At 44.6% G+C, this 60948-nt stretch overlaps 2 protein-coding genes across 2 annotated transcripts; one reads left to right on the top strand and one right to left on the bottom strand.

Annotated features, from left to right (window-relative positions):
* Positions 1-2073: 2073 nt before the first annotated feature.
* Positions 2074-18821, top strand: LOC118234475 (cyclin-dependent kinase 13-like). Its single transcript, XM_035431030.1, is given in 16 exon segments — positions 2074-3693; positions 5216-5621; positions 5623-5846; positions 7842-8009; positions 9005-9144; positions 9664-9834; positions 10172-10361; positions 12308-12364; positions 13619-13720; positions 13834-13911; positions 14254-14370; positions 14912-15043; positions 15638-15834; positions 16138-16399; positions 16401-16621; positions 17266-18821. Coding segments are annotated over 16 exon segments (4314 nt in total). The 5' UTR covers positions 2074-2563; the 3' UTR covers positions 17985-18821.
* Positions 18822-22417: 3596 nt separating this feature from the next.
* On the bottom strand, positions 22418-25403 carry mplkip (M-phase specific PLK1 interacting protein). Its single transcript, XM_035431033.1, has 2 exons — positions 24832-25403; positions 22418-24280 (listed from the first exon to the last, which is right to left on the bottom strand). Exons 1-2 carry the CDS (start codon positions 25216-25218, stop codon positions 24080-24082), a joined length of 588 nt encoding a protein of 195 aa, XP_035286924.1. The 5' UTR covers positions 25219-25403; the 3' UTR covers positions 22418-24079.
* Between the last annotated feature and the right edge of the window lie 35545 nt (positions 25404-60948).

The following is a 60948-nucleotide window of genomic DNA, read 5'->3' as shown; positions in this document are numbered from 1 at the left end:
TTCTCTCTTTCTGACATGTCCAGTGTAACTGGGGATCCTTGCTAAACCCACTGATGTTGTGCTTTTATGTCTATGAGGTGGGTACCAGGGTGCAGTGGTGACTGGTATGCCGTCACCATCACCTCCGCAAAGCTGATTCCCCTTCTGCCCACACCTTTTAACTGCTGTACTTTGAGCCATTTGAGAGAGCGACAGAGAAATTCAGAAGAAAAAAAATAATAAAGAAATAAACTTACTGTTTTGTAAGACTCGCTCTCTCCAGTCTGTTTTATACCGTAATGCTGCATCTCTTTTTGCGGCAATAACAGGAACCTGCATTTGACGCACACAACAAAAAAACTGGCTGTGTGAGATTTCCAGAATATTTATTTTCTGTTTTCCTGCAGGGTATCGTTCCCTTGCGCTCACAGGGAATATCACACGAAGCGTAACCATGGTGCACAATCTTAGAGGTTTAGCTGGATTACTACAGAATCCTTAGTTTTCCCTGGGCCAAAATATGTCACGTACTGAGTTCAGATACTAGGCTATTTCAGGCTCAGAATGTTTGGTTCCCCCCTCCTATTATCCCATAGACAATATTGTTGCTTTAACATTTAAATTGGAACAGACAATTTTTCAAATGAGGCATAGATTAAAATTAAGATTAGACTGAAAGGCACATGACAGATTTATTTCAGGGTTTCCCCACAGTTGTATGCTTGTATTGAGACCTGTTCAATGTGAGGCACCCATGCAGTCATTTGCTGACAACAAGGTATGATAATAAATAAACCATCACTTGCTTAGTTCCAGATGGCTCTCTATGCACAGGGGCCAGGACCCCAGCATGTAAGATGATCATATGAATTAAGATGGTGCGAAATATGAGTGGGCAGTGGTCACAAATGAAACAAGAACAACGTCTTAAGAATGGTCGCATTTATTCTCATCTAAATTTAAAGCACAAAAGTCAGCAGCCAGATCAAGGTGCTCAGAAGGTACATTAAAATAGAAACAAGTAAATGTTTAAAGGTGTGAAAGCTGATGGTTTGTTTGGGCTAGCAGTGTAGAATAATGATTGTGGGTTTGCTCTTGGGCAAGGAAGGCATACCAGAATTGCAACCGTAACAATTCCAGCAGAATACATTTATGTATAATAATAATAATAATAATAATAATAATAATAATAATAAAATGCGATACGTGCAAGTAGCTCTGAATAAGGCATTCATTATTTTACAAATGTCACCTACCCTCAGTTTTATTATTTATTTTTTTCCCCCGCAGCAGCCCAACTTTAGCCCCCTAGGTCTGCTCTCAACAACTTCAAGGTGCTACGGGGCTAATGAATGGGTGCGTGCACCACGCTGAACAAGTCATTTCAATCGTGATCCTCACCACACAATCCTCTCAAAGTGAAAGCAGCAACGGACTGGCTGTCCGCTAAAAAAAAAAAAAAAAAAACCACAATAACTGATTTTTATTTTTATCCATTTTGGAGGAAAGTGCGTATAGACAGAACGGACCAACCGAAACTATATAAATTCCTTACTCTGATATATTTTCTTACCTTCACTGTAACCGGATGTTCTAGTAAGAGAAATGAGGCCATTAATGTATCCTGACTTCACAAGGAGGCTACGCGAGGTGTAATGTTAAATCTGGGGTTAATTCACCGTGTCACAAATATGTCTAAACCCCCCCTCTTAAAAAACGATAAGACATTTTTTGACAAGAATTTATCCTACCGCTGACTTCACTAGTCGGCAAGCGATCTTGACTAGCTAACACTGTATTGCAAATGACGTAGAGATTGACAGAGTTCATTTTGAAACCACAAGGACTCGAGATAGCTAACTTGGTAACGGCAGTATATGTTTTCGACACCCCCACATAATTTACTACGGGTTTATGAAATAATATAAAATAATATAGAGTGCAAACCCATTGGCTATAATCAATTTTCATTAACATATTTTGTAAGACTGAATCTAAACAAAGGTTGGTATTTTCAAATAACTCCACATTTTATTGAATCTGCTGGAGTCGAAAGCTACAATACATTTGGCTATCTTGCACTTCCGTATTACCGAAGTGGTATGGTGGCAGACATCAAGAAGTTTATGAACTGAGACATGGGATTTCGTGTAATCTTTCTTGGATAAGCTTTCATTTGTCAAATTTATTGAAGAATATTCTACTTCAAAAAATTAAAACAGCGTGAGCGACTGGATCGCAAGATGTAATTACTTTCAAAACCGTGGATTTCCAATTATCTTCTGCAATGCATGGGCAGGATTGTAGCTAGCCTGCTAGCTAGCCTGTTGGCTGGCTAATGACTTCAGTTAGCTGATTTTCATTTCGTCACGTAATTTATTTTCCTGTAGCTAGCTGGGTACCTGAGATGGCTGAATTCTTACCTTAATGAACATGAAATTCGCCGTGCTTGTAAAATAATTTGTTTTAAATGGTGTTGCGTCGCTTTGTATACCAGGGGATTTACAATAAACAAAGGATATAACGTTAGCTAGCTAGCCTGCTAGCTAACCAAAAACAAACAGTGGATCCAGCTCATCGATAAATGCCGAGCTCGGAGGCGGCGCAAGAGGGTCGGGGACGGAGCCCCTCTGAGCACAGAAATCCCCGAGACAGACGAAGTAGAGTACCTAGTAGTACACTATCTCAGGGCGAGAAACACCGGGAAAAGAGGCAATCGTCGTCCTCAAGCCGGAAGAAACACAGACATGCCAGGGACAGACACCAGCCGCAAATAGATGAACCGAACAGTGAACGGAGGAGTGTGTTTGAGAGGGACGGTGAACTCAGGACTTTGGTGGAGTACGACGACATCAGCTCCCAATCGGAGGGCTTCTCCGGGAGTCCCTCTCCTAAACCCGATCCCCATAGTCAGAGGTTTTTATTGCAGCGTTTGAACGAAGTGGAGTTCCTGGGTGGGACCTGTCCAACCGCGTCGCCGGCCAGGAGGTCCAGAAAAGAGCGACATACTTCGCATCCCAGGAAAGATGGACAGAGCCGTTCGAACGAAAGGAGTAGAGTCGAGAGGGAGGACAAAAGAAATGACCACCGGAGCCGAGAGCGAGATCCTTCCTTCAAGGCTCGAAGCGGCACTAGCAGCAACAAACACAGCAGGGAGGGCGGCAGGAACGACAGTAATGGCAAGAACAAAGCTCCGCCACCACTGATGGCGTTGGACAAAAAGGAATCGAAGCAGGCTAAAAGTAGAACAAGGCCGGAAAAGGAACCCCCATCTGCGTACAGAGACACCCCAAAGGCGTACCGGGATGACCGCGAGGAGCCCAAGGCCTACAAAAGAAGTCCAATGTTTAAAGAAGAAAGTCCATATGGGGCGTCTTACTCGCAGGGCTATGGTTACCAGTCGCCGGGCGCCGGTTACAATCAGTTCATATCCAGAAGAAGCCCTAGCTACGGGAACAAGAGGCGCTCCCCCAGTCCAAATTACTATGGTCGGGACGTAGAGTTTTACGGTTCCTACAACTCCAAGTCACCTGGCACATACTCCAGTAACAAGCGGCAAAGGTCTCCCACGAGTCCGTACAGTAGACGGAGATCTCCGAGTTACAACAGAAATAGCCCATACGAACAAGGTGAAATTGCATCTAGCCCTTACAGTAATCGACGACGTTCAAGAAGCCCCTACCGAAAGTCATTCAGCCCAAGCCCCGACCTCAGGTAACGTGCTGTCCTAGTTTGATGTCCTTTCATCCACGGTCAAGTAATACAGATTCTAACAGGTGCTGGTGAGCGAATGTGTAGTATATTTATTTTGACAGTTGAGGAATACATTTCTGAAAGTGAGTGATGGTTTGTGTTTGATATTTGTCTTTTGTCTGAGCCCACTGACTAAGGCATTTTCTGTTTCAACTACGTTTCTTAATCAACAAACTAACCAGAGGGAGATGTTACTTATTTTCCAATGATTGTTGCCGTTAAAATGGAAGGTGTAGTTGCGGGGGTTGGTTTTTGTCAAGGCGCTGTTAAAAACGTGTTACTTTTGTGTTTGGCAAATAATTTCACCTGCAGTACATACAACGTGGGCCTGCAGTCAGTCCACAAGCATTTAGGTAACTGTCGCGGTGAACAGTTATGTAACTAAAATAATGCCTGATCGTAATGAATTTTCTTTCAGTTTGGAAAGCAGATATAGGCTAAAGCATTATTTTAGCAGGATGACACCAGCGTTTATGCACCTTAATGGAAATTTGAAAGGGTTTGTCTCTGGCATTAATGTTACCCCGAGGCAGTGTTAATAATGTGCATTGTGTATTGAACTTAATGAGCTGATCTGGTGTGGGTATGCTCTCTTTTAATCGGGCTCCTTTTGACGGAAACAGGAAGTTCAGTTTTAAGGATTAGTTCCTGACTCTGCCTGCTGCTGATCAGTGGAAATATTCCGGCATTTAATTGCTCTGTTTTGTTTGCTTTGACTATTACACTCGTGTCCTGTTGCTGGTATGAACTCGCCTGACCCGTGCTACTGCGCAGATATGATTTAACTTTTTTTGTAAACCTACACTCTCAAAACGGATGTTAAAAACAACACATAAGGTGTCATTTAACACCTCCACGTCTAGTTAAGGACCGCTTATTTTGTGTTAGTTTCAGTATAATTGAATATATAACTGAATAATTTTACCTTTAACGCCTAAATGGTATTCTTGTAACGCAAAAGTAACAACTTGGACACAAAATCTGTTGAAAGTAACACAGAAAGTGTGTTGGATATTAACTCATCCTTTTTGAGTATGTCTGCAGAATGAGTGTCAGCTGAACCCATGAAGTTGTGTGAATAACTCAAAGCTTTTCACTTGCTTATTTCTTTTTCATAATAGCTAACAAAGTGTTGTGCGTTTAGATGAAATGCTGCTAGTTCACTTTCATGCCTCCTGTATCTAAATTGCAACTTTAGCTTTTTTATATGTGTAGATATTGTAAACATAGCGTATTTTGTCTGATGGTGTCTTCAGGATGAGGTGCGAAGGTCCACAGGCAATGCTTTAGCTGTGGCTCCATTTTAATATTGTTGGCTGTGTTTGTCTGCTCGTTTGAAAACGCATTAGAGTGCGTTACGGTCTGATCAGTGTGACAGTATCCATGTTGCGTTGGCTGAACAGACGGTGTGTGTGGTCTGGTCGGCGTGTGGTTTCGGCGTGTCGGTGGCCTGCTGGCGAACGGCCTCTCGTGTCTCCCGCAGGCGAGCCGGGCGGTCCCGGAGCCGGAGCCCGTACCCGTCGGCCCGGCGCTCGCGGTCCCGCAGCCGGCACCGCCGCTCGCGGTCCGGCAGCCGCCCGTCCAGCCTGTCGCCCAGCACCCTCACCTTCAAGAGCAGCCTGGCCGCCGAGCTCAGCAAGCAGAAGAAGGCCAAGGCCGCCGCCCGCGCCAGGGGCTCCGGCGACACCCCCGCGCCCGCCAAGGGCCCCGCCCACGTATCCGCCGGCCCCGCCCCCCAGCCCAGCCCCGGCCCCGCCTCCGTCTCCGCCTCCGTCTCCGCCCCGGGCCACGGTCCTGGACCTGGCACTGGCACCAAGAAGACCCGGCCCCCCTCGCCACCCCCCGAGAAGGGCCCCCGGACCCCGCCGTCGCAGTCCCCGGAGGACGCCCCCCCCGAAACGCCAGGCGGCGCCCCCCCAGCCCAGTAAGGAAAGCAGGGCGAAAGAAGACCCCCCTGCTCCCACCCCCACCACCACCCCCCGGGAAAAGAAGAAGCCCCCCGCCGCAGGGCATGGCGGTAAAGACAAGGAGCGGGTGAACGTCCCCCCCGCGTCCACGCTGGCCGCCCTGCCCCTGCCCCCCACCCTCCTGGAGCGCCTGGACACGGTGGAAAGGTGAGCTGCCCCGGAGAGACGGGGGACAGAGCTCACTATTGCACTCTGTTTTAATTTAACTACATACCCCCAAGCAAGGACTTTAATATGTGATTCTGTATTAAGGGCCTCATTTACTGAGAGGCATGTGAAACCTTTTAGCGCACGCAAAACCAATAACATGACCAGTGATTGGTCATGGTATTGGTTTTTGCTCCAATCGTTAGTTGTGTTATTAGTTTTTGCGTGTGCTAAAAGGTTTTGCATGCGGTAATTGGTCTTTGTAAATCAGGCCGTAACTGTACAGTAAGAAAATGGATAAGGTCATAAAAAACATAAAATAAAAAACAGAAAACATCTTACAGTATGAAAAGAATGAACGTTTTAGCTGCTTGAAAAACTGTTATAATTTGTGTCATGACAGCCGCGTCTTTTTAAAACTGGCTAAAGTGTCAGAATTGAGAGGTGCCAGGTGAAGAGAAAGGACTGTGGAGCACTGCTGGACAGTTGCTCAATGGCTGCAGCGAATGACTCATGCGGTGTGTATGTGAGGTTGTTCTCAGGCCCTGCCTGTTCACATGGCAGCTTCGTGCTGAAGCACTTCTGTGTCAGGTTGTTTGTGAAGGTGACGAACAGAGCACAGTGTCCAGCAGGGGGGACGGTGATTCTTGGTGGGGTAAGGGGGGAGGGGGAGGGGGAGGGAGGGGACGGGTGAGGAAATGGTCAAATTAGAGCTGTTTCTGTGAAGGAACAGCATGTTATAGTAGGCCAGGTTACACATTGAGTAACACATCTGCTTTAGTCTTTTTAGCCTTTTATTTGCGTACTTAAAACATAAAATCCTACCCTGAATATAAACAATATTTTTTCACAAAAGCCCTATGAGGTTAAAAAAATAAATAAAACGAAGATAAAATATAGAGATAAAATATAGATGTAATATAGTGTCACCACCCTGAAGGTTTTGAAAGCTGTTGGTTTGAAATTCCTGTTTTTCAGCTGCTAAAATTTGCCTGTCGTGTACCCTTGAAAGCTCTTAAAATAACGGAAACGTCGCACTTGTTTACATACTACTGATATATTTCTGGCTTGCATTCAGGGGGAATGGAAGGTATTTTGTATATAGACAGGTGCACTTGCTTGGGCATGGTGTTGCAACAGCACTGCAGTGTGTTCGTTGGGTAATGGGCTAGTTCTCACAGAAGTGTATTAATAGAGCCAGCTACTGTCATCATTCGTATGTGAAAACCTCGATGGTAAATTCTGAGTAGGAGATACACGCCTGTCATATGCAGAATCTTAGTAGACGCTCAGCTCTTTTCTTCCGTCCAGGTCAGCATTACAGCCGAAGGGGGCGTGCATCGCCAGTGGGTTAGTTGCCCTTGGTTACATGATGTCCCTTCATGAATATTCACAAAGTACACATGAAATCGGAACATTTCAGCTTAAGATTAGAAAATGTTAAGAAAACAGATCCGATGATTTTGGATGAAGTGCTGAGCCCCGACACCTCTGTGTGCTACTCTCATATTCTCCGGAAGCAGCCGGTGTAGCCCGTGTAGGTCACAGGTTCGATTCCCAGGTGGGACACTGGCATTGTACCCTTGAGCAAGGTACTTAACCCGCATTGCTTCAGTATATATCCAGTTGTATAAATGGATGCAGTGTAAATGCTGTGTATAGCGTTGTGTAGGTCGCTCTGGATAAGAGCGTCTGCTAAATTACATTACAATACAGGCATTTAGCAGACGCTCTTATCCAGAGCGACTTACACAACTTTTTACATAGCATTTTACATTGTATCCATTTAGACAGCTGGATATATACTGAAGCAATTTCGGTTAAGTACCTTGCTCAAGGGTACAACGGCAGTGTCCTACCCGGGAATCGAACCTGCAACCTTTCGGTTACAAGCGCAGTTCCTTACCCACTGTGCTACACTCCGTTCCATAAACGCCTGTGATGCAGTGTAGCTCATTTTTCTCTTCTCCCCCTTCGTCTCTGGCTGGGCTGCAGTTTGAAGGATTGCCTGCCCCCACGCTCGGGCAAGAAGAAGTCGGAGCACAAGCCCCCCCGGCCCCTCCTCAGCGACCTCCCCCTGCCCCCGGAGCTGCTCGGAGGCGACCCCGGCTCCCCCCAGAGCCCCCCCGAAGACAAGAAGTCCTCGACCCGCCGCAGGCCCAAGTAATGGCCGTCCCCCGTACCGCCTTCCTTCTCGTCGTGTCTTTACGCCAGCGCTTCCGTTTTTCATTTCACCGGTGTTTTCCTCTGAACCCTAACCTGGCACCCCCCGATTCTCCTCATTAGCAGCTGGATGAGATCTCTAGCTGTTGAATGAGGTGCGCTTTGTTATGGTTGGAGTTAAAACCTTAGATTTCCCAGAACAGGGCTGGGCAGCCCTGCTTCATACTCCTACATCGTAGCTGTGACACGGTGACAAAGTGTGGTTCAGGAAGTGAATCTGACTTGGAACTAGTGTTGCAGGTTTAAATTCCAGATAGGTCACTGGTCCCATACACCACGCAAGGCCCTTCATCTGCATTTTTTATTAGGCTATACGCTACAGCAAGAAACATGATAATGAGATGACACCAGTTACTCTGGGAAAGGCTCCTTTCTATGTACCTTTTCAAAAAAACTGATAATTCTTAAGGAAAACAAATTTTCTTAATCTCCTCTCATGCCGTTCCATCCACTGGTTGAAATATTCAATCTTTGTCCCTATGAGGTGGAAGTCATTTTCTGATCAGTTTTGTTTCTGTATTAGACTGTTTGAGGCCAGTGTAGTACTTCTGTCCTGCTGTGGTGGCAAAAAGAGGTTCCCCTCTTTCCATGGCTTTGTTGTTTCAATGCACTTTTTAGTGCAAAATCTGTATATTCATTGTGTGAATTCCCCCACCTCCATAGAGGAATCTCAAACTGTGAAGGTGTGCATTTTTCATTTTTTTAGGGCATTCAGCATTTTTGTCTTGCCTGGCCTCACAGGAAGTTTGTGATTTTGTAACCAAACTAAAGCAGTGCCCGTCCTGCTAAGATTCACTTCGTCACTTTATCACCAGCCTGAAGACCAAACACTTCCAGGCTTCCGCAGACTGAACCCAACCGACTCCTTGCGACTTCCTGTTTTCCCACCGCCAGTTTAGTGACACTAAAAAGCGTTTTTTTCTTCCCTGCTGCAGAATCTGTGGCCCCCGGTTTGGTGAAATCAAGGAGACGGAAATCGACTGGGGGAAGCGCTGCGTGGACAAGTTTGAGATCATCGGCATCACCGGGGAGGGTACCTACGGACAGGTGTACAAGGCTAAAGACAAGGACACCGGTGAGAACCTGGATGCTTTGTCCTCTTCATGCATTGAAACAGGCGTGCGAGAAAATAACTTCATATGAGCATCTTATCGAACAGGGACCCTTTTAGCATATTTTGACCTGAGACGAATCTAGAGACTGGGGGGGGGGGGGGGGGGGGCTAGGCAGAAAATCCCATGGGTCCCTTCTGCCCAACCTGCATTGTCGTCATGCTACCTTAAATTCCTAAAACCCGGCCCTCGGGGTGGGGGCATCCCCAGTGCTCGGGGCCCCAGGCAGTCGCCCGCCTTGGCTGTTCGTAAGATTTGCCTCTGAGTTTTACCCTCTGCGCTCTGAAGCCTTAGCCCTGAATGCTACATATTCAGTATGATAATACAGAAGTGCATAGCAGCAGTGAAATGTCTGAATGCACAGTGCTAATTGGGCCCAGAAATAAAAAGCCTGCAGCTCTTAGGTTTTGAGTGCTGTCCAGGACGCCGGATGCTAAAAACGTGTCCCTTGTGAACCCCCCCCCCCACCCCTTCCCCCGCAGCCGAAATGGTGGCACTGAAGAAGGTGCGGCTGGACAACGAGAAGGAGGGCTTCCCCATCACCGCCATCCGCGAAATCAAGATCCTGCGGCAGCTCAACCACAAGAGCATCATCAACATGAAGGAGATCGTCACCGACAAGGAGGACGCCCTCGACTTCAAGAACGACAAGGGTACCGTCGCCGAGCGATCACTCCATCAGTCCGCTCCGTCTCTGTCGTAGCCACTAAGTGGCAAGCTGATAAAATGGGTCGATCATTAAGAAAAAACATGCACCCTGTGTATATACATGTATGTATTATACGACTGCTTTTCCATCAACAGTACTGAGGAACACTTTAATTGAATTCAGCTGATTTACAGTTCCGTGAAATGCACTCTGTAGTTTCCATCATAGACACGGACTACTCAGTCGTAGACGTGCACTGCATAACTCTGGTGCACTTTGGGCACAACCTGCTCTTTACTTGTTTGAGTTTCGGTTGAACGCGAACGCCCGTCTCTCCGCAGGAGCTTTCTACCTGGTCTTCGAGTACATGGACCACGACCTGATGGGCTTGCTAGAGTCGGGCCTGGTCCACTTCAACGAGAGCCACATCAAGTCCTTCATGCGGCAGCTGCTGGAGGGCCTGGACTACTGCCACAAGAAGAACTTCCTGCACCGCGACATCAAGTGCTCCAACATCCTGCTCAATAACAAGTGAGGCTTGGGGGGGAGGTGGGGGGGGGAGTGTGGGAATGTCAGGACAGCTGACCCGTTGTGTGAGGTCACAAGTATGTGATTAGAATGTTCTTAACTGAACATTCTAATGCTGATGTCACACTCACTACTGGTAATACTGAAAGCAACGGAGTTCTAGAACACTGACTTAGAAGTTTGAAAAAAAAAAAAAACATTCCAAAAAAAAAAAAAGAAGTGGTTCAGAGGATCATGGGAAGCACAGGCAGTGTCCTTGCTGTGCGGAGTTCTGTTGTAGTTGTGGAATGCAAAAATGCATGTGGATTTTTAATAGCTTTGAGTAGTGCGTTTGCTTCTGCTGTAATGGGAAACGGTGGTTTTTTTTCGTAGCTGAGTTCAGAGTTCAGGCTACAGCCAGCACCTGTGCCTGTCTCCTGAGGAGTCGTGTGCAAACGACCGGGTCACATTGACCGCTCTGGCACCACCCCCGGACACTGACCCGCACCGCTCAGTGGAAAGCGCTTCACCGACTTAGGATGGAAAGAAATTTTTCCGTTTCTTGGACGTGGTAAAGGAACCGACCCCCGGGATGGGAGTCGTTGACACAGCGAGCGCTGGAGAGTGTGCGCTCTGGCGTGTTCGGCAGACCCGCGTTACCGTCCAATCATCCGGCCCGTATTTTTTACGCCCTTATTTCAAACGCGTGTTCTGGAAGCCGAAGCAGGAAACCATCCGGCAAAAAAAAAAAAACACAAAAAGCCGAGCTGGAGCCAGAAGGAGAGCTCTGACTGTCAAAGATGCGTCTCAAGGAGGGGGAGGGGGAGGGACAGGCCGAGCCGGCCGTCCAGGTGGAAACTGGCGTGGGACGGACCGCGGCGCGCAGCGCGGGCGTAAATCAGGCGTCAGCCGGAGTCCGCTGAGCGAACCAGGCGCTCGGGGGGGAAAGAGCGGGCGGAGTCGCGCTGGGGTGGGATGATTTACGGCTTCCCCATCACCCCCCCCCCTCCATCCCGTCGCTGAACGAGCGCTCGGAGACGGATTAAAATCCTCTGGCTTCGCTGGGTGACCCCTCCACTCCGGTCTGACTGCAGCCGCAGGCCTGGCCCGCTCTCCGCTCTGCACGCGCAGCTGTCTGGCCCCAGACCCAGATCACCTCCGTCTGTACATCCTCCTCTCACCGTTCAACCTGGAGTTTAGAACGTCTTCATCCTCTTCGCTGACAGAGAACCGCGTGCACTTCCCCATCTGTCTCGTTTTTACAATTTCTTTTGACGTTCTGCAGATTTGTGATTTTTTTTTTTTTTTTTTTTTGCAACGGCGTTCTTTTTTTAATAAACCAAAAAACAGATGCTGGGATTCTCACGGTCCTGTATTGCTGTCGTGGTAAGCTCTGTACTGTGTACAACTCGTACGTCGCTGACCAGAATAAAGTAAAGCGGATAGCCGTAAATAGCCCTGTGCAGAAGATGCCCGCGTATGGGTCACAGTGCGACCCGTGCTGTGCCAGGGAGGGCCGGGCCTCAGTGTGACTGGTGTGAAATTTACCGCTTTTATTAAGGTGGTATTACAGAACTACCTGGGTCAGGACATCAGAACCACTGCCTGTATTCTGACACCGACTGGTGGATCCACCTTATCAGACAGCATCCTGGATCCCCTCCCACCCTCGGCCCCAACCCCCGTAACACTCCTATCATGTGTTTTTATTCAAATGATGAAGGTCATCACTGGCCCCAGGATGTTATCATCAAACTGTGGTTCTCATATAACCCAGTTGAATGTGCTTATGCTCTCTTGCATTGCAAGGCTGTGTGGATAAAGACAGACATGCAAAATGAATGAAATGTAATGGTTGTATGGATAAAGACAGACATGCAAAATGAATGAAATGTGATGGCAGAACACACCCGTGACTGTTTTGCTCTGTCCTCTTTGACCTAGATCGTTTTTTCCTTTCTCTCCACCAGGGGGCAGATTAAGCTCGCAGATTTCGGCTTGGCGAGACTCTACAGTTCAGAGGAGAGGTAAGCTGTGTGTACTCCATTGCGTGTGTCCGTGTCTATGCATTTTTTTCCCCTGTGTTAACATTCATGCTAAGTGAAGGGCTGAAATTAGCAGGGCTGAAATGGATAGTGTAATTCCACACTTGGGAGATGCTGGAGGTTCAGATATTTTTTTTATGAGGCTGGTTGTTTTGATGTGTGCGCCAGATTCTCAAGGGGAACAAACTCTTATCCAGCACAACTTCCAGCTGTAATTCTGCATCCGTTTAGCACTTTTACTTTAATTCAAGCATTAATATTTAATGTGTGGTTTATAGACTGGAAACAAGAACTCATTTTTGTAAATGACTTTGGGGAGATGGAACCTTTAAAAAAACAAATCCTACATGTAGGTATTAATATTAACTACCATCACAGTGGTGATATTAGATTCATTTTGAAATCTGTTTCTGGCACTTTTCACAAAGAAAATGATTCAAAAACCTTCTGGACATTACTTTGAATTTTCTGGCCATTTGCTTAAATACAGAAGTGAAGTATAATGGTTGGCACACCAGGCTTGTAACTCAGTGGTTGTGTGATCCAAAGGTGATTGGTTTTATTCCCAGCTGAAGTGCTTCCATCGCGCTTTTGAATAAGGTACTAAACCCCATTGCTTCAGTAAATATCTGGCTGTGCGGATCGTATGAAAATGTGTAATCTGCATGGGTCGTTCTGTACCGGAGCGTCTGCCAAGCGACGTAATGTAAAATAACGAGTAGAGACGTTTCTTTAATGAGAAGATATGTTGTGAGCAGTTCAAGCCCGGGGCACGTCTGCTGAATTTGGACGGCTCGGTGCCGGATCGTAAATGGACCGGTGTGTCTGGCAGAGGTCCAGCATCCCGTCCCGTAGCCAGAAAGCCTTTCTGTCCCAGAAGCTGGGCTCGGGTTCACCGTGACCTCATGAATCGCCTCCCGGCCCTGTCTCAGCGCACGCAGCACGGCTGGCCTGACCCAGAAAATGACACGTTACTCACACTGTACAAGGTCACTGTGGGTCTGTCTGTCCACTCGCCTGTCCGTCTGTCTGTCAGCAGTGACGTACAGGCTGGGTGAGCAGCAGCGGAAGCTTCCTGAGTCGAGCTGATTTAGTTTCTCCTGCGGGAGGCGCTTGTGTTCCTCCTCCTCTCCTCTCCTCTCCCCCGCCTAACCGCTGTGCGCTCCTCTCTCGCTCGTCCACCCCCGAGGCCGTCGCCGCCTCACCTGACTCTCTGATTGGTTCCTTTCCCTGCAGTCGGCCGTACACCAACAAGGTGATCACGCTGTGGTACCGGCCCCCGGAGCTGCTCCTGGGGGAGGAGAGGTACAGCCCCGCCATCGACGTGTGGAGCTGCGGGTGAGCACCTCCGCGTGGCGCTAACGCGAACGGCCGCAGCCGTGCGGGTCCTACCCCCCCCACCTCTACAGGTTTACACCAGTCACTCACGTCGCTTCTCCCCGCCCACACAGGTGCATCCTGGGAGAGCTGTTCACCAAGAAGCCCATCTTTCAGGCCAATCAGGAGCTAGCCCAGCTGGAGCTCATCAGGTGAGGGCTTTGAGCTGTTGAAACATGTGGATGGTGGAAGGTACACTGCCTGCCTGTTCATCACACTCTACATTTGCTGTTTTCACCACATTTTTTTAATGGCCATTTGCATTGTGATCAACACCAAACTCAGCAACTTCCCTTCAGTGTTTTTAAACCAGACCTGTTATAATGTAGCGCTGATCTGTATGTGTGGTGTGCTGTTTTACGCGCTGCACTTGCGCTGCGTCATGTTTAACCGACCTTCTGCCCTCCTCCGCCTCCCTGTACCCCCTCTCTGCCCCCCTGTACCCCCCCTCTGCCCCCCTCTACCCCCCTCTACCCCCCCTCGCCCCCCTGCAGCCGTATCTGTGGCAGCCCCTGCCCCGCGGTGTGGCCGGACGTGATCAAGCTGCCCTTCTTCAACACCATGAAACCAAAGAAGCAGTACCGCCGCCGCCTGAGGGAGGAGTTTGCATTGTACGCGCTCGCACGGACCGCCTCACTTCCTGTTTCAGCGTCCTCACGACTGTTTACTCGCTCTGGAGTGGCCACTTTGGGCATTTTTTTATGGGCCGTTATAATCCAGGACAGTTAAACGCATAAGAGTACACTACAGAACAATTCACTAGTAGTGTTATAGCAGTTAAACAATGGTGAAAGAAGGTAAAGGATACAAAAAATATATGTAAGAGAAGAAGGAATAGAAGTATGGTAGCCGGTAACTATTTTAATAAATACTGGAAAATGGCCACAAATGATAAAAGAACTATAAAATTGCAATGAATACAATGACCAACAATTATGTAAAAGCCATAGTAAAAAAGGAATGTCTTAAGATGACATTTAAAACTACTGGTATTATTTATTTATTATTATTTTTATGATATGATAGTCCTGTTCCTGTTTGCAGAGACTGTGAAGGAACGTGTCATTTCTATTAGTATTACACGTTTATTGAAGGTGCTGTGATTGTTTTAGCACGTTGTTTTGATCATGTCTCCCCCATACCCCTCACCAGTGTCCCCCCCACCGCCCTGGACCTGTTTGACCACATGCTGGCCCTGGACCCCAGCAAGCGCTGCATGGCAGAGCAGGCCCTGAACAGCGACTTCCTCAGGGATGTGGACCCCGCCAAGATGCCCACTCCGGAGTAGGTTTACCACCCCCCCCCCCACTCCCCCGCCTGCCACAGGGCATCGCCACGCTGCTCACACCTGTAGGTGTCATCAGTTCAGTCTCCAGCGTTTCCCTACCCCTCTGAACACCCCCATGTAGGAAGGTGTATTCAGCTAGTGAACTGACTTGAGTACCTAGCTGGCTGGCTGGCTAGCTCTGGGCTATCTGGGTCAGTCCCAGGCACTCTAGCTAGCTTACTGGGCTAGCTAGCAAGCTTACTGTGCTGTCTTATCCCAAAAGCCAATCCAAAAAGCAACACAATAGACAAAGTGTATCAGGGAAATCAGGGTGCAGTCTGAAGTCCATAGCAGAAAAGGTGTCCCGTTGTGGAAAGCTGGTTTCACCACCAACATTATATTTCTGGCATTTAGCAGACGCTCTTATCCTGATAAACTTAGACAGCATTCTTATTTTAACATAGTACCCATTTTATATATACATACTGTGTGAAGCAATTCAGGTTAAGTGCATTGGAATCAAACCTGCAACCCTTTGGTTACGAGCCCCCTGGTGGCGGGCTCTGAGCGTGACGGCCTGTCTCTCCCCCCCCCCCTCCACCCCCCCCCAGCCTCCCCCTGTGGCAGGACTGCCACGAGCTGTGGAGCAAGAAGAGGCGGCGGCAGAAGCAGCTGCCCGAGGAGATGACCGCCCCCAAGGCGCCCCGCAAGGACCTGGGGCTGGACGACAGCCGCAGCAACACCCCCCAGGGCTGCCCCGCCCCCGGCCCGCCCAAACCGCCGGGCGGCTCCGCCTCGGGACCGCTGGGTCAGTGCGCCGCCCAGTCGGCTCCACGCGTCCTCCAAGCCCCAATCATAGAGCACTTAGTCTCCCATTCACTCTTAGATGACAGGATTTAAGACTGATGCTTTGAGTTTATTTTTGCATTGAGCTTAAAGGCATACTATGCAGGATTTTTACCTCGCAAATATGATAAAATATCCATTATCCAAATATCCATAGCATTTCTTTGACAAATGCCATTTTACTTTCACAAAGGGACAGGTAGAGGTTTTTACTTACCTGGTTGAAGTGCTGCTGTGTTAACTTCTCCCGTTCGTTTGCCTTCAGACTCGAAGGCCCCCGGCTCTCAGCTGACCCCAGACCAGCTGGCAGTGATGGTGAACCTGCTGCAGTCCAAGACGTCGGTGAGCATGGCGCAGTTCGCCCAGGCCATGAACATCAAGGTGAACCCCGAGACCCTGCAGCAGCTCACCCAGGTCACGCTGCCCGCGGGGGTCCTGCCCGACGCCGAGCGGCCCCCCGAGCCGGCCGCCCCGCCCCCGGAGCCCCCGGCTCCCCGCACCCCGCCCCCGCCCCCCCCAGGCCCGGCTGGAGGGGGAGGCGGCCTCTGTGGCCGTGCAGAGCGCCATGACCGTGCTCATCGCCCAGCTGCTCAAGGTGCAGCAGTCGCAGATGAAGACCCCCGTCGGGCCGCCCGAGCTGGCAGAGGCCCCCGCCGCCGCCCCTCCTAGCGGGACAGGGGGGCAGGAGCCACCTGCAGAGGCGCAGCAGCAACCCCCCGAGCCCAGTACACCTCCACCTGCCTCCCCAGGTAAGGCCGGGAATACAGCTCTCCAGTTATTAACCCTTTCAGGCGTGAGGTCACAATTATGAGATTAGAATGTTTATAACTGAACATTCAACATTCTAATCCTGATGTCACAATCACTGCTGGTAATGTAATGAGTTCTAGAACACTGACTTAGAAACCTGCTTTTCAGAGGATTAAGGATACGGTCTGTTGAACTGTCTGTCTGATTGATCGTGACCACCTGCATGCCAAATGAACTTCAGTCCAACAGGCTGAACAATGTGTAGAATTACGGCAGGTTGTGATCCAACTGCATTGCATCTCCGTTGAGTATGCCTTTCTCTAACTGATAATGTTTTGTTGGTAACAAAAAAGGAAGACTTTAAATTACTACGATTTACTGACCAAGCGTGTTGTATCTGAAGGTAAGCAGCACTAAAGAGCGTGATCCATGTAGTTTATCACTTGTGTAAAGGGTGAGTGGTAATTTATTGGTGTATAGGTCTGTTGTTTTTCTCATCTATGATGGTAAGGGATGAATGGTGATTTGCTGGTGTATAGCTGTTGTTTTTCTCATCTATGACGGTACAGTGGTGACTGGTGATGTAACCTGTACAGGTGTGTAGTTCTCTAACCCGCTGGGCTGGTGTCTGTCCCCTCTGCAGTGTCTGAGGGTAGCGGGGGGTCCGTCCCGCTCCAGCTGTCCATCCTGCCCCCCGACCAGAGGCCCCCGGAACCCCCTGAGCCCCCTCCTTCCAGCGAGGACCTGGACTACCGGCTGGCGCCCGAGGCCAGCGGCGGGCCCAAAGCCCTGCAGCTGCACAACAGCGAGGGAGGCGGGGCCCCGGAACCCGACTACCTGCCTCCCCCGCCCCCTCCTCAGCCCGAGGCTCCGCCCCCTCCCAGCTTCGCCCCGCTGCCACCGCCCCCCTTCCCGCCCTCGGGCTACGCGGGCGAGGGCTTCGCGGCCGGCTACCTGGCGGGGCTGCCGCCCCACGCCCTGAGGGACGTCTTCAGCGCCGCGCCCGCCCCTCCCTCCTCCTCGTCCTCCTCCTCTTCCTCCTCCTCGTCCGCCGCCCAGCCGCGCCCGCCCGGCTACCAGGAGGCCTTCCCCCACGGCGGGCTGGGGCTCTTCAGCGGAGACAAGGACCACCGCTTCGAGTACAATCACAGCCCCCTGCCCGAGGGCCTGCCGCACCCAGCCGGTCTCCACGGATACGGCGTGGGCCGGCCGGACGCTCCGCCCCCGGCCCCGCCGCCTCAGCTCCACCCCCCCGGCCAGGCCTGGGGCTCCCCCTCCCAGCCCGGGGCCCCGCCCTTCCCCCCCGGCTTCATGCCCCACATGAACGCAGCGGCACTCAGGGGGCGGGGCCTCCCCTTCTGAAAGGGGGTCGGGGGTGGGAGCGGCTCGTGGCAGGATTTGGCGGGGCTCGCCCGGTACTGGACGCGGACGCCCCCCCCTCAGAACCCCGGTCACGGAGGGAGGAGGAACGGGGGGGGGTCGGGGGGAGACACACACACTGACATTACGTTTGTAGTAATTAAGAATTAATTTCAGTGAAAGTAATTTTCCCTGTATCCGGGAAAGATAATGCAGCAGACGGAGGGGACTTCGGCGAGGGCTCCCTCGCTCTTACCATTTCGTATTGTTTTTAATCTATTCTACTGCTGTCTTTTAAATTAAACTTTTACCTTTTTTGAGTGCACATTTACTAGAGGAGCAGGTAATCGTTTTTACCCGTATTTTAGTAGTTTTATCATTTGTAATTGCTTTAGGGCACACTAGCGCTAAAGGTTCTCCGCTGCTGAATTAGCAGCTGGAGGCTGTTTAGGTATGAGATTTTAAACGAGCTGCCTGTGCAGAGAGTTTAATATAGATTTGGACCAACTACATTTAACGCGAATCCAGACGAGGTCTAACGCAGGCACTGGAAGTTCGGTCTTCTGTGGAGAAATGATTTTTTTCTTCTTTTGAAACGCTGACTGTTTTAAAGACGATAGTCTGCCGTGTCCTTTTTTTTTTTTTTTTTTTTGGAAAGTTCACGATATCGCTGTAGGCTTTCCTCGGTCGGCTGTTGTAAAATCAAAGCCATAAAAAAATAAAATAATATACAAATCAACAAATTAAAAGCCCCAGTTTTAAAATAAAGGCAACAGTGTCTTTTTGTACAATGATTTTTTGTTTCCCCTGCAAATGTTTATTAAAGAAATGCAAACTGAAGACTTGAGTTTGTTCACATTTTGTTGCTGTTCTGATCTACTGTCAGTGGGAGTATGTGCTCTTTAGCTATGTAGGAAGGACTCATAACTAACTGGGTGTAAGACCTGCACCACATTTTAATCCCTTTGAGTAAAGCAGAAGAAATTCTCCATAGAAAGCTACAGCCCTCCAGGAAGGGATAGACTGGTGGACTGGCGTGCCTACTGGACACACTGTTGGCATTTAATCACCTGGACAGCAGTCCTCCTCACTGTTACAGGACTGCCCAAAATGTCTGCTGAGAACAGCCCAATTAAAAATGGGGCCGAAGTCATCTTGGCTTTCTTTGGTTACAGATTGGCTGCAATGTGAAAAATTTGAATTTTTTTGGTTATGATATTCTGATTTCTAAGAGCAATCTGACCGAATAGAGATGGAACTGTAAAATGTGCGTGTGTGTGAAAACTGTGGCATTGTTCCTCATTGAAATCTTAAATATGAGCATTTCTTCCGTTACACATTCTCCTTTATGGATATGGGATACCAAAGAGAGGTTCATTTTCCCTGGATTATAGTGATACAAATGTAAAAAATAAATAAAAATACCCATGGAAACAGTAACATTCAATTCCCTTTCTGTATGGGGAACCATCCAAAACCATGTATGGGGGGTGCTGGTGCCTATCACAGCATGTACTGCGTGGGAGGCAGGAATACACCCTGTACAGGTCACACACACCATTCTAACACACTCATGCCTACAGGCAATTTAAGACTCACCAATTAACCTAGTCTGTATGTCTCTGGACTGTGGGAGGAAACCACAGTACATGGGGAGAACTAACTCCACACAGAAAGGCCCCAGTCATGATTCGAATCCAGGACTGTGCTGTGATGCCTTTGACGCCCTCCAAGGGGACCGAAATACTCAAATTACCCAAGAAGCTCTGGTTCAAACATTGTAGCAGCACTGGCCAGAGGCTATTTGCCTAACCCTAACTGATCAATAACCTTGTGCTGACATCAGTGTCACCTTGACATGGTAAGTACGGGTATGGAAGTGCAACTAATTTGTGTCGTTAATATGCATACCAGCAGGTGGCACTGCAGGCTATGATAAGAGCCAGTCCAAAATTAGGATGACAATATTTTTACTTGAACCTTATGTAATCATGAAAGTGCAACAGTGCAGTGTATTATCTACAGTGCTTACTTGCAACATAACTCTCTGGCTGCCTGATTTGGCAAAGAAGGCCACTGTGTGTGTGTGCAACGGTCAAAATGAAGGAAGCACATGAACAAATGAGGGATACAAAGTATATTGAAAGCAGGTGCCTCCACACAGGTGTGGTTCCTGAATCAATTAACCAATTAGCATCCATTCCCAGCATGCTCGGCGTGGGTATGAAAATGCTGGGCAGGCCCAGTAGCCCATTCACCTTGCTAACATGGCTTGAAGAGATGTCAGTGACTTTGAAAGAGGTGTGGTAGCTGGGTTTGTGTTTGACAGGAGCTCAGGGTGGCTCAATGTGCTGATGTTTCATCAGGAACAGTGGTCAAGTTAATACCGGCTTCAACCACTAGGGGGCAACTGGAAAAAAGTGCGTTTGACCAAATGCGAGGCGGACAAGCAGCTGAATCTGACAACTGCAAATATCAATCTAGATCGTGAGCAGGCAGTGTCATCCATTGGGATACTGAAATTGGCATTTTATTTTGGCAGTTACCTGTATTTCTCCAACCAATCACATGGATGGTGATAATTCATCCATCTAATGCCTTTATTCAAACATTTAGTATTTAAATCTTTTTTTTTTTCTGAAAACACTTAAGACAAATATTTGGGGGTAAATGTGAACACTGAGAGAAGTGAGAATGTTTAACTAAATGTTTCTAACCAAAACAAAATCATTTGAAAACAATGTTCTGCACATTGCCAAAAATAGACTATTCCTTTAAAATTGCCAAGACATTATTACTGTTGTCCAAAGGGTTAAAACATTTAATATTTTGTGAAGTATTACAATGTATGGGTGTGTTTTTTGCTGCATTTAATGGTCCAGATCGTGAAATATCCCATGCCACTGTAGACCCTGTGCCTGTGTTACTCACAGCAGTGAGATTATAACTAGAGCACAGAGAAATGCACAAAAGTCACGACAGCAGTGAATCCTCTGTCATTAGAAGGCTGTTTCCGGGGGCAACTGCATGAACGCCCCCGATACTCACTGAATTTGTACCTACATGTTACAACCCTGATTTCCACCCTCTCAGACTCCCTCCTCTTTCCGACTGCCAAATATCTCCACAACTTAGAATTCCCCTTCTCACCACCAGTATTGCTCCACACGCACGAACGTGATTCCGTGACTTCTGTACTGCACTCTTCAAGGGGGTGTACAGGTGAAAGGGTCTAAATGCAGACATTGGAAGAAACGCATCCGCTTTTTCTTGTTTGCTTGTAATTTAACAGATTTCTACCCCCGAGAGGGCAACAGAGAGCCCCATGGGCTCCAACAGACTCCTGACATCACTTTTTAGGTCCCCATAAACCCGGCATAGTACCTATAAACCCTACGAGCCGCAGTACTGTAAAACCTAACTTTAGAAGGCAAGCCTCCAGTAAGTTCTAACAGCTGGATATTCCATTATGGAAGGCAAAAATTAACGCCTCTAATAAAACATGAGCAACAGTGAACCGTTACTATGGTAATAAAAGGTCATTTTGTAAAAATTAACTGTTAAACTCAAGTAACAGTTGTCTACACTTACTCTGACATTAATGATCTGATGAAAGAAATGCTGGCTTAGAATGCACTGTTATACACTGCAGACACCTTATCAGCCTATAAACTTAAGGAAATGATAAACTAAATTAAAATGCTAGCGTATTTTGTAGCCTTTCACTAAACACCCAGTGTAACGGTTTCAATACAGTGCCTCGGAATAGTTTCTGAATCTCTTCACGTCGATTAATTAAAAAAATACAGTAAACACTTTTTATGATTCACCTCTGACATGGGAAGCTTTTCTTTTCCCCACACCACAGAAATTTAAGGCGGCTCTTTCAGTAATGTCTGTCCACTCATCTATACAGGCTGTTTTTTTCTCCCTCCCAGACTGTTGATGTACGAACATTCCAATCAGGCATAGCCTCGCAGATCTTTCAAAGTCAACGCTGGCTTGCCAGTGACATCATCGATCATTTTCCTCCTGGTCTGGCTGGTTATTATGAAGGGGGGGCCAAATCTGCATATTAGCCTCTCATGGGTAAGAAGCACATTCCACTTAACAGTGGATTTCACCATACTAAAGGAATTATTGTAAACTCCTAGTCTGTGTTTCTCAATCTCTTCATACTCAGTGTGATTGCATTCATCAATCATGCTTAGTTTGATTAATCACCCTGTGGCTTAAAATTCAGAATCTATGGAATCTTGAGGAAAACCAATCCATTTGCTCTTCAGCCAAGTTAAACCACAGAGAGAAAGATCAACACCATGAATTTCGTATACTTTCAAACTACAACTGAAATTTGGGTTCAATTTCAATGTGAACAAATCTATAATAATTTCAAATTCTTAATTTGATTTTGTTATTCAACCACATACAGTATATACGTGTGCGCGTATATATATATTTTTTTATTGTCCTTGACTCTTCATTATCTCCCAACGTCTACTCAGTGAGCCATCGTCATGGAAACATATCCAGCCAGTCTGCGACTCAAACAAGACTAGACAAACAAATGGCAGCAAAGGGTGGGGTTTCTTTCCCCATATCAAATGAGTAAAGCGGTTCGGCACCACATGCGCTGAAGGGCGTGTCACACAAACTCAAATGAACAACGCATGCTACTGAAGGGGATTACAGCCCTAAGAAGCAGCACTACCGAACGTTAGCGCACCAGCAATGTTTACACATTAATGTGACTGTTACAGATCAAAGCCAGAGGCAAATTAAAAATACAAGCAAGCACGGCGAGCAATTCAAAAAAAAGGGGGGGGGGGGGGGGGGACATTCTCTCCTTAGCATGCAATTCTTCAAAGAAAGAAAAAACATTTTACTAGCGCGTCACACTGGTCCTGAAGGATCACACAAATACAGCGGGCAATACACAAGTGAACGCAATAAAGAAAACAAATCATTTGTTAAAACTTTAAATTAGGACAAGCCTGAAGCCCCAAACAAGAGTTCAACCCTAAAATCTGACCAAAAACGGTCCTCGAATCTCCAAATGTCATAAAAACAGAACTTACTGCCACATATGTAGATATAAAAACAAAATACAGGTTGATACCATACAAAATGGTGTATTGTTCAATCTCATATTAATGTGGTTTCTTGAAGTAAATAATTTCATTAGAAATAAAAAACAAAAACAAAAAAAACAATAACTATTGACTAAGAAAAGCAGTCGTTTGATAAAATATATACATATAGAAAATCCTGAGCTGGTCACAATTGAAACAGAGTTCAATGGGTTAAAGTGTAGTGCAGTTTTTTGTTTTTCCTAAAGACATAAGAAAAATTCACTTTTAAACTCATAATGGCTGACCAAGTCCGTTGATGCATTTTGCTGCTGTGTATAGAGAAAAGCATGTTTTTTTTTTTTTTTTATTGTCAAAAATGTATAAGAAAATAAAATGACCTGTTCAACAGCCCCAAGTTTTAGAGGCTACAGAATACGATGAAAACGTGAACTCCAGAGTGTAACTTTACACTCATTTGTGGAATTGCTGCCATTATTGCAGTTGCACAAGTGCGCTATAAAATATAGCTTAACTAGAATCCAATCAGTTTTGCGTAAGGGGCAAGGGAGAAATTCTTCTTCGTTCCAGAATCCAAGATGTACAACAATGAGATGAGCTACTACACTTGACCTCTTACATGTGCTGCGAATATAGATGTTTCCACCTGCCATGGATAGAGCTGAACCTTATTTGAGTTCATATTTAAAAGAAAGAAAAGAGAAAAAAAAAGTGGTTTCACCATGTCTGCATGCAGACAGGGAAGCACTGAAAATGTAGAAGAGCCAGACCGACAGGTAGCAGTACGTCTGATTGCTGGTGATTCTAGACTGCTCCAAGTCTGCCGAGCCCACACAGAGGTAACAAACACAACCCCTCCACTGTATTTCCTTTGGCAAACACCCAAATGCCCCCAGTAAGAAAAGCAGTTTGATGCATGACTCACGAGGGACGTTGCGTGGGCTATGTCGGGTGCCGCAACCGGAGGTCTGCGTTTCTATATACATGTGTGCGTATATAGCTATACCTCTAGTTGAAATATCTCCCTTTCCTGCCCGTGTTTGTCATTCGCTCTGCACTGCCCTTGTGCTGCGTGTCTGTGACAGGGACGGGCTGGAGACTAGCCCAGGGGTCCTGGAGCATTGACGGGTTGTAATACTTTTCCACATCATTTGTCACCCTCTCCCTGCCATGCGTCGACCCGAACGGGGTGGAGGTCCGCGGCGAACCCTTCGGGAGAGAATCATCACGTAGAGAGATGTTAATCAAAACGTTCCACCGAGTCTCCAAAGGCTGGCTGAAATTAATGTAGCCTACTTTGGACAGAATAGCATTTCAAAAGGTACACCTCTTCATTACAACTTGGATCCAAGTATCAATGTCGACAACAACACTCAACAATATAATGCAACAGAACACATAATAGCTGATTAACCAACTGAACCGGACCATTTTACAAATACCTAAGCAAACGCTGAGTTTTATTCACTTGTTGACTCTAATTTAATAGTAATTCACGATTTGTATAATTAGAATAGACAATGAAGACATTAGCTACCCCCTCGTTAACGTCCCGCTACCTAGCTAATAGGCCAGGAACCGCTACAGAACCACACGTCGATTCTACCGATCAATTTGTTCGTCGTATTAATGCTTAGTTAGTAACGGACAAAATATTCTACGTCAGCTAGCTAAACTTAGGTAACCTGGCTAGCAATCTGCACTCGCTGGTTTAGTATTTTCCGATATTATAACCAGGCATCAATGCCTCCTATAATTACCTGATGGCTCATATGTTGTCCAGGACTCTGAGAATGGTATGGGGATTTTTTGTAAGGTGGAGTGTATCTAGGGCTGGAGTTCGGTCTCCGTGCCGTGTGACCGGGAGACGGACTGTGGTAAAAACGCCCTTTCCCACCGCTCCCGCCACCATTGTTGTTAGCATTTCCGTTATTACCATAAAAATCTCTCGGCGGAGTATTTGGCGAACCACAATATTGCCCCTGCCTCGGCCCGAATGACGGAGGAGCGTTAGGATAAGCCCAAACAGGCGGAGGAAACCTGCCTGCTCCTACGTTATCAAATCCAGGTGTAGGGCTACGGAAAACCCCCGGCCGCAGGCCCATTCCTCCCGGTGGAGCGGGATGTCGGAAATTCGGTCTGTGCATCGGTATGTATCACTACACGCAACAATGACCAACAGTTTTAGTATTTAGAGCAAAGCGCTGAAAGCCTACGCAATTAAATCCTACTCGGGTAAAGTATTCGTTTTACTAGAAATTAAACAACAAAGGAGTCAAACCACCACCATCTTGTTGAGGAAAAATTCAACCCGGAAGTGTACCACAGTCTTCGACGTCCCCAAGCACACACACGCACTCGGTGTAAGGTTCCTAGTGACGATGGTTTCTTTACCCTATTTCAAATTTCTGATCACATGCAGTGTGGGTTTTCCCCCCCTGCTATCTGATAATTAAACGAATAGTCTTGCAAATATTTTTTGATCAGCGTTAACTGCCTCTATGGTGTTGTGAATTCTCGAGCTTATCATTATCATAAGATATGAAATTTAATATTCAGTTTTGAAAAATCAACATACATGATGCAGATTTTAATGGATTTTTGTGAAACTTCAGTTTGAAAGTGAGAGTAAAATAATAATAATAATAATAATAATAATAATAATAATAATAATAATAATAATAATAATAATATACACAAATCATAGTTTGTGTTTGAGTAGACTGAAAAAGCGCAAATACATGTATTGAATGCTTTCAAAATATTTTTACTGAAGCATAATTTTCCCACCCACATTTGCCACAACAAAGTGTTCAGTTATTGTGATGCTGTTGTAATGGTGTGATTCCTTTTGGCCCCAGGCTTGAATTTGCAGCAGACATGGATCCATGTAAATACCGTCTTGAAAAGACTTAATTTTTCCTTAATGAGAGGTGGAGACTATGGGACGGGCACGTAATATGTTCAGCAGTGGTGTTTAAATTTGCAATTGCTTGTTGTTAATCTTCATTAATGTTTTCAATTAACCTAGGTCTTCTTAAAAAAAAAAGAGCAGTCCCGTCATTGTCTGTAGGAATTGCTGGTAAAGGAAAAAAGCGTTTGTGTGGAAATTACAGTGGCTGTTTCTGTTCAAAATAGGTAACATCTGCCACCACATTCACTTTCCTAGCAGAAACGTATTCTGATCTAATTGACCAGTCCACATGTAAATACTAAGTTTATACACAGGGTTACATTCCAGCTGTGCTGTGTGGTGCATCATGTTTTATGTTAGTGGTGCGCAAGTTGTAACTTAGTGGAGATTTACGTTACAGCTAGGCCTAGCTCTTATTTTTGCACAGCTGGTCCAACCGGCCCCCGGAAAGGGGGGGGGGGGTACTGGTGATACTTCGGCAACACCTCCAGGAAGACGGACTGAGATTCTTCACCTGCTGTACTCTCCCTTTGTGGAACTGTCCTCCAGCTAGAGTCAAAAATGTCAGAGACAGACATAATGGCGTCACCAGGTGCTTAAAAAAGGTTATGATTCTGCCAGAGGGATAAATCATCACAATGTCTCTGAGCTATTAGATAACATTCTATGAGCAAGACCTTGAGATAACACAGCAGAGTACTGAGCTGAGACTATCTCTGTCTTTATTTTTTGCTGCACAAATGAAAATAGTTCTTTTTTCTTTCCTGTAAGGATTGATGGGTTCTGCTGAGATAGTCCAGCAAAATGGATCAAAGTTTTTTTTTCTTCTTCTTCTCCCCAGCATGCATGTGATACTTCCTCAGCGGTCAATATCATAGTCGTCACATGATGATATGTGCAGTATTCTATTGGACAATGTGACCTACTGTATATTCCGCAGAAACATCCATGCATTGTAATTGCGTTGCACATCTATGAAATATGCGCCTATGAAAATGCTCGCAGATAAATCTTGTGCAAATATGAGATGGTTAACTGCCAATAATCCGCTCTGATAAAGCCTGCAGAAATGTCAATAAAACATTATTACAGAATGTACCGCTGTCATGGGTAGTGTTCCAGAACCTCGATTTATTTTCACTCTGTGCATGTACGTGCAGGTACCTGCCAATGAGTGGAATGGAGCTCAGAGAGCTAGATTTAGATCCAAAGATAACTAATACAATAGATCAGATGTGACCTCCAGTTTTTCACGTTGGAAATAAATAGTGGTTTATCTGTCTGGGCAGACCTTAACTGAACTGGACATGTAAGTTGTCTAGATTGGTTAACATCTGTTTTTCGTTATGAAAACATGCAAAAAAAGGTTTAATATTGTTTCGCAGTTATGAGGGAATTTTAATATAATGAGTGCCAGTCCCATGAAAGTACTAGTACATTTTATATTTGCACTGCCCCTGATATATTAAACAGGTTTATTATTTTAAATAAATAAAAAAAACATTACTGGATTCAATTTTTACTGATATAGCTTATAGATTATTTTATTTTTTGTCAAATATGAATACCACGTTTTTGTGCCTTATTGTTTTGTATTGTTAATTTGTCTATTTCTCTGGTATTTGGACCCAACTTGAAAGAGTGTAAAACAGTCCTACACTACTTTCAAAGCCCATGCACTTAATGACTTATTAATGCTAGTCCAAAATGGACTCTTGTTTGTTTTACTTATTTCCTTTTCTCTTTAAGTTTGTATTCTTGGCAGTCATATGTGTACATTCAGTGGCGACTGAACAGGATTGGACTCCATGAAAACTGATCCTCATCCTAAACTGCAATAACAAATTCAGTGTTATTCTTTGATTCATTCAGTTTGAGCTGGTACCTTCCCATCCTAATAAAACAGTAGTTAATTGTATTGTTTGTGAGTAGTACATAGTACAAATAAATAAATAAATAAATAAATAAATAAATAAATAAATAAATAAAAAATTGCGGTTGATTTATTAGAATTTATTATATATATATATATATATATATTTAAAAACCCTTAATAACTTGGATTGCAGACAGGTGGGGACACAGTCATACTTTTGTGTGCACCATTTGTAGTTTCCTGGGATTTTCATTCCGACCAACATGAGGTAGAGGCGGGGTTTTTGGAGTACAGTACCCGCTTTCTAAGAAATGCACTAATAACACATTCAAATGAGGAAAGAAAGTCCTAAATTTCCATCTATAAGATCACTGGGGGATTTTGATTGAGCTTTTACTCAACCGTCTCATGTTGGTCTGTTTGTGTTCTTGAGAAAACCCCTTTGGGTTTTTTCCAACAGCTCTGAAAATAGCAAACCCTGCTTAGTTTTGCTCCTCTGTCAAGTCTACTTTAATGGACTCTTTTTTCTTGGGGAAGGGGGGGGGTGGGGTTGTTGGGCACACCACAGACGTGAGTCACACATGCAGCTTCAGAAGTGTAGCAGAGAGCTCCGTCAAAACCCACTCGAAAGGATTAAAGCCGCAAACACATCCACGTTTCATTCCTGCTTCATTTCTTAATTTCCTGTTTGGCTAGTGAATGGTTTAAATGCTGTAATTAAATTTGAATGCACCAAAAAAAAAAAAAAAAAAGAGGAGTGATGTGGAAACTAATATTATCTGTCTGTGGCAATAGCAGCCTGAAAGAGGTTCTACTGTACAGTGTTCATTTTGTGCTTTGTGCTCTGCGTGCGTATAATATGACTCTCATCCCGAGCATTGCATGAGTAATGGTTTATATTCTTCAGGGCCCAGTACAATGTCCTGAAGCGACAGCGATATAAAGGCTTTCTGAGGCTCGGGGACACCCACAGAGCAGGAGACCAGATCCTTATAGAGAGGGATTGTCAGTACCTAAATGTGACACCTTGTACAGATGTAGGAATCTTTTGAGCCTTTTGGATTTGCACTTTTCATAAGTACTTTTCCTTTGTTTAAAGGGTGGTTTAAGTGGCCCTTTATGCACCAGATTTCCATATTTGGATGGTTGTGCTAAGTAGTGGGTGGGTGGGTGTGTGGGTGGGGGGGCGCTTAGGGGTTCAAAATTCTGAACCAAACCAAACCATACTTAGGTCCTTCTAATGATGTGGCAGGTGTTCAAGGCATTCTGTAGAAGGAGGTAATTAATTGGCACCATAGTTACTCTTCAGATTTTACAGTTATCTATCTCTTTGGTCTCTCCAAAATGGCTGCTCAGCAGTTGAGTTCATGGAGGAGCCATGGATTTTGCCTATTGTTAGCACATTTTCACTGTGAACATGACATTTTTGCACATGATCCTCAGAAGCTGGATCTAATTTCACCCCTTATTTCACATAATCCCGTCTACACTGCCACTGGGATTTCCTATGTAATGCAAAAAATTATACACACACACACACACACAAAATGCAAGCTAACCAAGATGATTTTCCATAAGTGGGACTTAACCCATAGAGTACAAAATCTTAAGTCTGAGAATTTCTCAATGACTCAGAATCTATTGCACAGGAGCACTGTAGCTTTGAAAGCTGGCTTTTATTTCTTTATAGTGAATTAATTAATGGTTTTAAGTGGAGTCAAGACTTCTGAACAACATGTGGACTGCATTAGCAGCGTACGCTCAAAGGGACTGTGGTTTGAGTTAAATACCCTTTTCATTCTGGGTGAAAGTTAATGACGTGAAACATGGACTGTGTTTTGAAAAACAGAGCACAGTTTATTATAACGTTAGATCGCAGGGGTAATGAAGATTTAAGCTTTATTGTTATTATTTTTCACGTAAAGAGCCAATTTCTGTGAGGAAGTCAAGGGGATCTCTGTTTTTTCTTGTAACTTTCTAGCTTTGTAAAGACAGCCTGGATGGCCACTCTCAAAGGTGAAGTTCCCTGTTCACCTTGATATAGGCCATTTGTTTCCCGTCAAAATTATATATACAGTTTATTTCCACTGGTTTCTGAAAGAAGTTAATTTTCATAAACCTAATGGGTGGAAAATGTGCAAAAAACTGTGCTGGTCCTTGGCTGTTTATTTCGATTGGCATGTGCTGGTTACAGATGGCATATAAGCAAAGTAAAACCTGTATTGAAATAATACTGGGCTGTTCTGATATTCAGTACAATCTGCCCAATACTTTCCTTAGTTATTCTCGTATAACATCCATATAGTATTTTTACAGTACGTACCTTCAGGGGTGTAGCACACAATTCTGGGCCCTATACATAAGCAGTCTCTGTGGGCCCCCTTCCTCTCTTGATCCATGTCTCTCACGCATCATTCCAGGCTTTTCGAGGGCCCTCCCCCCATTCGGGCCCTGGGTAGTCAGTCCCACTGTTCCCCCCACTACGACGCCCCTGCATACCTTGCATACTAGTGGAGACGAGCAAGCATTCCAGCCACATCACATGTGGATCACCTATGACCTCAGTCCAATGCGCCACTGAAGAAGGAACTGAGTAAACGGAGCACGGGGCCAGCTGAACACACTCCAGGACGGCAGGGACGTGAAGGATCCTCTCTTGTTTCATAAAATCGAAAAAAAAAAAAAACATTCCTCTCTTTTTCGCTGGAGCTGCCCAGCCTTTGGGGACCATGCACAATGGTCCACAGTGCAATGATTCAATGAGAGGAAACCATTGGTTTTACCACAGGCCCTGAACTTAGAGACCGGGCCAAAAAGCCGTCGCTTCTTACACTGCTTCCATTTCGATTTTTGACATTTTGATCTTCTTTTTTTTTGGGTTTATTCCCACCTTGTGGCTGACAGTCCCATCGGCCTCCTTCGGATTGTTGCCATAGCGACAAATTCAAATCATAGAAGTTGAGACCACATTGATATATTTCCCCAGTTGCTGCCGCCACAATGGCGTTTCTCATGATATGCAGACCGGAGTACATTTTCTGAAATTAAAAAAGGCCAGCATTGGTTACACTGAAGGAAGTGGAAGTCTTTAGACCAAGGGTGGGCAAGTCCGGTCTTGCTGGTCGAGGATGAATTTTAGGTTTTTGTTTCCACTGATTATCCTGGCTAAATGAGCCAATTGGCTGCATACAGCAACAGATTAGATCAGAGTACAACGTTTCGTATTTGGACACAAGACCGATCTTCGGCTGTCATTAATGCGAACAAAATGTAGCTAAAGTGTCAGATGGTGTAAATGTTAGGGCTCAGTAAGTAACTAAGGCCAGAAGTTGGCATGAAAACCAGAAACAGATACGGCCCTCATTGCCCACCTCTGTGTTAGACTCATAAAGGACTTTGCAAATAAACACTCTGAGCTGCCACAAAAGGCAGAGACGGCTCCAACTCAGTCAGCTGACCGTACTGTTCTGGCACTGGGTGTATTTATAAAGTGTCCAAGTCAGTCAGGATTTTAGAATGGAAATATATCAGCAAAATATTTTGTCAGTTGTACAAACACAGATTGACTTTCTAAGCCACGCTTCTGATTGAAAAATGCTCTTAGAGGATAGTTAAGGACAGTTATTTTCCGTTCATGCTGTCTTTTGTGGGAATGCACATGCCTTCCTTTATTCGTTCATGTCCATTACTGTATTTATGGTGGAAAACAAAGTGTGAATGAATTATAATATCACATGGAAATTTGACAGCATTGTTTTTCCAGGTAGGTCTTAAAACATGAAATGGATATCAGCTTAAATGTCATTAATGGTCAGAAATGGAATCTCTCAGCTGATTTTGTCAGTTGGACTTACCCAGAGATGTAACTGGAATAAGTTGTTCAGTTTGCTCACTGTTTATTTCATCCTACAGAGATTACATTCACTGACCCCTGGCACTATATATCATCAGTTACATTTAGTCTCATACTGAGAATATATATATATACATATCTCAAGGAGTATGAATTAGAAATGTATAGCTATAGGTTCAGTCCTTCAAAGCATACTAAATTAGGACATATTTGTCCTTCACTATGGGGCGGGGGGCAGGGAGAGACAACAGGGGGGTGCGGTGGAGGATGAAAGAAAACGGCACACCACAGGATGTGTGGGTGGAGGGGGGGGCTTAAAAAAATTTCACATTACCAAATGGGGACCTGACCGGAAAAAGTTTCTGAACCACTGCTGTACAGAATAAAATAGAGACTGGCAGGCAAGGCAAGGCAGGGTAGGGCAGTCAGTGGAGTTCACACACTACAGCTGCAGCTCTTCAGAGCTGCTCGCAGGTGGTACCGCAGTTACCCTAAAGACAGAATCACGGGTTCATATCCGGGGAGAAAGAAGGGAGGAAAAAAAAAAGGAAAAAAGGCCCATTATTCATCTTCTCTGTCCTCTTCGGGAATCGCGATGCTGTACCAGAGACCTTCAAACTTCAGCGTCCAAACCATTGTCCTTTGGATGATACAAATGCATATGAAGGATGTGGGTTTTTTTTCAAAAATGGTCCTGATCATGAAATTTTTTGTGCTCCTCTGTTGTGGTTGGGACTGTTCTTATTTGCCCCCCCCCCCTCCACCCCCCACAACCTCCCCCCCCCCCCCCCCCCCCCCCCTTCGGTATCCTGAGTTTAATTGTATCCAGGTCTCCGCAAAAAAAAAAATCTGTGTTTCTGCTTTAACAAACCAAGCAAGGTTTCCATTGTTTCCTGAGACTGGTCACACATTTTTTTTTTTTTTTTAAACGACCTTCCGCATCCCCTTCCAATCTGTTTATTTATTTATTTACATTTACCGTTGTGCAGCGTGCTCTTCCTGCATATTTGTGGCTTCCCTCTTTCCGTTAACATGTCTGGGATGTCTGGGCCTTCAGGCCCTGCAGCGGTGCCGTTGCCAGGATGCCGTAAATTAGGGATGTCGTAGAAGACCCCCCTTCGTCATCAAAGCGTGGCCGCCCTATCGCAACGACCCGCGGCTCCCTTCCTGTGACCAGTGATCTAATGCCAGAGATTTCGAGGCGGCTGCCGGGCAATGCTAGCAGCTAACCAAACATCACACGGTCTCTGCTTCCCAGGGCACCGCCGTTGAACCCAGAGCGCTTACCGGTACGGCCAAAGAATGTGATCAACGGGAACTGTTTTGCATAAAGGCACCTTTGATCTGAATCAAAGTCGAGCGAAATTCCGACACAATTATGCAAACTGGTGAGTAAGAGGGCTTGTTCAAAGGGCTCTCAGTTACAAAGGACGAATCCGTGTTTTTTTTTTTTCCTGTTCAGCTTGCCAGCTATACACATGTGCATTCAAGTATTACATCAATTTTTTTGCACAACCCATGTACAAAATGCATAGCCTCAGTGGATGTACTGTATTGCCCTTAAACTTGGTTTATAGTGTATTGTCCTTAAACTGTTCATGGCATCATTTTAGATACTTTTAGTTATAAAACAGGATGGGATTCGTGTTGTTAGTATTGACTTTTCAACCTTCCAATTTTGTTTATATGTGTACTCCTGTGAAATGGGGATAAAACGGGAACCAAGGCATTGGCCTGGTATCCCTAATTAGATGATTTATAGTCTCACTGTGATAACAAGCATTAAATTACTTTTCACTAGATCTTTATGGCAGTGTCAGCCTAAGTGACAGGGCAGCCTACAGGGCATGTCTAAGTTTAGAGAGCCAATTTGCAATCATTCCTTGGTGAGAAGATGTTAACACAACACACAATAAACACTCAATTCACCTGCATCCACATCCCCCTTCCCACTCCTGAAAGTCTACTAAAATGGTTCATTAATAGCCCGATACAAAACTTTAAGGTGATTGGTCAGATATCATAGCATCTCCACACCTCTGGACGTCTAGCCTGACTGCGCGGGGACGACTACCTCCCACAGATGGAAAGTGACAGAGCGCCTACGTTGGGCCTATGCTGCTTTTCTCTAGGTGCTGCCTGGGTAGAAAATGGCTTTTGCTCACTGGAAGCAAAATGTCATCCTCAGTGATCATATTCATGTCCGTATTTCCTAGATTTAACAGTGTTATACAGTTATAGCTACCCTTCTCTGTGTAAACAACTCAAGTCTAGACTTCCCTGGGTGTTTGCTAAACTACAGTATAAAGTGACAGAGGAAAATATCCAATTCATCACAAAGACACAATTTGTTCAACAATGTCATAAATGTTAGACATGCACCGGGAAATAAAAGCTGTTATATGAGGGACAGACTCAACATGTGGCCCAAGGCTAGACAGTCTGTTATGTATAGGAGGCGTGTCTTCGGATATATATATATCGCCCAGAGAATGTCTGCCAAGGACGTTCTAGAATGAAAGCGTTGGGATCTACCTTTGATCTCAGAGAGAACACAGTATGTACATCTCATGTTTTACATTTGTGTCGATTTCACTGAAGCCCTTTAATGTTTCCGTTTGAACGTAATGTAATGCCACACTTAAAGAACTGGCCTTCCAGTGGTAGGGCCTAACGTGAACTGTGTGAAGCACACAGAGCCAATGTTGTTGGAAAACATAAAAGGCATATTTTCAGAAACTTTTTTACCTTGGCATCAAAGGATCCCACTAATCGTGTGATTAGTGGGATCCTTTTATCACGCTAATCAAAATATTGAAGTGCTCAAAATATTCTTAAATACAGATACTGCAAGAGATGAATGTGTTTCTGAAAGCTAAAAGACTAATGTTTATGAAAACTATGTTTCCTATATCCTAATGATATACAGTATATAGCCTAAGTGTAAATGGTGTCTACAGTAAAGTCTATCAGTTTACAGTTTCATTGGTCCACCACCCAACAAGCCCTGGAACTCATCATCGGTAAGAAATGTCAGTTGATGACCAAACGGTCATACAGTGACTAAGGACACCCCACAGGTGAAATATATACAGTACAGACTGAGTTAGAGCCCTGTTAAAAATTCCATCTACGATTATCTGGGATTCTAAGCTGGTCTGAGCTGGTCATAACTGGTCTGTGGCTGGCCAAAGCTGTTTGAGCTGGTAGAGTAAGCTGCTTGACAAACTGGTAGGCTAGCTGACTATACACTGGTCAGCGGGTGAACAGCTGGTCGACCAGCTAAAGCTGTAAGTGTTGAAAACACCACTTAAACCAGCTTGACCAGCTTAGGCTGGTTTAACATGAAATTTTCAGCAGGGGGAGATGCTTTTGCTTTAAACTAAAGCAAAGTGTATGGCCACAAAGTAAGTATATGACAGATCAGCTTCATAAAAGTAATTTCAACATCATTAGTCATGTGTAAAAAGGAACAATGACGGCATTATCCATGCAGACCCTAACACGAACATGGGCCGAACGAACGCACATCAACGTCCACCACTTTAAAACGTGCCAGAACTGAAAAATGGCATGGCGGTTTGTGCCAGAGCGATTATTAATGGAAGAACACTGCTTCACTTCACTGCTTTCAAAGGGACGTGCCCTGGCAGAGAGAGAGAGCGGGAGGACAGCACCAGCCTGGCCGGTTCAGATCCATCCCTGCTCAGTAAAGATTAGCCAGCGTTTCAGAATCACCATGAAGGACAAAAAAGACAACCAAACAATGTCTCCTCTCTGGAAAAAAATGGTTGGCTGCTTGCAGGCCACACGAACAAAAACAACTTTTATTTTTCAGGAGGTACCTCAAATTGCAATGTTGATTTTTGACCACTTGTCGTGATTATAAATGAAAAATGAGCAGGTCTGTTTTATATCCTGAGGTACTTCTGTTACTTTCTGCACTCTTATAATGAATTTGATACACTGTTTTTTTCTCTCTCGATTTTTATATTTAATTTATTGGTTTAAACTGTGTCTCAGAATGTGTTCTCATTAGTTATCTATACTCTGTTATTGGTAACTCATAATATTAATTTGCCAGTAAAAACAAACATGTATCCTTACTATTGTCATGGCCTATAGTGATATTAACTTAGCTCACGTGTACACTGTTCAATTACCATCTTCAGTGATCTATCAATATTACCAGATCTATACTGCTGGACTCCATATTACTTTTGAAAACACCTTTATTTGACTAGATACAGCAGGTACCTAGTTACACAGTCATTACGAAGTCCTGGGGCCCAGGCTCCTGAAAAATAGATTGTTTTAAAAGAAATTAGTTATACTATATCATGTTAACATACATAACATACTCAGACCATTGAATGAATGGTGCACACATTGATTGTGTTAAAAGGGGGATATACATTTCTTTAATATTATTTGTAATTCTGGCACAATAATCATTTGTGTGTGGTAGTTAACATAATAAGGCGTTTATTGTTGTAATTGCCTGGTGGTCCATCAGTGTACAATATCCAATTGCTTGGATAGAGGAAGATGTTATTTGGAATTATTAGATCACGGCTATAAAATTTCTGAAATAAACATGCATTGGAGATATCTAAAGTTTTTTATTTCCAGACTGACTCCTGGGTGGTCTGGCTGACCTCACAGGACAGTGAAAATGGCCAGCATGGGTGCAGAACTTAGCACAGCCTTCTAGGAATCATCCGTTTAATGACATGGCCTGGCTTGAACCATCATGGTTGAGCACTGAGTTTATATCATAACTGTATTGATTAGCAGATTGGATTTTGGTACAGGGGACTGTTCTCAAGACCAGAATGGTTCAAGTTCCAAATCTTGATAGAAACACTGCGAGTGGAAAGCTTCTTATCAAAGGCATTGAATAAATTCAATAATGGCAAGAATGGACCAAATGTATGGCAGTCATTTTTACGGTGGCTCTGAAATGCAAAACACAAAAACAAAAAGAAAACGCAAGAACAAAAACTTTCGGCCCTGAGGTGCAGATGCAACATACAAAAACAAAAAGGAGTGGTCCTGAGGTGCAGATGCAACATACAAAAACAAAAATGTGCAGCCCTGAAGTGCAAAACACAAAAACAAAAAGAAAATGCAAAAACAAAAAGGAGCAGCCCTGAGGTGCAAAACACAAACATACAAAAACTAGCAGCCCTGAGGTGCAGATGCAACATACAATAACAAAAACTAGTAGCCCCGAAGTGCAAAACAGAAACATACAACAACAAGCAGCCCTGAGGTGCAGATGCAACATACGAAAACAAAAACTAGTAGCCCCGAAGTGCACTGTTGCACTTTGGGGCAACTAGTTTTTGTTTTTGTATGTTGCATCTGCACCTCAGGGCTGCTAGTTTTTGTATGTTTGTGTTTTGCACCTCAGGGCTGCTGCTTTTTGTTTTTGCATTTTCTTTTTGTATTTGTGTTTTGCACCTCAGGGCCGCTCCTTTTTGTTTTTGTATGTTGCATCTGCACCTCAGGGCCGAAGGTTTTTGTTCTTGCGTTTTCTTTTTGTTTTTGTGTTTTGCACTTCAGAGCCACCGTACATTTTACATGCAAGCACCCGCTATTAATCCGGTGTCTTCAGTTGGAATTCAGGCTAATGGCTGATTATGATGAATTATGATGAATGCTGGTAGCATTATTGCTGATTGGTCATAATCAGCCATTAGTTGTACCAGGTTCAGCCTCAGATGCGTTTCAGGGCCATCCAATGGAAATCAAGATTAAGGTGCTCTTTCAGTGAAGTGAGTTTGATGGATCTGAACTTGTTGGCTACTTCAGTCTGCATTGTGACTTGAGCTCAAGTCGCCTTCTGTAGGTTATTAGATTTACCATAATTTTTATGTTTGTTTTTGTCACACACACATTTAAGTGCATCGTGTGAGGTGGTCAGGTTAGAAAGCAGAACCTCGCTCTGGCCTGCCTGAAGAAGAACTCATCAAATCAAACGGGTAATTTTTCCTGGAAATTTCCTGGAAAAACTGGTCAGCGAAGGCCGTGTTTATTGTGCAAACTGATCCCCCGCTTCTGGAGGTGGAAAGAAAAGAAATGCGATTGGAAAACCATTCCACCCCTCTTAGCTGGGCTCAGGAACGCTCACCAGCAGGAATGTTTATCTTGTCTCTGATCTTGTGCTCCACCGGTCCTGCATCTCTCTGTGATTTTTGGTCAGCTTGTCTTATTGCTTTTTTTTTTGTGCTTGACTTCTGATCAAAAATCTCCAGGGGAACATCTGGGGTGTTTGTTTGTTCTCCAGCAAGGGAGCAGTGCGTAGCGATTGGGGTAGAACAACTCATCGAGGACTGTGTCCGAATTAAGGCACTAACTATTGAGTATACTTGTTGAGTACACTGGATGAGAAAGTTTATTGGGTGAAATTGTCTCTGAATGTAGTGTACTTAAAATCATAATATGATATACATATTTCCGTGGCTTTGGTGAGTATATTTATACAGCATACTTTTCAGGAAGTTAGAAACCATTTTGATCCTATAAATGTGATGCTCATGGAAACATGTCAAATGGGATTTCCTTTGTGTGCGGGGATCAAAAGCTATTCAACATGGTTACATCCTCCATTTGTGCTTACTCCTGATATTTAGAATTAATGTCCTTCAGAAAAAGATACAGTATTTAGTTATAACAGTCTCAGTGATGATAGAGACCTGCGTCTGTTTTGAGTTCTACACACACCGATGAAAGAAAAGAGACAGGGAAGGTATCCCCCCTCTGTTTGAGTCTGGGTAACTGTGCTGTTCTTCCATTGCCTGACACTAGCTCTTTATGGCTTTTGGTTCCTGGATTCACCAGAACGAGCTGTTGTCGCTCTCTTGGAATTCCTGGATTCCATTTTGGGTCAGTCCATTGAATGAGGCTGGAAAGAAATCAACTGCAAACGTCAATATATATTTATGTTGCGGTCTTCCAGACATACACATTTCCAAAATGTAAATCTTTCCAAAGCGTGGGATACCGTGAATAAAATACAATGCAGCGGAACATCGAGTTCATCTAGAGTACATTGTTCTGAACTGTACTGTACATCGGTTTGACAATAAGAACAAAGGATGGAGATTGATATCAGACTTGTATTTTGGCTAGACCTCATTTTTATATGATGTTAGCAACTGAGATGTTACAGAGGACAGAACAACTGTCAAATTTGGGTGCTGTCTAAGTGAAAAAATATGGAATTAATACCTACAAGAAAAGGGACACCATTTTAAAATGATGAGAAGGTACCCTGTGTGAGAAGGATATATACATTCGGTCTCTCTCAGAGTTAGTATTTGACGCTTTTTTTCTAGACCAGGCGCTTATGCGTTCTACCAAAAACAGATGACATGTCTTCTTGGTACATAACGGCCTAACACTTTGGGAAACCACAAGGTTGCAATGGCGCCTTTGTTTTTTTTTTTTTTTGTGAAAATACTAACTGATAATTTGAATTCCAAAGTGGAACATGTTCACACCCTGGTCTGTGAATGTTCTCATTAGAGAGTAGTATATCAACAGCAGTGAGGGGATGATTTGGGGCACAGTCTTTTTGTCAAATCACTTTCCACTTCATTATCACTGGCATTTCACATGCAGCTCATATTTCAATAGCACGGTTGATTAAATCATGTTATTTGCATAATTTACTTGCTGGACACACACCCTGTGCCACGACAGCTTACAGTTATATATGATCTGTTTACACAGCTGATCACAGGCATATTTTCCCTAGTGGTCCAGGTTAAGCACCCAGTTCAAGGGTAAAAACAATTTTTTCCACCCAAAATCTGAACCTTCAACCCACAAACGGAATTGTAGTCCCTCGATTGGTACATAAAACTGTCAGCTGGCTGAAATGTATACCCGATGTTCAACAGGAAGCCATAAAACTGGTGATATTTTTTTTCGTTGTCTCAATCATCTGTTATGAACCACCACTCCACACCGCAGCGTGCGAAGAGCCATCTCGTGTGTCCGAGGAGTCGAGGATCCAAAGAGCAGGAAGTGAAAGTGCTGATGGTTGGGCCTGAACTTGGTTGACGTCTGGACCACAGGGACCATCTGGACGTCTGGCAGGAGGCGTCCCCAATGTTAAGCTTTTGTTAAGAGCGCTCTCCCACCACATACAACATCGATCCCAGACCCTGACTATGAGTCTGACTTATTGCCGTAAGCGTAGTTTCTTACCAGGTTGGGAGCTATACTTTTAACTGACAGTAACGGGTTTTTCTCACCTATTTGGTCTGGGTGGAGGTTTGGTGGTGGCGGTGGTGAGGGGGGGAAGGGGGTATAGAGGAGCGGTCAATCCAGCGATTTGCCGAAGTGCCATGTGACCCATAATGCAACACTCAAAATGGGCGGCAGGTGGGAACCACTTCTTAATGCAACATGTACATTAAAATTGAGCTGACCATCTGTGTTTTCTGAGATCGCACCCATGCTCGCGCGCGCGCACACACACACACACACACACACACACACACACACACACAAACAGCTCATATGCAGCCCTGTTTATGTCCGTGTGATACTACTCGGCCTTCAGTCTGTCACTAGAGGTCAGTCTTGTTATCCAGCTGCCTCCTGGTCTGGCTTGTGAAGCTGACTGCATCGCTCTCTCTCTCTCTCTCTCTCTCTCTCTCTCTCTCTCTCAGTGAAGAGCAGTCGTATCTGCTATGACAAAAAAAGTGCTTTTTAATGAATGGCTTAATTAGGTTGAGTAGTTGTCAGTTAATGAAGTTACAAGGAACACATGTCGAGGTTCTCCAAGGCTGGGGAACATTTTACAGAGGAAAAGCAGCCATCAGATGTCAGATAACTTTAAGTTTATTCCATAATTGTGAATGTGTGTATGTGTGTATGCATATGCTTTCTGTAGTAAATGGTAACTATATAAGTACTGCACACCAATACGTTTTGAGGGGAAAATGAATATAACTTAAAACACAGCTCACTTTTGGAAGTGCAGTCTACAGTGACTTGCTCATTCACAGGCTCATTCACAAGGTTGTAATTCAAAACCAACTTTGGATCAGACTGATGCTGAATCAGCAGTTCTAATCACATTTCTCATGTCCTAACCTGGGACTCCAAGCAGGCCCATTGTTTCACAGTTGGCGTTCGGTGAAAGTGTACAGTGCTGTGCTAGGGTTGCCAGACTTAGAATTTGTGAAGACCTGGAAACCAGGAGGCAGGGGGGTTGCTGTCAGAAGTGATTGTGGACCAGGGGGTAATTGAGAAGGACGCAAAGTCATTACTACATTATAAACTGCCAGTAAATTTGTTCCAGTAATTACGCACACCGGACATTATACTGTCCTGTTGAGACCACAAACCAGACATGTACAAATAATTTGAAAACCGGACATCTGGCAACCCTGTGCTGTACTCAGGCCAGCAATGCCTGGTTCAGCAGTGGAAATAGAATCACCTTTGTCCAATATATTTTAAAAAATCTGATATCAGTGCAGCGGGGAACTTGTCTCCTTTATGTCTCATTAGTAATCAAAGTGTGTACATTATGAATATATGAAATCACAATGCAACACTTGTTATCAATCAAGTCTTGCTTCAGCTGAGGGTAAGGAAGTGCGCTCCAAAGCTTGCTGATTGGTCCACTTGACCCGAGAGCTCGGGATGTGGTTGCCTGATAAAATTCCCCATCTCAATTACAGGAACACTGTTTCTTCCCTTGAAAGGGGATGTGGGATGGTTTAACAGAGAAATGACTGTGTGCACAAAGAAAGACAGACAGAGATCTGGGTGAACGGTTGGTGGTACACTTTAAATGTAATTAAGGCAATAGCCTTACAAGATAACCCCCAGCCCCCTCAGGAAAAAAAAAAAAATCTTGCTGACTCCCCCCCCCCCCCCCCCCCCCAGTGTGAGCTTCCTGTATCTGTGGCGATGATCTCGGCAAACATTTTCTCCCGCCCCCCATCTCAGATGGCAGACAGCTAGTTGGTGATGGCTTTTAAAGGGCTTGTGAACCTTCGAGGGTTGCCGTTCGGCCATCTTCCGGGAATGACCACTGGGTTCCGGGGGTGGGGGGGGGCTTGATCGGCAGGCAACGGAATTCTCTGTTCCACGGCCCCCCCCCGAAGGGGAGGGGCTGCTGGGAGGGGCTTGGTCACATGACTGCGCTTTTGGCTCTCCTTTGCCCCTTTTGCCCGTTTTTTCCCACGGGGCAGTTTGGGCTCCCGGAGTGGCAGTGCTCTCTTTGTGCCAGGGCAACACCTCAGTGTCGGTGGACGGGCGTCAGGATCCGTACCGTGGACTGCAAATCAAAGGGGAGGCCGCACGATCTTTGTTGTCACAACTTAAGGGTCCGTTGCAAGCGAAAGGCATGCAGGCACAGGGAGCGGGATCACGGCTGTTTAACCAGCAATGTGCTGAGAACTCAAACAAGCCTTTTTCAAGCATCAGCTAAACGTATCTGTGCCAATTTGCCTAGTTGCAGCCTTCTAATTAGGCACATATTAAGTTCCCTGGGTCCCTGTGATATGTCTGATAGACTGTGTTTGCTGGAGGCGTATATACCTTCCCATCAGTACTTGTAGTTAATAAGGAAGTGATAGAAAAATATAATGCAATGGTAGCTGGGACATGACTGGTCAATATCTGGTTGTTTTAAACCAGCTTTTGGACTTTTTTGATGTACAATTTCAGTCAAAGCAACCCTGAAAAAAATTGGTCCAAAAATTGGTTTTCATACCATATCGTAAGCGGCCTAGTCAAAACCTCGACTGAGTTTCTCTCCTCAAAACAGAAAAAAATGTATTTTTTCTCTGCTGATTTAATAGCCTCGGTAAAGGACTCCAGTCAAGCACGATCCAGCCACGGGTACTGAAGTGGTTTTACCACTACATATTCGGCATGGCTTCTAATGGATGAAACCAAAATGGCTGAAAATTATACTTATATGCAGAGTGGGAAGTGTGTGTGTGCCTGCGGGGATGAAACGATTTGTAAAGGAGGCCTGGTTTGCATGAAGCCGTCCTCAGTTTGTGACTCATCTCCTCGAGCTGCTGGTGCCCTCCGCCCATCTTTTTGGTCGTCTTGCCCAAAACAAGCTGTCCTTAAAAAAAAAAGGCCGAAATGTCCTTCAGAATGGAGCTCCGTGGAACCACTCATGTGAGATCCTATTTCTGGGGCCTCAGTGCGTGACTCTAGCAATGAACAGAAAACAGGAAGTATTGTGCTATTTCAATGCAAGTGTGCTGCTTTCTTGCTTTTGGGCCCACTTGCAGAGAAATTAAAATAAATATTAATGCCAACCTATTTTTTTTTTCAGGTTCAACAATCAGAATGTGACACACAAAAAGGTGTGGGTTTTATATGATGCAATATCGTAATGGTCAGTGCAGCTTGACTTGGGCATTGCAGATCGCTAGCAGCGGTGCGAATGTCTCACAATCCACAGTCAGCCGGGATGGGAATTGCGGGGAAACTTTCAACCGCGGTCCTTGTTTTTGGGCGGAACCGTCGGCCGTGAACTGGGTCGGTCAGCGTTAGCACGAAGCGGCGAAGAGCCGTGTCCGTTCCTTTCGACCCGTGGGTCGCGGCGGCGTCGGCGAAGTCGTTCGCTCCGAGTGTGAGGATAATTCGATTTGTGAAAACCAGGCGAGTTTGCATGTCACCGGCGAGCCACACGGGCAAACAGGATTAGCCACACGCGTCGGATTCCGCGCGCTCTGCGGCGCTAACGTTATGTTTGCATTATGCCTGGCAGCGTATTATATGGGCTAATGATCATGAGTCAGCTCTCCATGTTATTATGCAACGTCAGGCTCAGGAAAAACCAACGAATGGGTTCTCTTGGAAGCAGCGTGGGATTGATAATCATTCAATTAAATCCGAGAAGAGGGGAACATTCCGTGATTTAATTATATTCTGTATTGAGCCCAATTAGGGTTCACTAATTGTGTTTTTTTTTTTTTGTTTTTTTTTTTTTCTAAACTAAGGACGTTTGGCAAGGTGTGAATAGGGTTACAGGAAAACATTTTCTTTGTGTTGGAAAATGTTTGAAAACAACATGGAGCTAAGAGAGACCATTATAGAATTTACAACTTGTGCTCTATAATTAAGACTTTATGTTGATTAATGCTCTGCACAACCGGCAATGATGAATATCACAAGGTTCATCCAATTATCCGTCCATCCATTATCTATACCCACTTATCCCTGGGCAGGGTCACAGGGTCCATCCAATTAAAATGCTTTTAAAAGTTATATCCAACTGGAGTTCATGTGAATGTGAAAACTTGCAAAAAGCAAATACTTGGACTGATTGGCCAACCAAAGATACATGCAAATGTGATGGGAGAATAAGATTATTTTGAATAATGTTTTTTTTAATGTTTTTATGGGAAGAAAATATCTGTTCTCTGTCTCTCTCCTTTACCTGTCTCCCACTCACATTGAATGGAATGAGGTCCATGAGTTGTCCAGAACAACATCTCATTAAAGTTCTAGACATTAAAGTACTGTTTGTACTTTGAGCTTGGTGCACTCTGCACTTCTGTTAACCTTTGTCCTCTAGGGTGAGAGTAAATCTGACGTCCTGCTTGAAGGCCAGAGCAAGAACATCAATGAGAACTCTGTTTGAGACATTTAAATTCATCCGAGCTGGCCTGGGGGAGGGGGGGGGGGGGGGGGGGGGGGGGGACATATTATCGGTATCTTGATTCATCACTGAAGAAGATCAAAGGGGAATAAGAAGAGTGTTCATGCTTGAAAGAGGTGGGGAGTGTGATGGGGTGTGGAGCCACAGGAAAAAACGGTTTTTTGGGGTTCTGCAAATTATCTCCTGCTGAGGTCATTGGTGCTTGTTATTAACTTCTCTTTCAGTAAACAGAGAGCAATTCATTAAGTCCTATAGTTCTTTTTCTATGACACCGATAACAGGGTGTTCTTTCCCACAGACTGTAGAATGCCACTAATGGATGGATGGATTTGGGGGGCTGTTATTGTTCTGAGCCCTCCTGTGCTGCCTTGATCAGCTGCAACTTGTGTTCTCTTTCTCTCTCTCTCTATCTCTCTCCCTGTCTCTCTATCACTCTCTCTCTTCTTCTGTGTGTGTGTGTGTGTGTGTGTGGGTGCATGTGTGTGCATGCTTGCGCATGTGTGCGTGCGCGTGTGTGTCTGCGCGTTTTGTGTGTGTGTGTGTAGAAGGTGCCATGAAACATGACCTCACGAACCCCATTTGGTTCTTCCAGAAAATTCAGGTGCTGAAGTTCACTTGACTGTCAGCTGTGGCTTTTCACCAGGAAAAAATGAGTGGCCTCCTTCATCTTTAACTGCTTTTCATGTTGTTTGAAAAGACTCACGAAGAGTAGCATGCATTGACATAATTTGGGCTTTATTCACTTTGTAGTAAGAAACAGAACATGGGCATCAGACTGGATTCCAGGGGAACCACACAAGTGCTGGATTTTACTCTAGTGTCTGCTCTCAATTATCTAATTAGCCCAATCATTTATTTATTTGGTTTGGCTTTTTATAGATTTTACAGACAATCTTTGCCGAACATTGTACATGTGCCCCATGCTCACAAACATCTTTACTGCAGTGTATCTTGATACGTGCATAAGCGGAAATATTTACAGACAATTGCATAAACTGTGGAGGTTGGGGTAGGCAGCAGGAAGTAAAGTGCTATTTAGACCCCAAGAATTTGATTGTGATACCCTAAAGCCTAATTTATACTTTGTCGCAGGACACTTTTGACAAGCGTGGCTCCACATAAATGACATACTGTGTTTTAAACTGAAAAAAAAGTGTTGTCGCACACCTCTAGAATTATGTTATGTCATGTATACCATCATACTTTGCTACACAGTGTGATTGAATGGGTTAAAAATGTAAACAAGTGCTAAGGAGTTTGGTGTCTCATTACCATGGCGACAACCCTCCCTGCAGCCCTTCACCGAAATATGAATGTCAAACGTACTATATTTGATAGTATTCTGTCATGTGATGGAAATGATACAGAATAAATATATTGGATATTTTAGACTTGGTCTCTGAAGCATACTTTCCTATAGACTGGACTTCTGTTATGGCAAAGCCTTGAAAAAGGAATGACCAGTGAATGAAGTGTGCATTGAAATGTTTCCATTTCCATAGTCATAACAGGAACTATTATTACTATATTAGTAACAAGATCATGGGCCAACTTTTGAGGGTCTGCCAACACATCACAGAGAAGGATTTGCCGTGCCATGTGTGATTTGAATGAAATTAGATTACAAAGCAATAATAATATTTTTCCTAACAGCCGTCCAGCAATAACAGATTACTGCTTTATTCTCTGAATCTGGTCCTTGAGAACATTTGGACAATGCCCTTTAGCAGCTTTTTTTTCCTGGACTGGAAAAAAAAATTCTATAAAAAAATATATATATAAATGAGGGATTGCTATGTTTAATTTTTCCAGTCAAGTAATATCATTTGGCACCTAATTATTAGTGTCTTTAGGCCAAATCTATACCATATTGTAGGGGTGCACAACTCCGGTCCTGGAGGGTAAGTCTGTGTGCTGGTTTTTGTTCCAACCAGGTATCTTAGTTCTAGTTTCCTAATGGCTCTATGAACTACGCTGGTTCACTCCAGTACTTTGAGCACAGTAAATTCTTTAATATACACTTGCAGACTGTGGCTGTAGCTGATACGTATACGCATATCACATGGCACAAAATCCTGAAGCGGCTTAGTTGTTGTTGTATACCCTGGCCGCCATTTTGTTTCAAAGTGGAAATGTGTTCTCCCTGAGTTTCCATGGACATGCTAAGATCCCATGAACATGCTGATAACCTCCAGATGTAATTTATCGGTTACATCTGTACTACATAAAACTAGATTGTTTTCGATCTCTTAAAATATTGATTACTGGCTAAAGTACACTAGATTTCCAAAAGTTTGAATGTCACACCCATATGTACTTGTTGAACATCTCATTCTCATTCCAAAACCATGGGCATTTATATGGAGTTGGACCCCCCCTTTGCTGCTGTAGCAGGCTCCACTCGTCTGGAAAGGCTTTCCAGTTGAATTTGGAACATGGCCGCGGGGATTCACTTCCATTCAGCCAGAAGAGCATCAGTGAGGTTGGGCATATAGCCTGGCTCGCAGTTGGCATTCCCATTCATTCCAAAGGCGTTTGATAGGGTAGAGGTCAGGGCTCTCTGCGGGCCTGTCAAGTTCTTACCCACCAAACTCAGCAAACTATTTCTTTATGGACTTTACTTTGTGCACGGGTACATTGTCATTCTGAAACAGGAAACCGTCTTCCCCAAACTGTTGCCACAAAGTCGGAAGCACACTATTCTCTAGAATGTCATTGTATGCTGTAGCATTAAGATTTCCCTTCACTGGAACTAAGGGGCCTAGCCCAAACCATGGAAAACAGCCCTAGACTATTCCTCCTTCACCAACCTTTACAGTTGCCACTATTTGGGCCAGTACAGTTGCAATATGCATTTCGCCAAACCAAGATTCGTTCGTCAGACTGCCAAATAGTGAAACATGATTAATCACTCCAGAGAACACGTTTCCACTGCTCCTGAGTCCAATGGCAGTGTGCTTTACACCACTCCAGCCGACGCTTGGCATTGCACACGGTGATTTTAGGCTCGTGTACAGCTGCTCGGCCATGGAAACCCGTTTCATGAAGTTCTTGACAAACAGCTTTTGTGCTGATGTTGTTTCCAGAGGTAGTTTGGAACTCTGTAGTTTTTTATGTGCTACACGCTTTAGCACTTGCCGGTTCGTTTCTGTGAGCTTTGTGGTCTACCGCTTCGCAGCTGAGCTGTTGTTGCTCCTGTATGTTTCCACTTCACAATAACAGCACTTACAGTTCACTGGGGCAGCTCTAGCAGGGCAGAAATTTGACTAACTCTCTTGTTGGAAAGGTGGCATCCTATAACAGTGCTGAGCTTGCTGAGCTCTTCAGTATGACCCATTCTACTGCCAATGTTTGTCTATGGAGATTGCCTGGCTGTGTGCTTGATTTTATGCAGCCGTTAGCAATGGGTGTGGCTGAAATAGCCAAGACCACTTAGTAGAAGGGGCATGTCCGCATACTTTGGGAAATGCAGTGTATAAGATTTTTAATTAAAACAAGGGAAACTGTAAAACTTGAATGATGAATGATCATGGAAAGTTAGAGGAGATCCTTGAAGCCTTAGGATGACCAACACTGAACTATAGGCCTCAGAGCTCTCAGGTATGATTTGTGACCTGTTCTTACCCACAACAGCCATGAGATTATGGTTTACATCCAAATTTTTTCATGAACATGTTCACAGGAGTTCCTTAATTACTTTATCCCACAAGTTATCATTTGCCATGTTTTACCTTCCTTCAGTTTAGGTCTTTCTGGTCAAGATGTAAATTTAGGTTCAAATTTATGGTCAGGAGATACAAGAATAGAAAATAAATGGCAAGTGTATATTTAGGTAAACCTGAAATAATAAAACGAAATATCTCCACTCCCATCGCATGCAGTGGCCTATTGGAATCGTTTAGTGGAGTGGATAATATCGGATTTGAACCTTCCGCTGTTGTTGCCCCAGTTTCATTTTGTGATTTTGTCTTTTGAAACCATGTGAAAGGTTCTCAGATTAATCACACACTATTCACCTCAACAAAGCTGATCTTATTAAAATGTCGGCTGTTTGTACCGTTCTGAGGAGAGGGAACAAAAAAAAAAAGTTTTTTTTTTTTGGCAGCAACACAAGACATCGGCCTTCTGTAAAAAAAAAAACAAAGCAAGTAAGCAAATAAGCAAATAGACAACTGCAAAACAGACACAAACAAGCTGGCACATGCAGCTTCTCCCTTTGTGCTTTGTGCTCTTTTCTGTGACAAGAGGAAGCAGGAGGCTTCTACAGGACAAGGCACTAATGGCAGAATGACGGTGCACTGGCCAATCGGGAGGGGGTGTGAATTCCTTTGCCTGGGTTTCATTCGTACAGTCAGGTCTCTCAGCCTGAATTTTCAGCACAGTTTCAGTTGAATTTGAAAGTTTCAACTGTCAATGGGAACCTCACACAAAAAAAATTGTAAATGGGGATAATGGGGATTGCCTTCCGATAATAATTATAATGTCAACATTTTACACCACTGGATATCAGACAACTTCTATATGACTCTCCCATCATGGAAAGATCTGTCATACTGTGTCACTAAGGCAACTACACGCATCCAATGTCAAGTGTTTTGGATATGGGATGCTATTACCAAAAAAACGTTCTGGTGAACCACAACTCTGGGAAAGTTTATTTATTTTAACCTTCAAGCAGTGCAGGGGTCAATGAAGCACAATAACTAAGTACAAAACTGGCCAGTTTTCCCTTAAGAAGATAAGAATAAATTAGTTATGACCAAATGACATCATCACTTCAAAGGGTCTTTTGCAGATAACGGATGAAAGATTTGCTGTTGACACGTGAAATGCAGGTCGCTCTGGTCAATTATTCTTGGGATTAGAGAGAACATGCCAAATTATGATTTTTGGGTGGAGTTCCCCTTTTAAGAGGCTTAGGGTTGGAGGAGCCAAGCAGTTCCCGTGAGGGGAAAATTCTCAATGTTTCCTCCGCTCTGCGATGTGTGGACTTTCTCAGCATGCCAGCCTCTTGGGCTCCGGGCCCTGTGGTTAGTCTTCATGAAATGTTCTGCCACGGGCCTTCTGAGGAATGAAGAGCGTCTCACTCAATCTCAGTCATTTTAACTCCACAAAACTGACCTGCTACATCTCACTTCAGAGCCGCGAGCTTTGAACATGACGTAGGACAAATAGGAATACACACGCATATGCATACACGCACGCATACACACATACATGCACATAAACATACACGCAAACACACACACACACACACAAACACACTGTGGTGATATGTTTCATGCCAATACATACAGCACTGTAGATACTTGATCCTTTCATCCCAAATCCTCCAGTCATTCGGTTTGAAAAGAGAGAGAGAGAGAGAGAGAGAGAGAGAATACCGTTTTAAGCAGCTTCAGATGCATACCCTTACAATGCAGTGAGAAAGTCTATGATTCTTGGTATTCCACCAAACGCAATAAAGCCTGCTTGGTAAACTCACTGTGCTGGTTTTACTGGTTTTCGGCAAATAATTGAAGTGTGTCTCGCCACAGGAGCCAGCTGCTGGTTTAAAGACTCTGTTTTTATACAGGCACTGAACACACATATGTGGTTCATTTAAAGTGTTCAGATCGATCATTTAAAAAAACTTTATTTAGATATGTACCTCTGCATCAACAAAAAGATGCAGAGATGTGTATCACTGTATATATCAAAAATGTTTTGGGGGTGGGGGTGGGGGGGGGGGGGTGGAGGAGTAGAAGTTCAGAAGCTAACAAACTTGTTTTGGTCTTCAGGGCCCCAGGACCAGAAGGAGCGCCGCTCCCTCCCTCCTCGGAGTTCCAGTTCCCTCTCCCATCTGGGACATTTCACGGGCCCGGACTCTTTGTTTTTAATTTTCGGCGGGGGAAAGGGGAGCGGCCGGACCGAATCGCTGCCGTGTTTGTCATCCTGCCTTATAGATCCGAGCCGCAGAGCCGCGTGCTTCTGGCGGGAGACCATCGAAACAGGCACGCGTATCATTAAAAGCCTGCAGGGGAAATGGCGGGTTCCCTTGTGTGACTCACGGCGAATTACCCGCGCCCCCGTACTCCGGTTACCGTTATTTATTTTACGTTCGCGTTCGTGAAGTTGATCAAAATAACAACGCGATAACAACTTTCTCATGAGTACGTCCATCCGTGTCAGGGTGCAACCAACCCTGTTCCTGGAGATCTACTGTCCTGTAGGTTTTCTTCACTCCAACCCTACCAGGGCACACCTCATTCAACAGCTAGGCATCTTGTTGAGCTGATGATTAGTTGTGTCAGGTGTGCCAAATCAGGGTTGGAGTGAAAACCTATGGGATGGTAGATCTCCAGGAACAGGGTTGGTTACCACTGATCCACGTATTCCTAACTCCGGTTAAATATATGACATTATTACTCTGTAATAATGTATTGAATTTGGCTTTTCTTTCTTCCAGTAAACAGCCCAATGTGCTCTACTTGTACTGAAATCCAATTTTCCCCCCAAAGTCCAGTGTTCGAATTACGGCGAGGATTGGGGGGGGGTCTGAGCCCCCTAGTTAAGGCTTGGACCCCCCAAAAGAGGTAAAAACAACTGGTCGGGGGGGTCGAAACATTTGTAAATATTATAATATATTTCTCATCAGTGGCGTCACTAGATACCGACCCTAGTGACGCCACGTATGGGAAATATATTGTAATATTTACGATTACAGGTAAGAAGGATATATAAATGTTTCAACACCCCCCCCCCCCCCCCCCCCTTGACCTGTTGTTTTTACCTCTTTTGAGGGGGTCCAAATCTTAATAAGGGGGGTCAGACCCCCCCTCCAATCTCCGTCGTAATTCGAACACTGCCAAAGTCTTATTTCAAATCAAAAGGATTCTGCTATCCAGTCTTGGTACTGCATCCCTCCACACGCAGGAAATGTGCACTCGTTCACTGTATCCATTCGTCCACTTTCGCCTGTTTATTCCAAAACTGAAGCAATGTGTCACCGACACGATTGATTAATGAAAAATGCAGAAGTACTGATTGGATTAATTGCTTTAATTATAAAACTAAAACACGAGTCCATCATTAATGGTGATGAGACACAACCTCAGAAACCTCAGATTGTTAAAGCAAACTTGACTTTTGTTTGATGTTAATTAAGCTCAGTTGTGTTTTTCAAGCTGTTTTCATCTGGACTTATTAATTGATCCTGTCCTGCAAAGAAAAGAAAAAATGGACAGAATGTCAGATGGAAAATATTTGAGCAACGTAGTGCATTTTCCTGGTATGCTGAAATACAGACGGAATCAATATATTCTGCACAGTTTGCTATTTATCCATACATGCAAATGACAGACATGCACAATAAAAAGCACAAACTATGGGCTTGATGATAAAAAAAAAGGGGGGGTGGGTCATCAGTTAAAAGGGCACAAATGAGCTTTGAGTGCTGGATAGATGGTCATCCACGATCTTACCAATGCATGTCTGGCAACCATTATGCTAGAAAACCTGGGCTGCCCCAAGTGCGCAGTGAATAAAAATGAACGCGAGACAAAACCTGATCATTCCAGCCAACGTCGATGCGGAAAAATGTGTCTTTCATATCAACACCAAGCACCATCGAGCAACGACAGGAAATGCTGTTTGATTTCAGTTTTTCTGCGTTAATCCATTTTACATTCTCAGACGTCCCAAGACTCCCATCCCAAAAACGCTAAGCCTTCAGCCGCATCCCGCCAGCAGTCCCGTTGAGCCGTTGCCTAACAGGTGTGACCTGACAGAGCTCTACCTTGTGCTGAGACTGATGACTGAACTGCGGGTAAGAAAACCTCTGTGCAGAAAATGGTGACCCTAGGCATGAAATTCAGATGGCCTCCTTAGCGCTAAGGATTGATGAAACAGTAAAGCAGTTTATTTATGCAAAAAAAAAAAATTATTTTTATGCAAGTAGGATGTTCTTAAAAGCCAATGTTAGAAAAGCTGGCTTTCACAGTGAATTTTATTATTTAACTAATCAGTTTCTTGCTGCAGCCAGCAACTTGCATACAAAGAAATATTTTGGGGACAACATTTTTTGTCTCTTTCCTCATAGCTAAATTCCGATATCACTGTGGAATTGTTTTTTATTTTTATTTTTCTTGTTTATGTCTCGTGCGTTGAAAGTCAAAGACACATCGTGTACTGGATACACTCCTTCAAAATATGTCAGTCTGCTCCTGGGTTGGGTTCAGTGGAAAATCTTAATATAAGTATTTGATATTTCCAGGCGCTAGGCTCACCCTGGCAGGTGGCAGGGCCAGATGTGTGAGTCACAGAAATGGTAACCAGATGTTGGGCTGAACAAAAAAAAAAAATAAATAAAAAATGCCGGGTATTCTCAAGGAGAAAAGACAATTATTGCAAAAAACAAGCCCTTGCCTTTCTTGAACTTCCAAATTCAACGTAACCGGAAAACACACTGTTGTTATTGGAGGAATTTTCTATTGCGAACGTTGTCGGTCTTTGGACGTCTGTTGGCTCGATGCCGCTTGTCAAAGCACTGAAATTTCATCTTGCATTTGAGCTGTCTTGATAAGGTGCACTGAACAGAGGAAAGACGATTACACTGCTGATTCCTGTTCCAATTGCTGCTCACAGTTAATACACAAACCTGCATGATTTGTAGCTATTTATAGTAAGGCAACATATTTTGATAATGAATGATTGAATCTATTAATTAGAAGTAGTTTATTTATTTAGCTTTTTTCAAATGGAGCAGAACGTTTCACATCACTGATGTACAATGGTAAAAAAAAAAAGTTTGAGAAAATGTGTAGCCTAAAATGAGAGGATGGTATTGATTCACCAATATCAGAGAGACTGTACAGAAGTTTATGGTGAGCCTATGTTCTGCCCTTTTACTACATATACATAGAATCTATAGCCTGGATTCAGTCAAGAGTATTTTTTTTACATCAACTCACAATCAAATGCAAAAAAAAATAAAATGCAAAAATAAAAAAAGATGTCTGCATTTATTTGCGAGTCGAATACTGCTTCAGAACAGGCCCGTGCCTGTTCTGCAGAACGCTTTCAAGGATACGATGAGACAAATGAGAGACCGCGAGAAGGGATCGCTGAGGACAGAAGGGGGTCTCACTCAGATGAGAGGCGACACAGACGCATGCGGTTCTCATTGCGCGCGCCCCTGCCGAAACTACCTCACGAAAAGGAAACGATGAGAAAACGAACCCTACGCAGGCGGGTAAAAATTCTTTCAGACGCCGTTCTGCGGTCTCGGTGGATGGCCGCGCCGTGATGTCACCGCCGGAGTGTCTGTTTGTCGGTTGGAATCGGCCGTGAGAAATTTTTTTCGCCGCCGAGGCACTGCGTTATTTCCGAAGAGGATGCGACGTGGAATTCGTTATTATAAAATGCGAAACAGTCCGTATCACCTGAGGCGGCGTGAAGAAATTACACGGTATCTCTGGTGTTTATCCGTCGCCGCTGCTGTGAGATCTAGTCCACCATGTGTGCGCCAGATTCGCGAGCAGCGTCCCACCGCACCAGGCCTTAGGAGCGAGTGAATTTCTTTCCCGAGCGGGGGTTTTAGGGGAGAGACCCAGAGAGACGTGGATCTGCTACTCAGGGTATTTATGTCTCGTCGGTTTGACTAGTTGTGGGCGAATTATCAAAGTTGGGCTTGAAGTATGCCGCAATGACTTAGGTGCTAATTTAAAAACAGTTTTTTTGTGTAAGTCCTTGGTTAAAACACAGACTACGTGTAAAGGTATGCACTGTAACATTACAGCCAAGGTTGCATGAGGTAAAACTATCAGTTAAATAATTAGGGGTAATGAACAGCAACATGGGGAACAATTTTAGGCTATTTACATTTACTCGTTCAAAGACGATCTGTTTCGCATATCGTGTTTAACATTTTGTGAAATGTTTAACTGCGTGTTTATGTAATCTTTCTGATGTGAATGGATTAAAGTGTCCAGTACACATTTGCATCATAAGACCTGCCATTGCACATTTAAAAGTAGAATGTCCATTTCTGCTGGAATCAAGGGTAGCAGTAATGGATTTCTTCTTCAACCTTGAGTTGATATGCTACCTATAGAGTTAATAGAATTACCCCTTAAGCTACATAATATTACACATTCATGCACTTCAAAGAAGATCACACACATGTGATTAGAATGTTCTTAACTGAACATTCTAATGCTGATGTCACAATCACTACTGGTCACTGAAAGCAGTGGAGTTCTAGAACACCGCCTTAGAATATTGGAAGAAAAAAAAAACATTCCAAAAAGCCTACTCTCCAAAGGGGTTTGAAAAACAAAACAAAAAGAAAAACGGAAAAAAGGACATAATTTTCAGTGGCTTCCTCATCGAGAAAGAGACTTTTATTGTTGTTTCAGTCGGCTGCCAAACATTCGTATACGAATCCCCTCGCTGTAACTCATGGCGCTCGGACTCCGTCTGCCGCGGGCCAAGACCCGATCGGGCCTGACCTCTTAGCCGCGTCTCCCCCCCGGCGGGGCCTCCTCCGGCCGTCGCCATGGCGAGATGCGGCGCGGCTCGGCCAACGGCAGGGACCTCAGATAATCCCCGGGACGCGTCAGAGCCGTGTTTAGACAGATGGTAATGGGAGCGGTGATGGCGTCGGCTGCGTAGCTGCTGTGGCGGGTGTGCGAGTGAGTGCGTGTGCGCGGGTCTCACGGGGAACGGGGTGGGAAGCCACAGCGGAAGCTCTGTCCACTTTTGGGCGGCAGTACAGTATAATGTAAGGAGCTGGTTTTGTTACCTAAAAGTCACATTGTTCAATTCCCAGGTAGGACACTGCCATTGTGCCCTTGAGCAAGGTTACTTAACCTGCATTGCTTCTGTATATATCCAGCTGTATAAATGGATGCAGTGTAAATGCTGTGTGAAAAGTTGTGTAAGTCGCCCTGGATAAGAGCGTCTGCTAAATGCCTGTAATGTAATGTTGCTGTTGTGCAGCAGGATGGAGCTACGAAGCTATCATCATGCAAAGCACACACAACTGACCTTTGTGGCCAGTTAAGACTCCAAGTAATATAAAAATTGGTTGCATAACAAAGTAATCTTGATCAAAACAAACCTAAATGTTTTGTAGGAACAGACAGAAGCACTTCCACGACATTCACAATCAAGGGCCTATTTTAACTCAAATTTTGCAGTGCCCCTAAATAAAACTGCTTATACAGTATCTTGAAAGAAACTGAGTGGAAATACATCTAGAAGGCATTAAATGAAAGGTAGGATCCACCATCAAAGACATTGGTGAATTTATGATTGTGCTGAAGAGAGCAATCATTAATTCCCTACAGATTTCCCACAGCACTGGGCTTTATTTCAAGGACAAATGGCATTGCACATTTATTCCAGAGCAACCCCCTGCTCTCTCTCTCTATTCAGAGTTGCCATGTCTGCTTATAATATGCAACTTTGGGCTTGTCGCTTGAAAAAACATGAAGTCGCAGGTTGCGGAATTTTGGGGTTGTTTAAAAAAATCTGGGCACTTGTCTGGAAATGGAACAAGTGACCTGTTCCCCCCCCCCAGTTTTGGTTACTATTGTACAATAAGGAGGACTCTAGCTAGCTTATTTAGGTGGATATTCATTTAGCTATCTCCTCCATCTGAAATTGAAATTTCGAAAGAGGCGAGGTACACAGCCAGAACTCCTGTAGGGAGCCCACCATCACAGGACCTGTTTGTTTTGAATGAGATATGTACCATTAGTCAGGTCTACCGTAGCAGAAAGCCTAACTTTGATAGCTCCCTGTAGCAGTATGCCACAGCATGTCTTTGGATAAGGTGGATTGTAGTAAAGAGAAGACTCTGTTAAATCGGGGGGGGGGGGATCCTCCTGTGATTAAAACCCACCGATGGAACATAAATATGTCGTCAGAAAAACGTCTTCCCCCCACAAATCTCCATCTAATTGGAACCTGCCATAAATTTGTACATTTTTACATTCGGAAAATGTCGTAAATCCATCCCGCACTACAACAGATGCCCTTGAAGTTTTATGTATAAAAGTGAATCCTTATCTTTTCCCCCTGTCCAAATATCGCATGAGGTTGTGGGAAAACAATTATTCGCTGGCTGCCCTTTTCGCCGCTGTTGAATATTTGGAGACGGGGACGAGCGAGCGTTCCAAACGCCTGTGCACTTTCTCGACAGCTCAACGGGACTGCTGGCTGGATGCGGCTGAAAGCTTAGCGTTTTTTTTTTCAGGATGGGAGTCTCGGGACGTCTGTGGACCGAAACCCTGCTCCCAGACTCGCCCCTTTTCGCAAACGAGGCACGGCAGACATGGCCTGGCCCGAAAGGGGCAGCTTTGCGGTGTGTCTCCTGGGAATTTTGGGTCATCTGGAAGCACGAGAAGCAGGTTTGCAATTTTTTGTTTGCAATTAGAATTGATATAGGATGTTTTACCTTAAATGAAACATACTTTATGTAAGCCTGTCCATTTACCTGTGCATTTGCAGGGAACAAAGGGAACATTTATGATGCAATGAAAGGCAGTCCACTGCTCGAAATGTCACTGAAATTTGTCGTGGTTTTTGTGACAATGCATGATGTTAATCCGGCACACCAAAGGACTTCAACAGTTGGGATGGATGTGAATTTTTATATTCTGTGTGGTTTTCTTTCTTGGGCCTGTCCACAAATACCTTGCTGGGCTGAAAGGCCATTTCACTCAGCAACTGGAAAGCCATGAAATAAAATTAATAAAAAAATGCTTCTCATGGCATGCAGGCAGGAAATGACAGAACATGTGGCACGTCTTCCTTGGATCACAGCAGGGACCCGAGAGCTTAGAGTTTAGAGTTTCTAAAACACTGTTTTCCAAACTTTTTTGAAGGGAGAGATGGTAAATGGACTGCATTTATATAGCGCTTTTATCCAAAGCGCTTTACAATTGATGCCTCTCATTCGCTGGAGCAGTTAGGGGTTAGGGGTTAGGTGTCTTGCTCAAGGACACTTCGACACGCCCAGGGCGGGGTTTGAACCGGCAACCCTCCGACTGCCAGACAATCGGTCTTACCTCCTGAGCCATGTCGCCCCACAAATATAGATATCACCGTGAGATATCACCGTGGGTGGATCCACGTCTTGGGCACTAAAAAAAAAGACACCTATTAAACACCTTATATGTTTAATATGAAAGTTAAAACCTGGCTGATGACAGAAAGGGATGGAAAGTTAAGTATTGGGAGTCACCCAAGACTCCATCCGTTGGGTCTGAACATACCATAGAAGAAGAGCTGAAGTGAAGTTCCAAATACTTTCCCGAGGTAATTAAGGCCATAAGGGAGGTCAACTCTCTTTGAGTGACGATAATACGGAATCGGCATTTAATGAGCATACAGTTCAAATGGAAAGTAGGACAAGAAGATGGATCTGCTATAGGCCTCAATGGGCCATTGTTCTCCCATTGATCGAACACAGGCACATGCGGCGGGAATGGTTTGTTTAATAAGTCGAGTACTGACTGAGGGGGGGGGTGGGGGGGGAAATGGCGGGTTGACAGATTGGTGACTCTTCTCACTTTATTCGAGCATGCCTGGGCAGGCAGAAACTCACAGCCACCCTCGATTTAACCCCCTGGAAGTGAGGGAGCGTATCGTTTCACCGTAGCGATGAATCCTTCATTATCGCGGTGAGCCGCGCTCTCCTCACAGGAGGGAGGCCCCCGGCGTTAATTCAAACAGTCTGCTAAATTAGCGTGCTCGTTTTTTCCAGCTCGATGAATTATGGCTCAAAACCGTGAGAAGGGAAACGGTGCAGCGCAATCTCGTTCTCAGCCTTCACCGGAAAAGAAAAGGAAAGAAAAGAAAGAAGAAAAAAAAGTCCCCCAGAGACAGTTTTTTTCTGCGAGGCCTAGAGATCTCAGAGGAACTTTCATATTAGCGACCGAGACCGATGGTGGTTTTTGCCTTGTGTCTACTTTGAACGGCAGGCCGCAAGGTACAAATGTCATCCCTCAGGTAAGAATGAAACCACTGACTGCATCTCTGGCCCAGCATATGTTAAAATTAGCAAGCAATTGGGAACTATTATATTCATAATGCTTGAAAGAGGAGCTAGAATGTCTTTGGCCACCCTAGCTAAAACCACATAGAACTTTCACAGGTGTGAACAAATGGGTTGAAGGCAACTGTTGAAATATGGCAACAGTTCTTAGAACCAGACTAATTTATGCCTTCTCTCTAAGGGTAAGAGGCTGATGCGTGTCCAGCTGATTCCCAGCTCTGCCAGAGACCTGTGAAGGAAAAGATGAAGCTCCACGCTCCTCGGTGTACAATTTAAGTGTCATTTTTTTCCCCGACTGTGCACACAATCGGAAATAGGAGGTGACCCTTGTGTACAGTCGAACTCTCGGGTAGTTCTCTTCCCGGGGTAGAGGAGAGTTTAAAAAGTCAAGGGTTCCTCTGTGTAACCCAGTCGTTAGATTTCAGGAAAGGTAATTTCGGAGATCCTCGCCACTGGCCCGGATGTGCGCCTCTGTGATTGGCCGCAGGTGGAGGCATTCGGTTGCCAGTGCCTTGTTCCCATTGGCTACTTCCTCCTCATCTCCGGCCAATGCCTGATGGCGGATATCCCCTACCAGGAGCACACGGCTTCCTGTTTCACGTCCAGCCGCTTCAGTAAGTGTGTGTACTGGGAGAGCCCTGGAACCAGCAGCTTCAGTAAGTGTGTGTACTGGGAGGGCCCTGGAACCAGCAGCTTCAGTAAGTGTGGGTACTGGGAGAGCCCTGGAACCAGCAGCTTCAGTAAGTGTGTGTACTGGGAGGGCCCTGGAACCAGCAGCTTCAGTAAGTGTGTGTACTGGGAGGGCCCTGGAACCAGCAGCTTCAGTAAGTGTGTGTACTGGGAGGGCCCTGGAACCAGCAGCTTCAGTAAGTGTGTGTACTGGGAGGGCCCTGGAACCAGCAGCTTCAGTAAGTGTGTGTACTGGGAGGGCCCTGGAACCAGCAGCTTCAGTAAGTGTGGGTACTGGGAAGATGCTGGAACCTTCTAGTAACTAGTTCATCCAAATGAATGAAGGAGTATTTCCTTCATTAAGAGGCAAGCTTGGCTGATAGATGAGGCTTGTTCTCCCTCTGCATAGAGGGAAGCAACAGACAAATATCAGACAATGTACTGCAAAGCTTCGCACTATCAGTTGAAGGGTGAACCCTGCAAGAACACGTATGTACTTACGTGCATGAATGCACACGCACACACACAAATCAAATTGTGTAGGTGACACTTTTTATGTGTGTATGCTACTTCCCACAGATGATGATGATAATAATAATAATAATAATATAGCACAACACTATAAAAATAGGCTACTGAATAACTCATAACTCTATATCTAATAACTTATGCAGCATGTGACAGTGACAGCATTGCTGTCAATCATTGCAAAGTGGCAACTGCCTTATCCATGTGGATGACTGAGGAGGTGAAATGTGATAATTGTCTAACCATGTGATCCAAGAACTCTACTGACTTCAGAGGCGTGACTGAAATACAGGAGAGAAAACGGCTTCGGAAAAAACTGGTGACCATACTCATGAAGCCTACGATGTCAAATAGTAGCTTGACAAAACTTAAAGAGCTGGCTGTAAAATTAGTAAACTTAGTTATGAGAATCATTCGCTTCTCCATTTCTCTGTCACAGTTTATTATGTCTAATTTTTTATTTGTTTTTATTTTTTTTACATTTATGAGTTTATCCTGGTCAATATCCTCTGCTCCACAGAGGTACACAGCTTCTTCTTCTTTTTATCAGTTTGGTACATTCAGATCAACTGATATTCGCCATCACCTGGATCAGCTGCTTGGTCAGATCAACACATTCATTTGAGATAGAGATCAGTGGATCTACATGGTCGCCTGTGAGCCTTACTTACATCCTGTCAGAATAACCCGGAGGAAGGGCGTGACGCGGGCACATTATTTACAATACATCAGCTGACTTTTTTTTTTCTTTTTTTCTCACAGATTATAATATGGGAATCAGTCATCAGACAGATGCTCGCCAAGGACATGCAATGTTGCAGTGGTTCAAAGGGAAAGGTGCTTGCCAACTGTGGCATAAATCCCAGACGTACAACAAATTGCAAGTTGGTTCGCTTTATAAACAATAGACTTTGGAGGTGCACTTGACACATGTTGAACCGAGAGTGGAACATTCTATTGATCTCTACGCCTGCTGCATTCTTATTCCCTTCATTTATTATTTTAATAAAACAAACAATTCTGAGAATGCTATGTATAAAACAGGAAATGAAAGATTATCATGCACTTCTTGCAAAACAAAAAGAATTAAGGGTTGCTGGTTTGGAGGAATCCAGGGGTCTGTATTACAGAGCAGGATTACTGAGTTGGCTGGATAACTGAGCTGAGTAAAACCCTGTTTTACAGAGCAGGATTACTGAGTTAGCTGGATAACTGCACTGAGTAAAACCCAGTTTCACAGAGCAGGATTACTGAGTTAGCTGGATAACTGCACTGAATAAAACCCAGTTTCACAGAGCAGGATTACTGAGTTGGCTGGATAACTGCACTGAGTAA

The sequence above is a fragment of the Anguilla anguilla genome, chromosome 8, assembly GCF_013347855.1.
Source record: "Anguilla anguilla isolate fAngAng1 chromosome 8, fAngAng1.pri, whole genome shotgun sequence".
Classification (NCBI taxonomy): domain Eukaryota; kingdom Metazoa; phylum Chordata; class Actinopteri; order Anguilliformes; family Anguillidae; genus Anguilla; species Anguilla anguilla.
This window is presented reverse-complemented; position numbering and strand designations above follow the sequence as displayed.

Bases quoted from the DNA above. Each gene is read 5' to 3' on its own strand.
- mplkip (XM_035431033.1), bottom strand. From the start codon at position 25,218: ATGCACAGACCGAATTTCCGACATCCCGCTCCACCGGGAGGAATGGGC. The intron at 24,281-24,831 runs GTAATTATAGGA...TCTCTCCCGAAG, and splicing joins GACAACATATGAGCCATCAG to GGTTCGCCGCGGACCTCCAC.